General features: G+C 42.6%; 1 protein-coding gene across 1 annotated transcript; it reads left to right on the plus strand.

Annotated features, from left to right (window-relative positions):
* The first annotated feature begins 24,831 nt into the window (after positions 1 to 24,831).
* LOC142442564 (uncharacterized) lies at positions 24,832 to 38,260 on the plus strand. The gene is made up of 3 exons (XM_075543657.1): positions 24,832 to 24,899; positions 27,673 to 27,867; positions 31,381 to 38,260. Exon 3 carries the CDS (start codon positions 35,447 to 35,449, stop codon positions 37,685 to 37,687), a length of 2,241 nt encoding a protein of 746 aa, XP_075399772.1. The 5' UTR covers positions 24,832 to 24,899; positions 27,673 to 27,867; positions 31,381 to 35,446; the 3' UTR covers positions 37,688 to 38,260.
* Positions 38,261 to 72,089: the final 33,829 nt, after the last annotated feature.

The raw sequence follows: 72,089 nt of genomic DNA on the forward strand, positions 1-72,089 counted from the left end.
GAGAAGATTCAGGGATAACGGAGTTAACGTGTTGTCTAAGGAGGTTGCGGAGTAAAGAAAAATATGGTAAATATGAGGCTAATGGAGGGCTGTCACTGGGAGGGAAAGGGGAGAAAAGGAAGGGTCGCCTATAAAATATTTCAAATGGACTGAGGCTGGACAGCTCCAGAGGGAATGGGGAGGGTGCGTGCAAACGGGTAAGAGCAAAAGGTAATAGCTTGCATAGTGTAATAATAACATCCTGATAAAATTGCTTTACGCACAAACAATTTCTTGGGACTAATCTTATTTTAACACTTTCCTCCCTTCAAACGTCCCTCCGAGAAACTATTTTTTGTTCACCTTGCCAGGCAGCACACCCTTGCGGGTCCGCTAAAGAGCATGTCCCTAAAACAAAGAAGGCCAAACCTGCCCAGCTCTTGCTCCCCGTTCTCACCCGCTCCACCAGGTCCTCCCCAAGGTCCACCCCTGATAACCCTCAGGCAGAGTCCGCTGGCTCCCCGCCCGTGGGCTCTGGAAATGAGGACGGGGAGGCGAAAAACGATAACACGTCGGGGTCTGAGAACGAAAACGAAAGCGGGAGCGAACATGAGGAGCCGCCTGTACAGGGGACTGGCTCTAAAACTCGGGAATTCCGTAAGATCCACCTTAAAAACTTAAAGGAACTCAACACCGCAGTCCGAACTTACGGAGCCAACGCCCCTTACACCTTAAGTGTTTTGGACGCCGTCTCCCGCGGGGGCCATATGCTTCCCGCCGAGTGGACGCAAGTAGTGCAGGCTGTTTTGACTCGAGCCCAGTTTTTAACTTGGAAAGCCGATTTTTTTGATAGATGTCAGTCTATTGCCGCCACTAACCTCAAATCCCCTCGATCACCTTCGGCTGCTTGGACCTTTAAAAAGCTTAGTGGGCAGGGCAAGTATGCTGCTGAAACACGCCAGCAACGCTTCCCGCTGAAACACGCCAGCAACGCTTCCCAATCGGTCTCTTAGCCCAAACTGCCAATGCCGCCCTTGGCGCGTGGCGAGCGCTTCCCACTTAAGGTTCAGCCATTATCCCCCTCACTAAAATAACTCAAGGGCTGCAGGAGCCATACAATGAGTTCGTTAGCCGCCTTTTGGTAGGGGCCGAACGGACCCTCGGACCCTCGACCATGAGGCTGCTAGTGATAAGCTCATTAAACAGCTGGCCTATGAAAATGCTAATTTCTCCTGCAGGGCGGTTATGCGCGGCAAGGCTAGAGATAAGACCCTTGATGAAATGTTACACTTGTGCCAGGATGTCGACCCTTTTTCCGCTAAGGTTTCCCAGGCCATTCATCTTGCAGTGGGCGCCGCCTTGCAGGTCAATAATTCTTCGAAAAAATGTTTTAAGTGCGGCCAACCAGGACACTTCGCCCGGCAGTGCCCTGTCGCAGCCCCCTTCTTCACTAAAATTACCTCCCCTGCGGAATCGAGCGCCTGCCCCGCATCCCCGCTACCCCTTGCCCCCGATGTAAAAAGGGAAAGCATTGGGTTACTGCCTGCCGCTCCATTACCGATATCAACAGGCATCCCTTGCCTCCGCTCTCGGGAAACGGCCAGCGGGGCCAGCCCCAAGCCCTTGAACCCATTCCCTTTGTTCCGACCTTGGGGAACAGCCGGCAGCCCGACCCTCCCTGTACCGGGCCACCCCAGGAAGTGCAGGAGTGGACCTGTGTACCGCCACCCCCACAATACTAACCCCCGAAGATGGAGTGCGAATTATCGACACTGGAATTTTTGGCCCCCCACCACCAGGCACCTTTTTTTCTGATTTTGGGACACTCTTCAACCACCCTAAATGGTATTACTGTTCACCCCTCATTGGTAGATAGTGATTATGCAGGAGAAATAAAGATTTTGGCAAGTGTTTCTAAAGGTATTGTTTCCATCCTGCGAGGGCAGCGCCTGGCTCCAGGCCCTACCGCTGCCTCTGAACACTTCTCACCCGGCGATCAGCAATACTCGTGGTGCCTCCCGACCGGGCTCCTCTGACCTTTATTGGGTCCAGGCCATTACTAAGGATCGCCCAACACTTACTCTTAAGATCCAGAGAAAGGCCTTTGAGGGCATCTTAGACTCTGGAGCAGACTCCACTGTCCTTTCTCAAAGCTCCTGGCCTTCTGCTTGGCCTTTATAGGCCTCTTTAACTCATCTGCAAGGGATTGGGCAGTCAAAAAATACCCTGCAAAGTTCCCAACTTCTAACCTGGGAGGATAGCGAGGGCAATACAGGTACAATTCAGCCTTTTGTTGTTCCCGGCCTGCCCGTCAATCTCTGGGGCAGGGATGTTCTTTCTCAAATGAAGGTTTTTATGTGCAGCCCTAACGAAGTCGTCTCCCAACAAATGCTTTCCCAGGGTTATTTGCCCGGGCAGGGATTAGGCAAACTAAGTCAGGGAGACTCAACGCCCGTCGCAGCTGTCCCAAAAAATGATCGCACAGGCTTAGGATTTTCTAATCATTTTTTGTAAGGGCCATTGCTCCTCCTGCACTCCAGGCAGAAAAGATTACATGGAAGAGTGATGAGCCTGTCTGGATTGACCAATGGCCCCTCCCATCACATAAGTTGTCCGCCGCCACACAGTTGGTGCAGGAACAGCTGGAGGCTGGACACATTGAACCCTCCACCTCGCCCTGAAATACGCCTGTGTTTGTTATTAAAAAGAAAACAGGGAAGTGGCGGTTGTTGCAAGATTTAAGGGCAATTAATAAAACCATGGTTCCTATGGGCGCCCTACAACCAGGTCTCCCTTCGCCAATAGCTATTCCTAAAAATTTTGTTAAACTAATTATTGATCTTAAAGATTGTTTTTTTTCTATCCCTCTTCACCCTGAGGATTGCAAGCGTTTTGCATTCAGTCTCCCTATAATTAATTGCGTAGGGCCTTCCCCTCGTTTTCAGTGGCGGGTCCTCCCGCAGGGGGGGGACCACAAGCCCCACCCTGTGTCAGAAATTTGTGGCTCAAACGGTTGACTCCTTCCGCTTGTCATTTCCTAACTTATATATTATCCATTACATGGACAACATTTTGTTGGCAGGGCCCCGCGAGCAACAGCTCCATCAGGTGGGACAGCAACTCATCATTGCCCTCCAAAATAGCGGTCTCCAAATTTCCCCGGAGAAAATTCAAGTCCACCCCCCACAATTATTTCTGGGGTTTGAATTGTTACCTAAAGGAGTTTATTCTCAAAAGATCCAGTTACGTACTGACGCATTGCATACTTTAAATGACTTCCAAAGGTTACTCGGGGACATTAACTGGCTCCGCCCTTACTTGAAGCTCACTACCAAAGAACTTAAGCCTTTATTTGACATTTTGCGGGGAGATGCTGATCCCTCTTCCCCTCGCGCGCTCACCCCTGAGGCCCAACAAGCCTTAGCCCAGGTCTAGCAAGCCATTAACAATCAAAGCATTGGTTATTTTTCCCCAGAATTGCTGTTCAATTTTATTATTTTCCCCACCCCCCATTCTCCCACAGGGTTGCTCTGGCAGCTCGAGCCTTTATTTTGGGTTTATTTGCCCGCTTCCCCTAACCGAGTATTACCTACTTACCCTCATCTGGTTGCCCAACTCTTATGCCTTGGCAGGGAAGCTGCTTTAAAACTGTTTGGTAGAGATCCTGAGACTATAATTGTGCCGTACACCGCCGCCCAGGTCCAGTGGCTCCTCCAAAGTGATGATGATTGGGCTGTTAATTGTACTTCTTTTCAGGGCTCCATAGATATTCATTATCCGGCCGATAAATTAATCCAGTTTTTCCAAAGATCCCCTGTTATTTTCCCCCATTGGACTAAGATGGCTCCAGTTGTGGGGGCCCTGTTGGTTTTCTCTGATGGATCGTCTTCTGGAATGGCCGCCTTAAGCATAAATGGGCAGGTCTCTCAATTTCGGACCGAGTTCTCCTCAGCTCAGTCAGTGGAATTAAGCGCCATCATAAAAATTTTTAAGACCTTGCCAGATAATCCTTTTAATTTGTATACTGACAGTGCTTATGTCGCCGCTTCTGTTCCGCTTTTAGAAACGGTCCCTTATATCCACCCTACAACTAATGCCTCCCCCTTGTTTTCCCAATTACAAAAATTAATTTTTGCCCGTACAGCCCCGTTCTTTATAGGCCACATCCGTGCCCATACTGGATTGCCAGGACCGTTGTCGGAAGGAAACAATCTGCTTGACCAAGCCACGCAATTAATTGCAGCCAACCTCTCTATAACTCCCCTTGAAGCAGCCCAAAAGGCACATGATTTACACCACCTTAATGCCCATACCCTCAGGCTCAAATATTCCATTACACGGGAGCAGGCCAGACAAATTGTACGACAATGCAAAGGCTGCTTGACCCTTTTACCCGAGCCTCACAACGGGGTCAACCCCCGTGGGCTCGTGCCTGGAGAGTTGTGGCAAATGGATGTTACCCACCACCCACCCTTTGGCAAACTTAAATATATCCATGTTTCGGTCGACACGTTTAACGGCTTCATTTGTGCCTCCCTTCAAACTGGGGAGGCCACCAAGCACGTCATTTATCACATCTCTCTTGCTTGGCTGCCACCCCTCAACCCAAGGTACTTAAGACGGACAATGGCCCTGGATATACCAGCTCCACTTTTAAACAATTTTGCGCACAAATGGGCATCCACCATGTTACTGGCATCCCTTACAACCCTCAAGGTCAGGGCATTGTGGAGAGAACGCACCAAACTTTAAAAGACATGCTTTTCAAACTACAGTCAGGGGGGGAGTCTTTATATCCCCGCTCTGGCAACTCCAAAACTCTTTTAAACCACGCACTGTTTGTTTTAAATTTCCTCACTTACGATGCCAGTGGCAAAACGGCTGCTGATCGCCTTTGGCACCCAGCCATAGCCGGAGGCTACGCACAGGCATTATGGAAGGACCCCCTGCTCAATAAATGGCAGGGACCAGACCCGGTCCTCATTTGGGGAAAATGACACACGTGTGTCTATGACTCCAAAGCACAAAATGCCAGATGGCTACCAGACAGGCTGGTCAAATTAATGGACCAACAGCCGGAAATAATGCCCTCCAGGGAGAAAACAACCCCCTGAGAGATGCTCCTCTTTTTTGTGTGTCTCTACAGGCCTGGAAGTCAGCAGGCACAAGTGTAGGGTTTAAGTGGGGCCTTCGCATATATAAAGCTGGGCCAGACATAGGACTTACCTTTAAAATAAAATTAACTAAATCACTTCCCAACGCCCAACGTCCAGCCGCTGTTGGGCCTAATCTGGAGCTCCACAATGGTCGGGGCCATGGCCAAGCCCCTGTACTAAGGCATAATCCGGCTGCTCCTACAAAAAGCCCCTCTGTCACCCATTCCTCAGCATTGTTTCAACCTACCCTCCCCGTAGGGCCCCCCTCAACCGCGGATCTTTTGTTGGCAGTAGTTAACGCCTCAGTGCACGCCCTTCAAAAATCTAACCTTACTTTTTCAGATAACTGTTGGGTGTGTTATTCCTCCCTTCCCCCTTTTTATGAAGGAGTAGCTCATTTGGGCAACCCAGTATTCACGAACTCAACTACTGAGCTTCGATGGAACCCCGAGGAGCAGCAGGGCCTCACTCTCAGATCTCAGGGGCAGGACTCTGCCTTCTAGGACCACATATGCTACCTACCAAAGAATTAGTTGATATTTGTCACCAAACCCTTGTAGTGAATGCTTCTTTTACGTACGTTTCTTCTACAAATCATTCCTATTTTGCTTGCTCCTCAGGATTAACCACCTTCATAATCACCGCCACCTTTTTAAAAAATAAGAAATATTGTGTTCAAGTTTTACTTTTGCCCCATTTAACTGTCCACAGCCCCGCAGATTTTTTGCAGTTTTGGGAACAAAAAACGCCTCTCCCCTCAAGAGTCAAACGTGAGTCCCTCACTGCACTCACCTTAGCTGTGGTCCTCGGTCTCGGAGCCGCTGGGGCAGGTACTGGAATTGCTTCATTGATTACCACCAATCAACAGTACACCCAGTTAAGTGCAGCTATCGACAAAGATCTTCAAGACCTACAGGCGGGGCTTGCCAATCTCAAAGTTTCAGTGAGCTCCCTCACCGAAGTAGTCTTGCAAAATAGAAGAGGGCTAGATTTGCTTTTCTTGCAAGGTGGCCTATGTGCCGTGCTTAAGGAAGAATGTTGTTTTTATGTGGATAAGTTAGGATTGGTGGAAAACAGTTTGCAAAAGGTCAGAGACAGCTTGGAAAAAAGAAAAAAGGAAAGAGAACAGCAGGAATCTTGGTATAAAAATTGGTTTTCTACTTCCCCTTGGCTCTCCACTTTACTCCCCAGCTTGTTGGGACCTCTTGTAGGTCCTATTCTACTTTTAACTTTTGGCCCTTGGGCCTTTAGCAAGTTAACCAGTTTTGTTAAGTCACAGATTGACACCACCTTACGCTCAAAGCCGGTCTCCGTTCATTACCATCGAATCGACACCCAAGAGCTTGATGACGTGACATCTCACGAGGACCTGTCCCGGGAAACAGAGCCCCCGGGATTACGACTCTCCACCCTTGTATCTGAGGTCACTCTGCCTCAATTCTGGCCGCTCAGGGCCTGGACTTGGGCTAAAAGCCATTGATAACATTGTCAGTGCATACAAACATCCGTTTTGTTCCCTCCCCTGCGGCGCGTGACCGGGCCATGGTTGCCCTCATCGGGGTGGCATATTTGACCAAATTGTAAGACCAAAAGCGGCATATTTGTCAATTGTAAGACCCCCCCCCCCCGCCTTCAGTGCTGAGTTTGCAGCCAATGACGGATAAGGACTGGGGGCACTCTTTACCAACCTAGGACAGGCGTTGGCCGCCAAGAGGGCCTCCTAGCCGATGACGGGTAAGGACTGAGTTGCGCCCTAGCCACCTAAGACAGGCGGAATTCCCTGAAGGATGGTCACTGCACGCCATACCCCCCCCCTTTTTTTTAATAATGTAAGGAAGGGGGAGATGTTGGGAACCGGACATAATCAGCCTGACAAAACCAACTCCATATTGCCTGCCCGGCAGCCTCAACCTTATCTTACCCTGACAAATACCAGATGGCCCACCTTTGTTTATTCCAGCACCAGACATTCCAGCCGTAGATTTGTGTCTGTCCGCCCTGTGTGCTCTACACCCCAGTCCTCCCTTTTTTTTATCTTCCCTTGGAATTCCTTTGTTTGCCTCACCCTTTAAAAAGAAGCTTGTGTAGCAATAAACTGAGACCTTGACAAGAATCTGCTTGGTCTCGCTCCTCTCTCTCGCCCGTTTCTCTTTCAGGCTGGGTCCCCCTCGGAACTCCTCAAATAACTGAGTCCCGCGGATCGGGGCATTCAGCCTCTCCATTTATTCACTGTACACAGCTCCCTGATAACTGTTCGGGGATGTGATCTTTGAGCTTATTCCCTAGACTCAAGGAAAATAGCTCATCTTACTGACTATGGAATCAGTGAGACTGTCTCTAAACATGCAGTTTACAAAGCCATTCCCCATTCAGATTCCTTCCTCATTTTGCTCCCTCATAACAAATATTATTTTCCCCAGATTAGAGTTGGCCACACTCATTTTCTGGCCAGTTATAATATTTTTAGATATCTGTATAGATGCATATATCAATGGTTTGAGGATATGAGCACAAGCTTGTGGTCACCTGGAATTCTCTGGCCCAGAATTTGCAGATGGGAATCAGCTATTGCTTTGCAAAAAAAGAATCATAAATTTCACCAAAATCCAAGAATTCAAGCACAGGACACTAACATTGATCATTTGGAGGCCATTGAGTTAGTTTACTTTTCAAATGCAGACTAATATGACATCACTTTGTCATTTCAGCAAACTCCCATCTCATAGCATCTGTACTTCTTGTTGGTTGACCAGTTTTAAGTTCCATCCTGTGACGTAGCTGCACATTAGTCCAAGTCACCTTCCTGTCAGACTGTTACTGCCATGCGCATCTCAGTTCATTTCATGACAGTGGTTAGTATGGGAGTGCTTCAGTGTCACCTGATGACATTATCTGCCTGCACATAACTTTCCTGTCAGGTCTACTAAACATGTCCTTAATGAGCTCAGGAGTACTCCCTGAACTATCCAGGAACATTTTGGGCCTCTGAACTCAGATGTACTGGGCTTGTTTTCCAGTGCACCAAATATGGGGTTGGATTTGGTCAGTCATTTACTCAGATGCACTAAGTAACTCAATATTCTGGAATGTCAAAATGATCTAAAATATGATCAAAGGAATATACAATCAAATTTACACTGGCTGTGTTCAGTTAAATGGTAAATAAGAATAAAGCTTTGCAGCTAAAAATTCTGATTTTGTTTCTGTTTTTCTGACTCTATATCTAAGAAATGGCATGGAGGAGATTGTTCCATTCCAGATCTTATCTAGTGCCCAATTGAAAAGCTCAGCAGATTAATGGAGCCTTTTCTTCCAAGATGGCTTTGTCTTAAGTCTGGCATGCTGGCCTGGTTGTAAGCTAGGAATGCATACAGGGCTGAGGGCCAGGACCTTGTTCTAGCACCTGGATCTCTCCTTTGGACTGAGCTTCCCCCCAACATGGTGCTTAGGTGTCTCCTGTAATTCATGAGTTAAATAAAATGAAAGTTACATGAAAATTTATTGATTTTCACTTATATTTAAATTAAAGTTATGAAATGAAATTATTTAAATTAACATGGTCTCTAAGAGCTGACACATTATGAATACGTTCGGTAATTATATTCACTCAGCCTCACAAGGGAACATGTAGCGTTTTACTCAGGAATAAGCACCTCTCCTTGCTTCAAGCACAGGAGCACACTATTCCAAGGGCTCCAAATGTGTCCTCTGAAACCAATCACTTCTTCTGTCCTGATTCCCAGTCAGTGGCTTAGGATGGTAGCAGGATTTAGGCCACCAGTTTTTTAGACCCACCTGCCAACTCTGATGAGCAATTATGGCTTGAGGATACCATTATGCTCTTGCTGGTCTACCCTGGACTGAGCAAAATTTAGGGAAGTCTTGACCATCCTATATCCTCTCCTCCTGGTATCAGTTACTGGGGACAGGGTTGCATCAGAGCTGACAGGTCCGTCAGCTTTGCCTCGTTCCCTCTGGATGATGTGCCTCCATGTGTGGCTTTTGGTTTTTGATACAAACCCACACATCTAGAGAGATCCTCAAGGGAAATGGTGAGCTAGAGAGGAAGCCCCACACACAGACAGCAAGCCAGCTTTTAACTCCTCTCTGTTTGGTCTGCTGGAACTGAGCCCTGGGTCTTAGGGTCCTCAGCAATCATTCTAGTCCAGTATCCCACTGTAGGGAGATTTATGTATAAACGTTTAATGATTCCCTTTACTGTGTCTGTTTTGGTGATACAGGTTATGTCCTTAACTTTGAGCCTGACTATTTGAATATGGGGAATGTTCTTGTCATTGTCTCTGGGAACTGCCAGTCAGCCACCCACTGAGCTTATGTAGGATGTGTACCAACATTAGTACTAGTAATTGAGACCCACTGCAGGCCCTTCCCTGGAGCTGGCTGATGCAATCCATGTCATAACTGCTGCTGGTAAATGCAGAGACAGGACAAGAGAGACAGGAGAGTCTCAGACATTGTTTAGTCGGCCTTGGGTCTACCCCAGACTCTACCAGCTGCTCTTTACCCTAGACATCTGGAAACACAAAGACATCCTGTCCAGGAAACTATCACACATATCCACTGTTTATCTTGTTCATCATCTTTTCTTCCTTTTTTATAATTGCCACCAGGGAACCTTAGGTCAGCAAACTCCACTGGGACTTGTGCATAATCACACCTGCTCAGTGAATGGGGAGACCTGGGCAGTCCATGGCTGTGCACTCTCGTTCCTCGAATTTAAGGGTTAGGCTAGGCTGCTCTTCATCAGCAGACTAATGCGCTCCTTGGGAGATGCTTTCATTATAAAGATAGCTGAGGGGAAGGTTGTCCTGGGGCAAATAGCTGCGAATTATAGTGTTTGGAAAAACATGATATCTGATTATATGAGTTTACGGCACTGATTAATCCACACAGACACCAAGAGGAACATAGGGAACAAAATTTCCCCCATAACACAACTCCTGTCATCCATAAGATAATTGCCCAAGTGTACAAGCGATTGATACCAAAATAAGGATGTCATCGTCACATGTGGAAAACTAACTGGTGGAAAAGATGGGTGTCGGAGGGAGGATGAGAAAGGGTCAGAAATTTCTCCTGGGCCCATAATTCCCCTGAGGGAGAAACATGGATACTTTCAAGGTCCCAACCCAGACTTTGGTTCATGATGCTCCCTTAAAAATAATGCAAAGTCAGAAGATTAGATTAATCACCACTCCCTTTAGCAAAGCCCCATCACAAAACTAACCATCATTAAATATAATAACCCTGAATGCACCTGAGAGTGCTGGAAAGGCAAGTGAGGTTTGGGGGATTTTTGATGTTTGTTTCTGGAGAGTGCAAAGCCAAGCAAAAGAAGCAAAGAAAGAACTTCAACTCTAATACCCACGGATTGAACCTCTAATAACATTCCCTCCTCTGAATTTGGCTTTACCATGTGAAATCCTTGGGTCATACTCTGAAGCCCATGGCTTTGGGTTAGCAGTCATCTGCGCCTCCCATACCAGGATATCCCAGCTTTAAGTCCAATGGAATATTTCCATTCCTTTAATAACAGCAAAGTAAGTTATACTATTAAATTGAGCTGAGCTAACCCTATGCTGCTGCTGCATTGCAAGAGTTATTTGATCTTTTCCTGCTAAATGCCAAAATGTCCCCGTCCAAGGTGGAGCTTCCATTGAAGCACTATTTTCATTTTATATTTTTGAGATAGAAATGTCATAGAGTAATAAACATTAGAGTCATGTAACAACATTGCCTGGGGCATCATATGAAATGATTACCTAATCTGAGAGCAGGTCTGAGACTCTGTTGTTGTTTATGCTGATAGTGGTCTCATGCAATATTTGCCCTTTTGAGATGGACTGCTTTAACTCAGCATAATGTTGTCTAGGTCTATGTGTGTAGTGATGAGTTTTGTCTGTGTTCCAGTATTTCCTAGACATATATAGTATCCCATTGTGTGTAGGTACCAAAGTTGCTTTATCCAATCTTCTATTCATTGGCTTTTGGTTATTGCCAATTTCTTGATATTTTGAAGAGTACTTTGATTAACATGGGTGTTCATATTTCTATCTTTAATTTGTGATCTTAGTATACCCACTAAAAGCATTGCTGGAGTGCATGCAATTTATTGTCCCATTTATTTGTGGTATCACCATATCACTTTGCAGAGTAGTTGGACAGAACTACCAGCAGCAGTGTCTGAGAGTTCCAATTTCTCTGCTTCTTCTCTGGTACATATTCTTTGTTTTTCTTTCTTTTCATGAGCTACCATTTTCAGTGTAAAATGATATTTCTACTTTTTTTCGTATCTGCATCTTCTGTATGGCTCATGATCAGGAACATTTTCTATGGTTGCTGCAAGCCGAGCACTCACTTGATCAGGAACATTCTTAATGTGTCTGTTTGACATTTGGATGCCTGTTTTGGTTAACTGTCTAGGTATAATGTTTTACTGTCTTTATTGTTGATTTATTTGGAGTTTTTTCTTATTAAAGTTTTGCATCATTTTATATATTTTAGAGGTATGTAATTGCCCCTATGTCATTGCTCATGATGGTTTTCCAGTCCAGGAGATAAGTGTTAATTCTCTTATTGAGTTATTTTTATGTCAGTTCTGTCAAAGGCACCATATAGTTTAATGCAATCCTGATACAATTACCCTCATTTTTCTTCAAAGAAATCGAAAAAATGATTACCAACTTCATATGGAGAAGGAAGAAGCCAAGAATTACCAGAGAACTCCTCAAAAAGGACACAGTGGGAGGACTTGCTTTACCTGACTTTAGCACATTCTATACAGCCACTGTTGTCAAAACCACATGGTACTGGGACAATGACAGATACTCAGACCAATGGAAAAGAACTGAAAACCCAGAAATAAAAGCATCAGCATACAGACAACTGATCTTTGATAAGAGCCCCCAAAATATCAAATGGGAAATAGATGCCCTCTTTAACAAGTGGTGCTGGAAAAAATGGATATTTACCTGCAGAAAAATGAAGTTTGACCCTTATCTCACTCCATGCACAAGAATAAACTCAAGAGGGATCACAGACCTTGAAGTTAAACCCCAAACTATTAGGGCCATCAATTAGGGATTTGGGACCAACTTGAGAACTTTGGCACAGGGAATACATAGGCTATTAGAAATAGGGAAGGACACAAACAAACAGGAGGCACAAATTGACAAATGGGATAGACTGAAGATAAAACACCTGTGTCAAAGAAAGAATTCACCAAGAGAGTAATAAGAGAGTCCACGAACTGGGAAACATCTTTAGCAATGACATATCAGACAAAGGCCTTATTACTAAAATCTACAATACTCTACTAGCCTCCCCACCAAAAACAAAAAAAACCTGATTGCCCACTTGTGAGGTGGGCAAAGGACCTGAACAGAAGTTTCACAGGGGCAGAAATCTGAATGGCCAACAAACATATGAGAAAATGTTCCGGATCTTTAGTCATAAGAGAAATGCAAATTAAAACAACAATGAGGTACCACCTAAAACCCTGAAAGGTAGCCCAATTAAAAAAATCAGAAAGCAACAAGTGTTGGAGGGGCTGTGGGGAGAAAGAAACTCTCATCCACTGTTGGTGGACCTGTAAGGTTGTACAGCCACTATGGAAATCGATTTGGCGATATCTAAGTAGATGGAAATCAAGCGACCATATGACCCAGCAATCCCCCTACTGGGCATATACCCAGAAGAGGCAAGAAACAAACCAAGGCCAGACATCTGTGCTTCAGTGTTCATTGTGGCACAGTTCACAAATGCTGAGTTGGAAACAACCCAAATTTCCAACAAGTGACGATTGGATTAAAAAGCTGTAGTATATACATACAATGGAGTACTATGCATCGCTAAAAAGCAGTGATGAATGTATAAGCACAACACTGCATGGGAAATACTGGAGGAAATCATGCTAAACAAAGTAAGTCAAGGACAAAAGGACAAGTACCACATGAGTCTGCTGAGGTAAGCTTTAAAAAAAAAATCAAAAGGGGCATAGGGAAAAAGCTAGTATATACAAATATTCCTGGGGTGAGGACCAGGTAATATGGCAGGGACCAGACCAAATACAGGGGTACACATGGTAGACAACTAAAAAATAGCTGGGCAAAAGGAAATAAGTAATAAAAAAAGAAGTGTGTAGCAGGGGCACAGGGCACTAACCCACCCAACGGAAACCAGATTTCAAGATGTGAATGCAACATGTCGGCATTGGAGTAAGGAACCAGTGGAGAAGTCTGGGAGTCCAGCCCCAATTTCAACTATTAAGTGGACACCTGACCCTCTGACCAGAAAATTTTACTTCAAAGGACGGCATTGAATCTGCAGCTTTCAGAAAAGGACATATCTAATCAGCTCACATGGGACAGATGAAGGGGGAGGAGGAGAGAGTGGAGCACATCTGGCCAACCAGGGCGTGAGGATACTGTTCCCAATTAGAACAGCCAGTCCACAGAGAGGACCACATGGCCAGCCCCACTATGAGACATGAAGCCCCTCACTGACTCATAGCCCTACAGGGGACAACTCCGGAGACACTGTGTGGAAATTGCACCGTTCTGATCCCACCACACCTAGGCAAAACTCTAAGGGGATGCAACAGAACAGCAAGGGAATGGAGCAACGAGGTCCCCAGGGTATGTTGAAGGTGGACTTTGGGGCCAGGGCATGGTGTCCCAGCAGACTGGACTTGAAAACACTCCTAAAGGCCAACAAACGATCGTTGAACTAACTACAAGCTTTTCTTTCTTGTTGTATTTTGTTGGTTGTTGTTTTTTTTTTTTTTTTTGTCATCTGTTGTATATTGTTGCTTGGTTTTACTCTGTATTGTTTTTGTGGCATGTTATTATGTCTCAGGTCTGTCTAAATAAGATAGGCTGGATGAACAATCTCGAGGAGAAAACAATGGGACCGACAGTTCCAGGGGACATGGGAGAGGGGGAGGTAGTGGTGCTAACAAAGTCAGGGACAAGGGAACAACAAGTGATCCAAATCAGTAGTGAGGAAGGCGGGGGAGGCCAGGTAGGGCATGATCAAGGGTAATGTAACCAAGAGGAATTGCTGAAACCCTGGTGGGGACTGAGTAGGGTGGTGGGATGGGGAAAGTCAAAGGAAATAGAGGAAAGAGCTGGGAGGCAAAGGGCATTTATAGAGGTCTAGATGAAAACATGTACATATGCAAATATATATATGAGGATGCAGAAATAGATCTATGTGCATATATTTATAGGTTTAGTATTAAGGCAGCAGAAGGACATTGGGCCTCCACTCAAGTACTCCCTTAATGCAAGAATACTTTCTTCTATTGCATTGGCATTCTATGATGCTCACCTTCCCGACACAACCTCTGAAGACAAAGCCGGTGAAACAAACAAATATGGTGAAGAAAGCTAATGGTGCCTGACTATCAAAAGATACAGCATCTGGGGTCTTAAAGGCTTGAAGGTAAACAAGCGGCCGTCTAGTGCAGAAGCAAAAAAAGTTCACATGGAAGAAGCACAGCAGACTGTATGATCACAAGGTGCCAAAGGGATCAGTTATCAGGCATCAATGAACAAAAAGTCATATCATTGTGTGCTCACCTCCATGATACGATTGCTGAAGACAAATAGGTGCATAAGCAAATGTGGCGAAGAAAGCTGATGGTGTCCGGCTATCAAAAGAAATAGCGGCTGGGGTCTTAAAGGCTTGAAGGTGAACAAGCGGCCATCTAGCTCAGAATCAACAAAGACCACATGGAAGAAGTACACCAGCCTATTCGATCATGAGGTGTCGAAGGGATCAGGTATCAGGCATCATCAGAACAAAAAATCTTGCCATAGTGACTGAGGGGGCGGGGAGACCCAAAGCCCATTTGTAGGCCACTGGAGATCCCCTTACAGAAGGGTTTCGGGGAGGAGACTCAGGGTACGATGTAGCAACGATGAAAAATACAACTTTTGTCTAGTTTCTAAATGCTTCATCCTCACCCCACTATCATGATCCCAATGCTACCTTGCAAGTCTGGCTAGACCAGAGAATGTACCGTGGTACAGATAGGAACCAGAAAGACAGGGAATCTAGGGTGGACGATCCCATCAAGACCAGTGGTGAATGGTGATATTGGGAGTGTAGAGGGAGAGTGGATTGGAAAGGGGGAACTGATTACAAGGATCTACATGCGACCTCCTCCCCAGGGGATGGACAACAGAAAAGTGAATGAAGGGAGAAGTCGGATAGGGAAATACATGACAAAGTAATAATTTATAAATTATCAAAGGTTCATGAGGGAGTGGGGAGGGAGGGGAAAGAATGAGGACCTGATGCCAGGCCCTTAAGTGGAGAGCAAATGTTTTGAGAATGATGAGGACAATGAATGTACAAATGTGCTTTACACAATTGATGTATTAATGGATTGTGATAAGAGTTGTATGAGCCCCTAATCAAATGATTTTTTAAAAAGAATTTGTCAACTTGTTTTTAAGGACCTGTGGCATTTTGTGACCCCATGAGTAGGATTTCAATGTAGATTCTGAGGGAAGAGCAGCGACTCCTTTCAGGAGGAACACTAACTATGTGTGTTGTAAGTGATAGTGAGACAGGGCATTTGGTAGCTGATAACTGTACAAGGAACCCCGTACATATTGAGGTGATTATATTGTCTATAGAAATCTTAACTAGAACTATGTTCTGTGTGATGTGACTCGTCAATGGCACCACTACCAGCCTGTGCTGAAACAAGGACACATAAGGTTTTCCATGTAAAGGATGTGGCTATTACTCCTTGAAACTGCAATTCCTGAGGGCATTTATATCTGATCCAGTGGGTCTCATAGTACTTAGCCCTGTGGCTCTCAGTTTCCTAATATGTGTGGAGTAGTTTTACTCTCTAGGCACCAGGGTAAGTCTATATGTGGCCATGTAGCATTGGCACTTACCAATAGTGGATAATCAGGGTCAAAGTTTTCAGATACAACAGTGCGTACTCAGAAGCCTTGACCTTCAAGATCCTGGTTTTATTTTGTTGGGTCTCAACTTGGCCCAAAATTTTGTTATCAGCACTCCCACTCATCTCTTGAATATGTGCCTTAACTCTGTAAATGAGAAGTGTGGCATTTCATCTACTGCAATCTCCCCATATTAATCCTACAAAATATTTTGGTCCTTTCTCCTGAAGGACAAATCACCCCTCCTTCTTCCCCGCCCCCAGAACTTCCCTCTATTTTATTCAACAAAACACATTATTGATATATGACATTCTTGTCTCCTTACTATAGTACATGATCATGTCTGGATTTTTTATGGTTTTGTTCATTTAAAACTATTTTAATAGTGTTATAGGCATGTAATCCACATATCACACAGTTCATTAGTTCAATCATAACAAGAAGATTTGTACACTCATTACTCAATAAAATTATTTTTGAACATGTACTCCCGACTCCATGGTTAAAGCACTTTTAAAATAAGTTGCATAATCATTATCATTTCTAAAGAGTGCTCCCTTCCCCATCCCACATGCATCGTTTGCTTCCTCAATACCTACTCTCCCTAACTCCCACCCTAACCCCTACATCCCTTATAAACCCTTGCATTAGTTCTTATGTCTATGCTTCTACTCCTTCTGTGTTTAGCAACCTGTAAAACAAACAGAAGCAGTATAAAGAGAAAAAAATACGTTGCAAGGATAATACAATAATATGACAGAGATAAAAATACCAATAGTTGGTAAGAAAGAAAAGACCAACGTGAATTGGTATGATTTTTGTAAGAGCTCCCAATAAAATGGTTTCGGGGGGTAATTGTCATACATCTGAGTGTAAGTTCGAGCCCCTGTCCCAACCACCGCTTTTTGAAAAAGAGATAGGAAAGTGTCCATTTGGGATGGTGTCTGGGTTTGAAATGAGTTCACCTCTTTGTGATGTTTGGTTTCAGATGTATTCATAATAGTGACTTTATTAGAGAGAAACCAGGCTACTGCCAACAACAGGTTGCATCAAATTGGGGCCAACTCATTGTTCAAAGTTTACATTTCAAACCCATAAGGGCTGCAGCGACCTGCCCAGCTCCTGGAACACAGGGAGGAGGATGGTGGGGGATGGAAGAAAGACAGGAGACCTGATACAAGAAGCTGAGGCAGGTGGAGCCTTTTCCCTGATGAGGAAGGAGACTTCCTGGCAACTGCAGCGCATTAATTTATACAGGCACGGCATAAGGAATTTCATGGCTAGTCGAGGAGTGTGGGAAGCTGGGAAGAGGAAGCATAGTTGATGGGCAGATCATCGTGCTTCAGCGGTTTTACAGGGAACAAGAGGGGAACTGTCAACTGTCTCTTAGGTGAAGGACACGGCCCTGTCTCCGCCAAAGGAAGTGATGATCCTGCCCTACTAGTCCAATAAGTAGACAGTTTTGCCCCCAAGAGTTTGCCTCCAGCTTCTCCCAACCTCCACCAGTTGCATCTCACACTGCACACCTGCAAACAGGGACATTCTGGTCAGCAAAACCCTCTGTGTCATCCACTGTGTCTCTCCACCATGCACATTCACACATGCTTGTTCTCTGTAAAACCACTTCTTAACATAGTAACAAGGAAAACCTGGATCATCACTCAAAGGTGACTTGTGTTCAGTCCTGATAATTGAATTTGGACACCTGGGAATTCCAGAGTTGAGGCACTTCTCCCAGGGCTGGTGTGGTTTTATCAGCAGAAGGAAGGGTCGACACCAGTAAGTGAAGTGCATGACTTCTGAGAAGGTCATCACAAGAGCAGATGAATGTCCTAAGTATCATGGGGAGTCTCAGGGGTGTTGTTTATGATGAGTTAGGCTGCTAATTACAAAGTCAGCAGTATGAACCACCAGTGGTTCATTGGGAGGAAGATGAGGCTTTCCACTTCCACTGAGATTTGCACCCTAACACACCTACAGGGGCAGTGCTACTCTGTCTCCTTGTGTCTTTTGAGAGGAAATGACTCAACGACAGTGATGGTTTTTGGATGTGCTTTTGGAAGGACACTGCATTCTGGGTAAAAGAAGGTATGTATAATTTTACTAAACGGAGAGAACAGATCACTTTATTGCATTTTTTAATAAATAGACAAAATATGGGTAGAGGCACTGTTACCATCTCAACTTTATAGGTGTAAAACTACAAATGAATTTCTTAAAATTTCAGCTGTGTATCCCCCAGAGACTCACCTCATGCTCTTTGTCCATGTTCTTTGAGCTTTTAGGGGAAAAAACTAAGATTTTGAGGTAAGCTACTTCAGTGCTATAGGGTGAAATTTGTAAGATTTTCATAGGAAACTATCAGAGGACAACTCTTCATACCTAAAAGAATAGGTGAGCACAATGTCCCAATGGGGAATAAATCCTCAATTCTTCTATCCACACATGTGCCCATCATTGCATGTTTCCATTTTCTTAAAAATTCATAATATGTTCCATGTTCTATTTCCTCAGTTTAAAAAAATCTTTGAAGATTAACGATTTATAACAAAATTTACTCATCATAAGCTTCTGAGTTAACTTTTATGTCTTTAACTGACCCAATAGATAGATTATACAGTCCCCGTTAGTCTTAATTATTGGTGTTTTTCCCCACACTTGTGCCTCTGGTCTTGGGCCACAAGCCAGGTTTGTGATAAGACAGACTTTAACCTACTTTGTCATTTATGCTTCTTGCTTCTGCTGTCATATGTTTATTTCTCATTAAATAAAACTTTTAAATAATAGTCTTATACTTACTTAAAAATGACTTCATTTTTCATGCTTAGATCTCTGGATATTTTTAGTTGTATGTCTGTGTGTGGCGGGTGGGGGACATGATCTGATACACGGATTCATTTTTCGGCACATGGAAATCTTAATTCTTTTTTTTTATTATTAGGGGCTCATACAACTCCCACCACAATCCATACATATACATACATCAATTGTATAAAGCACATCTGTACATTCATTGCCCTCATCCTTTTCGATGCATTTGCTCTCCACCTAAGCCCCCTGCATCAGGTCCTCGCTTTTCCCCTCCCTCTCTGCTCCCCCCTTCCTCATGAGCCCTTGAGAATCTACAAATTATTATTTTGTCATATTCTTGCCCTATCTGGCGTCTCCCTTCACCCCCTTTTCTGTTGTCCGTCCCCCAGGGAGGAGGTCACATGTAGATCCTTGTAATCGGTTCCCCCTTTCCAACCCACTCACCCTCTACTCTCCTAGTATCACCCCTCACACCCTTGGTCCTGAAGGTATCATCCACCCTGTGCCTCCAGCTCCTATATGCACCAGTGTACAACCTCTGCTCTATCCAGTCTTGCAAGGTAGAATTTGGATCATGGTAGTGGGGGGTCGGGGGAAGGAGTAAGCATTTAGGAACTGGAGGAAAGCTATATTCTTCATCGGTGCTACGTTGCACCCTGACTGACTCATCTTCTCACCTAGACCCCTCTGTGAGGGGATCTCCAGTGACTGACAAATCGCCTTGGATTTCCACTCTGCACCTCCCCCTTCATTCACTATGGTAAGGTTTTTTTTGATGATGCCTTATACCTGATCCTTTTGACATCCCATGGTCGCAATAGGCTGGTGTACTTCTTCCATGTGGGCTTTGTTGCTTCCGAGCCAGATGGCCACCTTTCCCCCACCCCCAGCCTCCAAGAGCCCAGACACCATTCCCCCTGATAGCCGGGCACCATCAGCCCTCCTCACCACACCTACTTATGCACCCATTTGTCCTCGGCGATCGTATCATGGAGGTTTGCTGCCAATGATAAGATTTTCTGTTCTGTGATGCCTGATAACTGGTCCCTTAGGAACCACGTGATCACACAAGCTGGTGTGTTCTTCCATGTGGGCTCCACTGCCCCCGAGCCAGATGGCCGCCTGTCCATCCCCAAGCCTTCAAGATTCCAGACGCCAAATCCCCTCCACAGCCGGGCACCATCAGCCCTCCTCATCACACCTACCTGTTCACACGCTTTGGCTTCAGCAATTGTATCGGGAGGGCAAGCATCACATAGCGCCAATCCAATAAAAGAAAACATACATGCATTGAGGGAGTGCTTGAGTAGAGGCCCAAGGTCCCTCTGCCACCCCAATACTAAACCTATAAACATAGACACATAGATCTATTTCACCATCCTCATATATATATTTGCATGTACACATCTTTGTCTAGACCTCTATAAATGCCCTTGCCTCGCAGCTCCCTTCTCCACCTCCCTTGACTTTCCTCCTGCCACACTAACATGCTCCGTCCCCACCAGGGCCACCGCTACACCTCTTCTTCACGTTACCTCACCCTTGGTCATTCCCTAACAGGCCTGCCACTCCCCCCTCACCATCAATTTGGATCTCATGTTGTTCCCCTATCCGTGGACCAGTCAACACCACCTCCCCACCCCCCCACCTCCCCCCATCCCAAGTCCCTCCAGAACTGCTGGTCCTGCCGTCCCCCCTCCAGACAGTTCATCCAACCCATCCCATCTGGACAGACTTATCTTTATGATGCACCTCCTGTGATCCCACAGTCTTGAATTTCCCTCTAAGCAACTCTCCTCGGCTGGATTCTGTGGAGTCCCCCTGGTATGTGTCACTCCGTCGCCATCCTCCCGGAAGTCCCGGAAATCTAATTCTTACAGAATCATTTATTTAATGGTTACTTCACGTAAGAGGATTTAATACTCTTATATTAAATAAGTTTACCTCAGTTGTATAAGCATATAATTTTTACTTTAAAAGTTACTCCATTGGTCTATATGGAGTTCCTCTGTGAAGGATTACACTCGATTCTGCTCACCAAATGACAGGTGATTCACACTCACCCAGAGGTGCCTGAGAGTAAGGTCTAGTGAATCACTTCACAAAGATGCCTGGAAAGTAAGAGAAGGGACTGCATTTGTCTAAATGGTGAGATTCTGTTTTGCAGGAAACTGTGGATGACAGTGGAATCCCCAATTATATTCATTGGTATATAGTATTTATTTTGTATTTATTGCACATTATTTTCCTGATTGTTTGATAGCCATACAGCTAAACTGAATAAGGAATGGTATATATATTGAATGTTAAGCATTAAATAATTTAACACTTTGTGAATGTAAAAATCTATATTACTATTTTAGGTAATTACTTGACTAAACAGCATTAATCTAAACTTTCTGCACCTCACTTCATCAGAGATGTTGTTGAGTGCTTTTGTGTCAACTTTAATCATCATGGTTCTGTGTCCATCAGAAAAAATACATAAACTGCCACATCTTGGACCGTCCCCACTTGTTCCTAGAGAACAATTTTGTAGCCACTCTCTGTGTATCTAATTAACTATTTTCCTCTATTTTGCTGACACTCTGTCAAACAGGATGTCCTTCTCTAGGAACTGGATTCCCTGATCAAGGGTTCAAAATATGTGAAAAGTCCCACTATTCTCAATTCTAAAGAGCATTCTGAGATATTAGTCTGCAATTTCTCCCTCTTGTGACAAATTTGCTATTTTTTTTATCAAAGTTTCCTTCCATTGAATGTTTGCTTTTTTATGACTCCAAAGAGTAACCTCAACCACAAAGGTCATTCCAGTTCCCCTGTTCCCCATGTTAGAGATCTCTCTCTGCCTGAAACACTTGTGTCTGCATAAACTGAGACCATGAGTAACAAGCATCACTAATGACATGTCACAAGTACAGCCCCAGGTGTCACCACATTAATTATCTCAGACATAGAAAATCAATCAGTCACTACTCACATTGCAGAGGGAGCAAAGCAGTCAGACACCTGACCCTTCAAGTTCTGATAACAGACAGAATGATAATAACCATGACAATCTGTATGCTAAGAAGGAAAATTGATCATATGGGATGTCAATGAAGGGTCAGGGTCACTTTTAATATTTGGACTGCAAACAGAGAATGCTAGTTTCTCCTATCAAGCTTGCAGTGAGGAGAAATTTAGAGAAAAACTGTTCAGGGGATACTGAGAGCTAAGAGGGGAAGCCTTAATTCTAACACGTAATCCTCCCTGTCATTTTCTGTGCCTGTCTATGGCTTTGTGTATGTGCTCAGTGGGTCCTGTGCGCCCCCTGCTGCCCGTGTCTCCCCTTCAGTGGAGTTTTGTGTCTGAACTTACACTGACATCCCCTCACTGTGCTCCTTGCACAGTAATCCATGGCTGTGTCCTGAGCGTTGATGGAGTTCAGCTGCAGGAAGAACTGATTCCTTAGTGTGTCTCTGGTGATGGAGAGTTGGCTTTGGAAGGATGGGTTATAACTTGTACTACCCTCATAGCATATTACTCACATCCACTGCAGTCCCTTTTCTGAGGTCTGGCAGATCCAGTTCCAGCAGGAAATACTGGTGATGGAGAAAACTGAGACAGTGCAGGTGAGGGACTGCTTTTGGGAGGGCTTCACCCATCCTGGTCTCGACTGCTGAGGCTGCACTCCTGTAAATAAAGATAATTGGTCTCTGTCAATTACTTGCAGTTACAACCATTCCTATAGACCCAGGTCAGGTATCTGAATCTCCCACCTTAGGGAACTGTCACCTGGCACAGGAGAACAGAGCAATAGCACACAGAGCAATAGAACACAGCTCTGCTTTGCCAAGAGACCTAGAGTTCTGCTGAAGATAACTGACAACCTTCAGTGCTCAAGAGTGAAATTTTAACCTAGTGCCTGAAGAATGATTTACATGTGTGAGTTTTAAAAGTTTGGCATTGAATAAGGAAGACCTCAAAAAATCTATCCATTTGAATTGTGGTCCTGAAGAAGAAAGTTGAAAGTACTGGCGACTGCTCAAAGGACAAACTGTCTAACTTGGAGTGAAGTGAAGGGGTATGGAAAGAAGAAGGCCTTCAAGGAACTGGACTGACAGTGTCTACAACAATGGGCTGAAGCATGGGAACGATTGTAAAGAAAGCGCAGGAGCGTGCTGTGTTTTGTTCTGTTGCGTACCGTTCGCTATAGGGTTGTAACCAACTGGATGGCAGGTAACAACAACAAATGTGTGATGGTTGTGATTGAGTCATTTGAATGACAGAAAGCATGCTGGCTGGGAAGTAGGTTGACCATAACACAGAGTCGTGTGTAAGCAGAATGGTCACCAATGTGATACCGTGTCTGTAAACATAATTGTTTAGGATCTGATCCCGTGATTGCAGAAAGGTAATGAGTCAAGAGGCAGTACAGTGGAGAGGTCTGACTAGAAGATCTTCCAGGCCAGTTAGTAGCAGAGAATTTGATGGCAGGGATTCTGGCACCTGAGCTACCCAATGTAGATAGCAGGTAAGGGCTGAGAAATCTGCTATCCACTGCCTGTGAGCTAGGTCACATAGCAGTAGAGAGGTTGCTAGTGCAGAGACCAAATGCAGAAATGCTGTACTGACCTGAAGTTAGACCAGTGAGCAGCAGAGAGACCCCACTGGCAGAAAACTGTCCAATGCTCTGATCAAGAATTGTATCAACAGGGAATATTTCTGTTCCAAGGTTTATCTGCTTCGAAAGCTCCCCTGGTTAGCCAACTACATACAATTTGTATCTTGTTACTTTCAAATTATTATTTTTCTTTCAACAAATACCTTTTTTGGGGGCTCTTACATCTCTTATCACAATCCATATGTTCCTCTAATGTGTCAAGCACATTTACACAAAAGCCACCATCATCATTTTCAAAGGATTCTCTTACCACTTGAGCCCCTGATTTCAAATTAATTTTTATCCCAATGTATAACCCGTTTCCAGCCTCCAATTAACTACATACCTGTGAGTGTGGTGTGAGTCTGTACAGCTAGTGGATGGAGTTGTCAAACCCAGCTGAGCAGGGAGTAAAGTACAGGGAACTGTTGGGTTTAGAAATAGTGAAGGAGTTGGAGAACAGTAGTGGTATATCTGACCTCCAGCTTATAATAATCACCTTTATGCTGATTGAAAATCTATTCCACTGTGAATTACTCAAATAATTAAGCTACATCATAAATGCGTATCTCCCCACAGGTTATTACAAATTCCTTAAATTTTTTTCTGTTTTCATTCCTAAATAAATTAGCAATAACTTAATGGCACTACTTTGTGACGATTTAAAAATACAAACCTTAAAATTTACAATCCTGTTTTTTATTTATATTGATCACATTTCATGTGTTACCTAGACATGTGTTACCACCCTACCAAATTGAACATCCTCAGACCAAGACTTCCTGTTTTATAGCTATGACTATATAATGAAAATGTAAAGTATAATGGGAATTGTGTATGTGCGTATATATACATATATATGTTGAAAAAATATATGAAAATCCGTGAAATCAACATTTAAAGGATCCCAGGCAATAAAATTTCAAAACTAGTTGATATTTCACAGCAGAAAGATTGCATCTATATTTGAAAGTGAGTGACTAACCTCATGAACCAATGTGGAGTGATGGATTGCTTTTATATGGCCTTTCTGTCCACTGCTTTGTCCTTCTCAATAAAAGAATGGGTGAGGCCATGCAAATAAGGTGTATGAAATTAGAACAAGTGGGAGACACACATACACATACACCCACCCACCCTTTCCTCTTTTACGGAAAGTAACGCACACATGCTTTCCTTTTGTACGGATAGTATCTAAGCATGGCGGCTTCCATCAAGTCTGTGAAGGGCGGGGCCGGAAGTGCGTGTATTTCGGCCCTCGGCGGCCGCCATAGTCACGCTCTGCGTTCCGGTCGTTCAGGAGCTGCGGCGGGAGTTTGAGGAGGGTCCTGTGCACCGGCGGGGCGGTGGTGCCTTTGGGAAGTAAGTGTAAGTTGTCGGGACGACGGTGAGAGAGGAGAACAAGTGTGTTTCTGTCTCTGAAACAGGGCGAGCGACGCGCCGACGTGCGGCGTCAGGACCCGGGCTCCTGAGGGCGAGGCGGAGCAGAGAAGCTCGGTGGGCAGCTGGCGGGAGCCATGCTTTCTGGGGTCCGACAGGGAGAGCGCCCACCACAATCGCCGGGCTGTCCTGCGCGTCATGGCCAGAGGGCTTTGCACCTCTCCCTGAACGACAGAATTCACTGGATGGACAACCGCTTATAATTGTATTAGAGCTTCTTAAATTCTGAGCGCTCCAATTTGCAAAAAGTGGTGGCCTCAGTGGTTACAGATTGGGCTGCTAACTGCAAGGTCAGCAGTTCAGAAATACAAGCCACATCTGGACAGAAAAGCAGGGTTTCTACTCTTGTCAAGAGTTACAGTCTCGGGAACCCACCCGGGGCAGGTCCAACTGCTCCTAAAGGGTCGCTGTAATCGGAATCCACTCGATGGCAGTCAGTGGGGTTTTAGGTTTGGGTTGCTGATGACAGTGATAACTCAGTGTCCATTTGCTGCGTCCCCACTTTGATTAAGCCGCCATTAAATTCTCTCTGATAATTAATCAAGGATATAGATCATCTCCCCCTCCGGAAGAATGCGTGAGAAAGTAGATTGCCTGCACTCCTCTGCAGCCAGCCCTCTCCGCGGGCCTGCTTCGGTGTATGCCTGATGGAGGTCACCTTACTGAGGACAGAACAAGGGACATTGTCGAGTCTTGCTTGACTGGCTTTGTATAAAGGTCCTGGAGCAGTCTTGTAAGTTCTTCTATTGAATAAGGTACATGTCCTAGTCATGGTCCCTTTCCTGCTTCTGAAGTCCCACCTGTACCTGTGAAATATTGATCTGCCACCAGTCATGATCTGTGACATGCCTTTTGTTCTATGCCCTGTTATCCAGGGTCCAGGCTGTGAATCCTCAGGTGTTATTTTGACCTCATGCTAGTGGTCTCCCTTATCCATCCGGTTGTGTGTGTGTGTGTGTGTGTGTGTGTGTCTTTTGTTTTCTCTTAAAGTTCAGTAAATGTTTTCCTTAAATTATATTTGGCATAGGGGTAACTTTTGTTCCCTAACACACAATTTGGATCCTAAATAACTCAAGATACAGTTCTACTTTGGGACAGCATCTTGACAGCCATACCTGCAGCTAAAGTGCGGCCCTGCAGCCCCTTGGCTTCTGTCCTGAATGGGCAAGTGTTACAAAGGTCTTTTAGTTCTGTGTACGTTGGCAGATCTGGTTCCCCAGATAAATACTCAGATGTATGCCACTTCACGTATTAACCTCCTGCCCAGAGGCACTCAGCTCTCTTATTCCGTGGCCTGGCAATTGCACTGCTCTGTCTCAGTCTCTTGGTTCTGCTGCCACCATGTCTCTGTTGCTGCTTCTCCCCATCACTTGCTCTCTTGTGTCACAGCTCTCTGTCTTCTACATTGAAGAGTTTCAATGCAAGAATCTGAGATCCAAAGGCCCCTTCTCCTGGCTCTCTCATTTTTTTTTTTTTTGATGGTATTGAGATCCCAATTTCTGTCTGAGAAATGCCTCAGTTAAACCTAACAGACGTCCAATGTGACTCATTTCCAGGTTGGGTTTTCAGGCAGCTTACTTGCATAGCCCCAAGTCTCAAGGGTATCAATCTATTGTTTGGCAATTTTCACAATTTTCTTAAACCAAAAAAACCAAACTCACTGCCATCAAGTTAACACTGACTCATAGCGAGCCTGTATGACAGGGTACAACTGCCCCACGTGGGTTTCCAAGACTGTCACTCTTTAGTGGACTAGAAAGCCATGTCACTCGTGAAAGAAGAAATCCCATCTTTCTTTCTAGGAGAAATTGGTGGTTTCCAACTGCTGACCTTGCTATTAGAAGCCCAACAGTAACCACTATGCCACCAGATCTCCTTTTCCTCAATCACATTGACGGATGACACACCCACCTAAACATTTGGAAGGAGTTAAGGGGCCATCACTAGAAAGATGTACAGGCAACTAACTGCATTGAGTTACTGCAAATAATGCTACAATAAAAATGTTCTTTGTCTTGGAGTTCAAAAGTGCACTCACTATGGGGGAATGTATACTTCTACATATATATATGAATTTCAAACTAATAGGTGATATATGTGTTTAATATTGAGCTGTGGTTTTTGACAAGTGTTAAGTGTAGGACTGCTAACCCATTAGCTGCCTGTAGTGCCTCTATAGTCTCGGGAACACTGTGAACCGTTCTCTTGTGTCCTATCGTTGCTTATATGTGTAACTCTACTTGATGGTGAGTTTTAAAGTGTTTCTAAAGTGATTGTACAATTTACAGCTCTAGAAAAACAGCATTCAGTTTTAAATAGTTCTTTATATAGCCCATTTCAGATTTTCCAGATTCTTTAATTAACATAATCATCATAAAAGTTCATTGATTTGTCATTCTCCTTGAGAGTCACACAGTAAGGAATTGATATTTCATGTGTTTTGAGGTAGCGGTCCAGGTTGTTTCTTATTTTTGACATGTGTATTTGATTACCCAATCTCTATTTATTATAAAGTCATCTTTTACACATAAGTCTGAAAATTATGAGTTTTAGCTTTTATTGCTCATGGTATTAAGATGTTTTCTGTCACTCGATAAGGAGACCGTTAACAGTATTGGGGACTGTGTTAAGAAGATGGACTAGGAACACTTACAGCATCTGGACCTAAACTACTCACATTGTATCCTCCCATCAGCCTGCAGATTTTCACCAACCAGCAGCTTAGAGGAAGAAGGAAGAAGTGCCTGGTTTGGGTATTATTATTTCTGGGATGTCCTCCTGAGAGGCTGAAATTCATGAGCATCATTGGAGCTGATACAGATAAGAAAAACATAGAACATCCCAGTTGCTGGCAGTGTTATAAGGACCAAAGAAAATGACCAAGACTCAGGTAATTCTGATGCATTTTTTCCTTTTCTGTATTACTTACTAGAAGTGTAGAAGCCTGTATAATACTGATTCAGTTCACTGGATAGTGGAAATTTGAAGTAGTAGAAGTTAGAGATGAACTTTGACTCTGACTTCAACATTGGGATGGAGAAGATTAGGAATATGTTGATCACAGGAATAACACTAAACTACTGACATTGAACATAATACATCACTAAGGATTCTTTGGATGATATTAGCTTTCAACTGATATTTCATTATTTTATGGCCAACCCATGAGAATCATTCAAATTTAACACTATGCTAAGTTTTTAAGGAGAAATAAGATCACTTCTTTAGGAGAGTCCGTTATTCCACGGGTTTTTTTTTGTCTGAGTGAGTTTCCGTAATGGTTCTTTCTGAAGTTGGTGTTGAATAATATCCCAAACTGCAGCATTCTCATTAATGCCTCTGAAATGGGCCTTGTAGGAATACTAATTTTAAAATGGTTGATGGCTTCTCACTTCCTCTAATTAGAGATGTAGGAGAGAGAACCATCCATCAGCATCAGCCCTGATTCATGTGAGGCAGAACTTAAACGTAAATCTACCCTCCAATGGGTTTCCAGTTCTGACAGCAGTTATATTTACACAATTCTCTCCTTCGCAGATCATTAATTTTTTGCAGTGGCCACATAGAAATTACAGTCCAGAATCACAGGCACAAGTTTTATTAAGTAACAAAATGTAACTTGCTAACAGAATCAATAGGATAGACATTGGGATTCATGTTAAGGAAACATGTAGGCAGATTTGCGCTCCTTCAGAGCAGGCCTGTTCTCTGTGTCCCTCTCAGACACTGTGCCTTCTGAATATAGGCTCATTTCTTGGTTCCATCTTTATCAGTTCATCTATATCAGCTCGTTATTGAGATTGTCCTCTGGATTTTGCCGGCCTGTTCCTCGATCTTGGCTGGAAAGCTCTTTTTTGGCTCTGTCACTGTGTCCCATGTGCCCTGGTCATTATCTTCATTGGTATAGCTCTTGATCCATGAATATTACAGTTCATTTTGCAGGACCAGCAGTAGACCTGTCCCTATGAGGTAGAGCTTCAGGATGCTCCATGATTTGCCCTGCTGTATCTCACAAAACTAAATAGCCATCAAGTAAATAAATCCCTGTTCAAGGTGTGGAAGCTGGTGAGTCCCAAATCCATAGGTCAGGTATCACTCTGGAGCAGTGGTTCTCAACCTTCCTACTGCCGCAACCTTTTAGTACAGTTTCTCACGTTGTGACCACAAATCATAAAATTATTTTCGTTATTACTTCATAAGTATAATTTTGCTACAGTTATGAATTATAATGTAAGCAGGATGTGTTTTCATTGTTACAAATTGACCATAATTAAAGCATAGTGATTAATCACAAAACAATATGTCATTATGTTGTGAAATAATTCTTTCTAATGACAAAAAAATGAAATTTTGTTTTGAAGCATGTGTAGCATGGGTAATAGTCTTCACACCCGGTACTCATATGTGGGCGTATCTGCATGTGAGTGGACTTGCCTGGATAAAGATAGAGGAGGAGCGGTATCTTGATTCCTAAGACCATTGGAAATATGTGTGTTCCACTGGTCTTAGGAGACCCCTGTGAAAGTGTCATTAGACCCCCAAAGGGGTTGAGAGCCATAGATTGAGAACCGCTGGTCTGGAAGGTTCTCCTCATTGATGTGTTTGCAAAGGCTGATGAACCAGGTCACCAGGACAACAGTACACGGCCTCACAAGGTGAAGTTGTTGAATCTGGTCCGATAATAGGTTGCAGGGGCTGAGGAACCCAAATGGGAAGGTCAGACCAACAATCTTTTGGCTCATGGAGTGGAGGAAACTTTCAAGTAAGTTCACACAGGCAGCTCGCAGTTGTCATTCAAAGAAATGGCTCATGAATATCTGGAAGCTGCAAATCCCTAATCCATGGGTTCCTTCTGAACTGTGTGGCTGCAGCGGCTAACAAACCCAAATCAGCAGCTCAAATGACAGGATAATGCCTCACTGTCTTTCTCAATCCATGCCTGCAGGCAGTTCTCTCTCTCCCTCTTAATATGATGGCTTATTGGGCCAACCTAGCACCTTCCCTGCCTAGCCAAGGTTAGGAAGGCTCCAGAGATCCACCCAACAGAACTAGGAGGACCCCCTTGGGGAGCATGTAGTGAAAGATGGCAGGTTCAAGAGGACCTTGCAATTAAAGTTAAGGTAATTCGGTCCAAAGGTGGCTGAGAGAATTTGTCCTAAGGTTGTCAAGAGGAGCTTGTCCTAAGGTGGCCATTAAGGGCTTAGAAAGTTGTTCTGCATTTAGGAAGGGAGATAATGTCTGTGAACATTCTGATCTTGGTTCTGAGTTATGGCTTCTTTTTCCTGATCCCGAATTGTACCTTGTTCATTAATAGACCACTTTGATCTATTGAGTGTTGTGTGACCACAGCAACAGATTATCAAACCCAGAAGTGAGACAGAGTGGTGTGGAAGGACTGACTTTTTTTAGTATTGACAGAAAATGTTGGAGAGTTGAGGTATGTTTGACCGCCCCCATCTGCACTGTTCCCGGTACATGTTGCCACTAAAGGTACCGAGCCTCTTATAATGGTGATGCCGTTAGAAACCCTAATTCCATTTAATAACAAACAGGTGTTTATCTACTTTGAGTGATTATAAAGCTGAGCTATTTCTAGAACATTCAAATAATGTTACTGGACCTCGAAATTCTTATTTTATGAGTGGGTACATTATTTTCGGACACTGGGGTCCCCAACACTCCAAAAGTTATCCTCGGAGTGACATTGCAGTTGTGGCAAATATTAAAAGACAGAGAGCAGACAGCCGGACACAGGGGCTCTCTTCCCATGTCAGACCTGAGGGAGTGAATATATTTTCCAATGGGTATATATAATGGAGCTTACAGATCTTTCCATAAGGCATTCATGTCATGCAGTTAGCATGTACATAGTTAATGGGTCATATCTTAAGTGGGTAAAATTATAAACAATCAAGATGCTGAGTTACCATCTTAACCTAGTGTTAGTTGACTTCAAACCGGCCCTGTGCCCTCCCAGGTGTTTGCTACATTTATGTTGGTCTGGCTCTAGAACCTGATTGCTCTGACCTCCAGGTAACTTTCTGGCATAGTGAAGTAGCCAGGCACAGAAGTGATTCATCTACTATGGGAGCTTCTTTAAATCTGCTCCTTAATGTCGAGCTAGCTATTGTAAGGGGCACATTATTTGACCTGGAGAATATGTATTTGAAAACATTTCTCAGAACACTGGAGATCTTTCTAAAAATAGGCCTAGTTTTCTGGGCCGATGGTCGTGAATGTAGAAACAAGGTGAAATATTGTCTGCCATGTCCTCAGTTAATGACACATTATGGAATGAAGTACCGCAACAGTTTTATTACTGTTTTGCTTTCTTTATTGTAAGATATATTTTTAAAATCTTCAAGTGTAAAATACTCCATTAAATAAACTCCTCTTACTACAGGAACCACTGACATTCAACGATGTGGCTGTAAAGTTCACCCGGGAGGAATGGCAGCTCCTGAACCCTGCTCAGAAAACCCTGTATCAGGATGTGATGTTGGAGAACTATCACAACCTGGTTTCCATTGTTGAGGAGTACTCTCAAGTCATTGACCTCGTCACTGGCTTTTCCTGTCTTATATGTTAAAACTTTGCGGTGTTTGTGGTATTCTCAAAGAGGTAGATTCTCATTGCATTATCTCAGCCTAAGTTAGTGGGTTAGGTCTTCTGCCCTTGAGAGAACACTATTTACTTTGTTCCTTTGAGCATTATTTTCCTAAAAATACAAAATTCTGCAGATTTTACAAGCTTTACATTAATGTTGGTGTCTTAAGATTCAGTAATTTCTCATAAACAGGTTATCGAGTTGTCAACCCAGAACCTTTCGATTGAAACAAGAGAACTGTGTTTGGTATTTGACGCAAGGTATAATGGAATTTCCTCAGAGGCATGGTCAAAATACCTTAAGGGGAATTGGCTGGGGTAGTTGATTCAACAGGGAGAAGGCCTCATATCTATGATAGGGGTCCAAAAATGCATAAAAGTGTGTGCTACTTTGAATGTGAGAGTTCACTTGTCCTAGATGTTGAGAGAAGTACACCTGTAGCTCTTATGAGATTAGATTTCCATTTTCTTGTTTTCCACTATTGTATGTTTGCTTCCATAATTTTCTTTAACATTCTGAAATTTTCCCTTCTTTTATGTTTCCACTTTACTATGAAAATCTGTCTTGCACGCCTCTCTCCAAACAGAGAACTCTGAATTTATAACTCCTCTGAATACAGCACATTCCTCCCCTACTGAGTCAGAATGGATTGCCATTTGCAGTATGCAGCACCGTCTTGCATCTTGAACTCCCACCATAAACGGGTCTCCTTTGGGCTTCCTTAGCTTCCCCCCTTGGAGTTTCTCTAAAGGTTTTGGTGTCCAATTTCTCATTCGTTGTCCTGTTCCTTTAAAGTTTTCTGTTTTCTTAGATAGATGGTCAAATTGCCTGCTCTGTTGGAATTCTTTAACAGACATGTTTCTCCATATTTTATTCCTCTTGTTAAAACACATTTATGACTTCTGTTATTTTTAGGTATCTAAAATCATCTTCCTAACAAGAAAATTGTTATCAGCTTAGAACATACTTTAGCACTGTACCTTCAATATTTTTGTACCTGTAAGATTTTTATTTTAAGTTGTCTATTCCTCTAGTAATTTTCTAAGTGGAAAGGGCATTTTTAACATCTTATATTCTTGCTTTTTTCATTAAGCACATGTTTGCTGTAGATTCCTTAGTATACAGTGTGTCTTCCTTAGGCCCACCCCTTCTTAACAGGTCCAATACACGAAAGATGACCGTTGCTGCTTGTAAAGAACATTTTTGCAACATATTCCAATAGATTTTATTAGTTATTCAAACAATGCATAGTATATTCAATATTGCTTTCTTTTCTTTTCTGTCTTTTGAGTAGCCTTTTGGTTTCCATATGGAAGTTGGCTTTCATGTCATCCCACATCCCATCTGGTCTCTGTCATTAGTCTTCAGTCAGTCTTTTATTCCTCAAGTTTATTCTTTACATAGTCTCTAAGCTTTGTGCTCTAGCTACTTTGGATAGCTTCTACTTGGATTTGAGCAATTTATGATCTGTTCCACAGTTAACCCATGGGCGTGTTTTGACTAATAAGCGTCACCACCATTTTTTTTTTTTAGATGTGGTTGATTTGATTTTCATTTGTTCCATTCTGAAAGCTCCATATGTATAGTTTCCATTTCTGGTGTTTAGTAAGGAATTTGCTATGAATTCATCATTAGTCTCAAAATTTTATCAGTAAACTTGTGTGTCATTTCTGTGACTAAGATCACATTTTCCAATTACTGATACTTTCCCCAAATTTTACATTCATCAGTGTACATGATTGTATGGTTGATCAATGTCAGGCTGAAAAATTCATGTAAATTTTTCAATATATTTTTTAAAATATTTTATTGCGAGCTCTTATAGATATCATAACTTCCCATAGTTCAATTACATGGCGCAGTACTGTACAATTGCTACCACCATTTGAAAACATTTTCTTCTTGAATTCCTTGATATCAGCTCTCCTTTATCCCTTCTCCCCCTCTCCCCTCAATTTCATTGTTGTGGAAAACAGAACCTGGATGAAAGTGTAAGCAGCCTTATCTCTATACTCCTGAATACAGGACTTGGAAGACCAGTACTAGTGTTGGCAGAAAACCTCCACAAGCCCCAAAGCTAGAACTGCTAATGCACAATCTCCACATAGAGTTTTCCCCACAACTGCCCTCCAGTAAGTTGTTAGTATATAGCTGCTACAGGCACCTGACTTCTTGCTACTCAGCTGAAAGATGCCTAGCTTTAAAAGCAATCAGGTTCCCTTTGTTGCTGTCACTCAAGGAATCAATTATCACTTTGTCTCTTAAATGCCCTCTGGTTGGGTCCTAAAGGACAGTTGTGTAATTGAAGAGCAGAAATAAAAAGGCCTTGCATTCTTTCACCAGTTTATGTAATCTCAGAGCATGCAGCCCACCCCCCCCCACACACACACACAGGCAGACACCTACCTGCCTAACAAAGTAGGCAGATCTTTACCCGGGAGATCCTGAAATAATTGGATGAGCAACTTAAGACCAGTGCTGAGAGTAGGTGGAGTGGAGTAACTGTCTCCTGAGTGGGGAGAACAATAACAACAACATGTCTGCTTTTGTAGTTTCAGCTGCTGGCAGGTAATAATTAGTCATGTGCATGTATGAAGTATCATTAAGGTAGCACTATAATGAGAGGATATTGTGGCGATATTTAATTAGAGAATTTGACTGGGACTCTTCTCCAACTTAGTGAATGCTTCTATGCTTGCTTTAATTGGTGCACAAAACTAAATAACACTTGGACTAACTGGTCTTGCTTGCAGGCATATGAATATTAGCCTACCACGGACAAAATTATACATCAGGGAAAATATTGAAGTGTTTTTTTGGATAATGAATATGATGACAATCTTCTTGAATTTTGTCAATCTCAGCTTTATAAACTACTTGATTATCTAATTAAAAATAGCCAGTACCAGTCTATTAAAGCTGAATAATGCATACACTATCAAATTTTACCATTCCATTTTGTTTTGACAACTTACAAAATTTTCATGAAAATATTGCATGTGTGCCATTTTCCAATTAGAGGATGTTAGCAGCTATTTTTTTTCTCATTTTCAGTCATGGCATGTCAAGCACTTAAGGTCCCCAAAGCTCATCCTCCATCCACATCAGTACTGTTGAGTGTACTTTAAGGATTTAGTACTTCCTCAGTGTTATTTCATTGCCCTTAAACCTGAGGGGTTCATGTTCCAGAAGTCGATCACCAGGTCTTCCTCCCAGTCCCTATTTCTGGAGAATCCACTAAGACCTGTGCACCATGGGTGGTCCTGCTTGTATTTGAAACACTGGGTGGCAGTGCTTCTGGCATCACAGCAACCTGCACGCCACCACAGAACAACACTGTAAGATGAGTGCTGTGAGCTAGAATACAGACTCCATAAACATAAATAATGTGTTTCTGTGCCATAATCCCTTTCATATATACTGTAAAAATGGTTTTCTCCCAAGTAGGACATTCGACATGTTTCCCATTCCCAACTTTATCTAGTACTTAGTTGTTTTTCATTTAGATTGATGAAATGGATACATCTAACCTCTACCAACTGGAATTAGCAAGTCTTCTCACTCCTGTGGTCTATTGGTCTCAATCTCGTCCTTCCGCTATGTTTGTTGTATGTTTTCATGTACATCTTTAAGCATATATCAAATCTGTGTCCATTCATCACTTTCATATCCAACCTGATTTCTATAATAACTGTTTTTATCATTTGGATTGTTTACATGATGGTATTTTGTCCAATGGGCAATAAACAGTAAGCATAGTGTTTTATTTATATTCATATAAGAGGGTTGTCACTGAAGATCTACTTTAAATCAATGCATTTTTTAAGGGGTCCATTGTAAATCAAGATGTTGAAAAGAGTCAATGTTCTGTTCTTTTATAGAAACCCAGAAAGATGATGATCATTTGCTTGAGCACTTGCCATGTGAAAGATGCATGGACAGAATAGAACAATGCTATAAATTTAATACATATTCTCAGCATAAAAATAATTTTCCTCTAAAGGAAACTTATGAGATGTTTGGATTACATGAAAAAATTATAAAATCAAATTTAATCATTCTAGAATTAAATCAGAACAGAAGCAACAAAATCCACAAGTCAGTTGTGCTCAGTGAAGATGAGAAAACTTTTCTCCACATTGAACAAGAGCAATTTCGTACTGAAATGAAATTCCCTGAGTGTGAACCACCCAGGCTCATGAAGTCACAATGCAGTCAGCATCAGGATTGTGATGAAATTGAGAAACCACACACAGGCGATAAATGTGGAACAGCCTTCATCGAGGACTCTGTGCTCTATGAGCAGCAGATTATTGATGTACTAGATAAGACCTATGAATGTAGTCAGTGTGGGCAAATATTCAAGAAAATGTTCAAACTCAATGAACATTATCAAAAAAGTCATGAAGGACAAAAGCTAGGAAAATGCTTGCAATGTGGGAAAACTTTTCACAGTGTATCATGCCTCAAGGGACATCAGGAACCTCATGTGGCAGCAATGTCCTATGTATGCAGTGAATGTAGGAAAGGCTTCACCAGGAAGAGTGATCTGACTGCTCCTCAGCAAATTCATAATGGAGAGAAACCCCACGTATGTGGTGAATGTGAAAAAGCATTTCTCAGGAAGAGTAAGCTTACTGTTCATCAGCTAACTCATACTGGAGAGAAACCCCATGTATGTGGTGAATGTGGAAAAGCCTTTTTCAGGAAAGATGGTCTTACTGTTCACCACCAAACTCATACTGGTGAGAAGCCCCATGTATGTGGTGAATGTGGAAAAGGCTTTCTCAGGAAGACTGTTCTCACTGTTCATCAGCGAACTCATACTGGAGAGAAACCCCACATATGTGGAAAAACTTTTATCAGGAGGAATGATCTCACTGTGCATCAGCAAACTCATACTGGAGAGAAACCCCACGTATGTGGTGAATGTGGAAAAGCGTTTATCAGAAAGAGTATGCTTACTGTTCATCAGCAAACTCATCTTGGAGAGAAACCCTGTGTATGTGCTGAATATGGAAAAGCTTTTATCAGGAAGAGTAAGCGTAGTGTTCATCAGCGAATTCATACTGGAGAGAAATCCCATGTATGTGATCAATGTGGAAAAGCCTTTCTCAGGAAGGATGTTCTCACTAGTCATCAGCGAACTCATACTGGAGGGAAACCCCATGTATGTGGTGAATGTGGCAAAGGCTTTAGCCAGAAGGGTGCTCTCACTGTTCATCAGCGAACTCATACTGGAGAGAAACCCCATGTATGTGGTGAATGTGGCAAAGCCTATATCCAGAAGATTTCTCTCACTTTTCATCAGCGAACTCATAATGGAGAGAAACCCCATGTATGTGATGAATGTGGCAAAGGCTTTATGCACAAGTGTACTCTCACTGTTCATCAGCGAACTCATACTGGAGAGAAATCCCATGTATGTAGTCAATGTGGAAAAGCCTTCCTCAGGAAGGATGGACTCACTGTTCATCAGCGAACTCATACTGGAGAGAAACCTCATGTATGTGGTGAATGTGGCAAAGCCTTTATCCAGAAGATTTCTCTCACTGTTCATCAGAGAACTCATACTGGAGAGAAACCCCATGTATGTGGTGAATGTGGCAAATGCTTTATCCAGAAGACTGCTCTCACTGTTCATCAGCTAATTCATACTGGAGAGAAATCCCATGTATGTAGTCAATGTGGAAAAGCCTTCATTAGGAAGGATAGACTCACTGTTCATCAGCGAACTCATACTGGAGAGAAACACCATGTATGTGGTCATTGTGGCAAAGGCTTTATGCAGAAGACTGCTCTCACTGTTCATCAGCGAATTCATACTGGAGAGAAATCCCATGTATGTAATCAAGTGGAAAAGTCTTCCTCAGGAAGGATGGACTCACTGTTCATCAGCGAACTCATACTGGAGAGAAATCCCATGTTTGTAGATAATGTGGAAAAGTCTTCATCACAAAGACTGCTCTCACTGTTCATCAGCGAACTCATAAGAGAGAAATCCCATGTATGTAGTCAATGTGGAAAAGCCTTCCTCAGGAAGGATGGACTCACAGTTCATCAGCGAACTCATACTGGAGAGAAACCCCAATGTATGTGGTGAATATGGCAAAGGCTTCATTCATAAAGGAAATCTCAAAACATCTACAAATTAACAGGAGAAACCCCCTATGTTTGTGGTAAGTGTGGTAAAGAAGATGTGTGGGAATAATTCATCCTGATGATGAATGGACCAGAGTGAACCTCAGCCTCCACAACCCTGAGACAAGAAGAACTAGATGGTGCCCAGCTTCCACTGCTAATTACTCTAAAGGGATCACAAAAGGAGGTCCTGATTCGATTGGGAGAAGAAACTGGAACAAACCAAAATCATAAATTAAATCATGCTTACTGGTCTGATGTAGACTTGGAATCCCGAGATTATGGCTTCTAGTGACTCTTCACTCTTGGACCTGTACTCACTCCTCTGACTCAGATTTCAGCCCAACAATATACAGGCTTGGAGGGTAAGAATTACATCTGAGAGGTATACACTCCTTAGAAAAATCAATGATACTAAATCAAAAGGACAGCATTTGCTTATGGATAAGAACTTTTGAAAGTAAGAAGGAATAGGAGAGAAGGATGAATAATATAAAAACATAAGGAGGATTGAAGTGGGAAGAATGCTGGTATGTCTTGGGAATTTCAATTAATGTATGAATTGAATGGAATCCAATTTACTCTGTAAAGTTTTAAAATCATAAAAAAGTTTTTAAAAAAATGAAGAGCTCATGTGTCATCAATGATTTCTTGTAGGATAGTTATCAGTAGCTGTAATGGGTTTGGGTAACAAACTTTTACCTGCGTTTCTAAGCTTTCTTGACATAAATCTACAAAATTTAAAAATAAAAATTCAGTTAAGATGGGAAACTCTCCACAGGAAGTCATGTTACATCACACACCAGTGATCTCACGCAGAAGGAAAGCTCTGGCTGTATAGTGACTTTGCAAATACCCTCCTTGGTTTCTCTCAGTGTCAGTAAACTACAGTAGGATTTTAACCACTAAGCCCACTGCACTTGGAAAAAGTAGCAGAAAGGGCACAAGCTCAAGGAAGTATAATCTACAGACATAGCTATTTATATAGATTTTGATACTGAGATATATGCCACAATAAAATACTGGTAAAAAAATCTGGCTCAAAGACAATAAAGATATTTCACAGGATTTAGGTTGCATTCTTTACAAAGGAAAGGGGAAGTATTTAGATCAGGCTATTTGGAGTGCCTGCTCTACCTGAACTTTGCACATACTTTACGGCCACTGTAGTCAAAAGAGTGGTACTGGCATAATGACAGATAATCAGACCAATGGAAAAGAGCTGAAGACCCAGAAATAAAAACATCAGCATACAGGCAACTGATCTTTGATAAGGGCCTCCCAAATATTAAATGGGAAGCAGATGCCATCTTCAATAAATGATGTCAGAAAAATAGATATGTACCTGCAGAAAAATGAAGCAAGAACCTTACCTCACTTTGTACTTTGTACTTTTTTCTTTTGAATTCGTTTTTTTGAGAATTTTTTAATAATTATTTGTCTCCTAACAACAGTATTGGCATAGACAATATTTTCTAGGGTGTTCTAAGAGGAAATTATTGCACAATGTGCAGTAGTGAGTATACATTAGAATGAAAAAATTGAAGATATATCTGAGGGTGTGGACAAAATTTGAGACTCAATGTGATCTTTTTTTACTGCATTAAATATTTCTAACTTTGACAACAAATGACAGTAGGTAGTATCTGAATTGTAAACTGAGGTCTGAACAATACATAGTGCTCTGAAATCTGCCTGGTGAAAGATAGACAAAACCTATTCCAATGAAAAGAAGACATGGTCAGATGCATGAAGTTTCCCTAGAGTCTATGCAAGGTGGTCCCTGGAGAAGTGCTGACAAGGTGGGGAAACCACAATTTCTGAGAGGAAAGCCTCACTGCCTTCATTCCTTGCCTCGGCTGAAACGGAGTTTGTGTCTGTGTTCACACTGACTTCCCAGCACTGTAACTTGCTCAGTAATACATAGCTGTGCCCTCAGGATTCACAGAGCTCAGTTTTAAATAAATGTGGTTCTGGGAGGTGTCCTTGGTGATGCTGACTCAGTACTGGAGAGCTGGATTATATTTTGTGCCCCCATTATCCCATATTATCCCAATCCACTCCTGACCCTTTACTGGAGCCTTTCCAGGTTACATGTTATCTGGTTAAAGAGAATCTAGAGACAGCACAAGTGAGAGACAGGGTCTGTGAGGGCCTCACTAGTCCAGGGCCTGACTCTTGTAGCTGCACCTGGGCCTATACAGCTGGGGATAGAAACCCAGTTAGTCATGTGCTCGGATACTGCACTCCCAGACTTCATGTTTGACTCCCTGAACCACTCACCACCCTGAGTTACCAGAAAGAGGAAAACCCACACTTTCTTCGTGTTCATGTGGATAAGATTCGTGACACCCAGAAAATGCTCTCCGGGTGAGAAGGAATATGAATTTAAATCCATGCATGCTGTGCTTTCATTTGGGTTCTTGTCAGGCATTTGCGTGCGGGAGGTGCATGGTATGTAAAGGTGGAAAGGACTGAATGGGGCCCCTGCCTCTGGGACTCACACTAGAAAAGTGATGCTGGTGGAGTCCTTGGGAGAACACAGCCCTCTCTTTGAGGTCTTCCCTCTACCAATCATGCGGACAGCTGTGCAGATTTTAAGTTTAATGTAGCTTTACATCCATTACCATCAGAAGTACACCAGATGATCTGGTGAAATTAAAGACAGTCTCTATCCTTACCATGCAATGGAATCAAGACTAGGCCTACCTGAATCTTGTCATTCCTTTGACCATGTAGGGAAACAAGTATATGTCATCCCTAAAACTCCTTTCCCCTATAACATTTCAGAATATTTGGGAAAGGATAAAAGATACTTTTATATTCTATATTTAATACTGGAATAAAAGTGTTTCCTAACAACAAGGTTATTTGTGAGGTTACAGGAAACCACAGAAATCATAAGAAGGTCGTTTTTCTTCACATGGATTAGTACCCTATGTAGGTGATGGGTATTCTGAGCTCCCTGCTGACAGCAACCCATCACATACAGGAGAGGTGTTTCCTGGGCTTACACTGTCTTCCAACTTCTGTGGGGCACACAGTAACATTTTCTCTGGTCATAAGCATTCAGACTATTGGTCGGGAGTGTTACCTGGAGTTGTCTCTGCAGATTTCAAAACACGGGCAGTGGAGCTCCCATAGTGGTCAGCACAGCAGTTCTAACTGCAGTCTGTATCCAGGCTCCTGTGGGGCCTTAGCACCCCTGCAAGTCAACTTTTTCCCTGAGGTTATTATTATTATTTTTAAACATTTTATTAGGGGCTCATACAATTCTTATCACAATCCATACATATACATGCATCAATTGTATAAAGGACATCTGTACATTCTTTGCCCTAATCATTTTCAAAGCATTTGCTCTCCGCTTAAGTCCTTTGCTTCAGGTCTTTTATTTTTCCCCTCCTTTCCAGCTACCCCCTCCCTCAGGAGCCCTTGATAATTTATAGATTATTATTTTGTCATGCCCTATCCGGCATCTCCCTTCACCCCCTTTTCTGTTGTCCGTCCATCAGGGAGGAGGTCACATGTAGATCCTTGTCATCGGTTCCCCTTTTCCAACCCACTCTCCCTCTACTCTCCCAGTATTGCCCCTCACACCCTTGGTCCTAAAGGTATCATCCACCCTGGATTCCCTGTTTCTCCGGCTACTTTATGCACCAGTGTACAACCTCTGCTCTATCCAGACTTGCAAGGTAGAATTCGGTTCATGGTAGTTTGGGGATGGGGGGTGGAGAGAAAGCATTTAGGAACTAGAGGAAAGCTGAATTCTCATCGGTGCTACATTACACCCTGACTGACTCATCTCCTCCTCTAGACCCCTCTGCAAGGTGATCTCCAGTGGCCGACAAATGGTCTTTGGGTCTCCACTCTGACTTGCCCCTTCATTCACTATGGTATGTATGTGTGTGTGTGTATATATATATTTGGGGGGGGGATGATGCCTTATACCTGGTCCCTTTGGCACCTCATGACTACACAGGCTGGTGTGCTTCTTCCATGTGGGCTTTTTTGCTTCTCAGCTAGATGTCTGTTTATCTTCAAGCCTTTAAGTAGCAGAAAGGGCACAGCTCAAGTTTGCAGCCATCAGGTCTTCTGGGTGGGAACTAGATCTCCTGGGAAAGAGCTGGACCAGTGCCATGAACTGCAAATCCTCTGTTCAAGGTAAGTATAGTGGAGGTCATTTGGCCAGAGGGCACTTCCTGATCTCCTGGTAGGTGGGATCCATTGGTGGGGGAAAAGCGGACAGGATGCTGAGTGGTAGCAATATGGATCTGGGGTGAGGTCCCCTGGAAAGGGTGGTGGCCCTCTCAAAGGGGTGAGGCTTAGTGATGGTATGGGGTGGGCAGCACTGAAGAGGGGGGATGGAACAGTCAATTTTGGGTGAACTTAAGTGTGTGTCTGTTGGGGTATGGGAAAGGGGAGCTGACAGCCAAGTGGGGGGAGGAGGGACTGCAGGTGCTCTTGGGATCAACAGGTAGGAAGGGTATTTCATGACTTGCACTGGGATAGCAGAGCTGATCTAGGGCTCTGGGGTTACCTGGGAAGCCAGGCCAGATGTCACAGAACAGTGGGAACCTGAATCCTGACTCTCAGAGTACAAGTCATGCTGCAGAGCTGCATCTGTGAGATCCCCAAATGGGAACTCCACTGGGGGAACTGGATTCTACCCCAGACTCTGTAACCTGAGGATTTAAGCTGGAAAACACATGATGTCTGGGGTTGAAGAAAACAGCTGTACCAAGAGCTCTGTACTATTGGTTGTCAAACAAACAAGTCTTGGTACAGCGAGTGTGCTGTGTGAAGACAAGTTTTATCTTGGCAACCCTGTGATGGCTGTCCTGTTGCCGTCTGCTTATACTCATCTACATTAGACTGTGTCTCACAGGTGTGCCGCCATTGGAGCTCACCGTGTTGAAGCAGTGTGATTTATTTTATTATTTTTCAGAAAATGAAACCTAGGGATGTTGAGCCCGAAGGGAAATAAAGTATAACAAGAGTTTAGGGTGCTCGAAGGGGGGAGGATCAAAAGGGAAAGGATTTCAAGAAGTCTAGGAAGGAGCCCTATCATTTGGAAAACATGTAGGAGTATGCAAGAAATTGCACAATTGGTTTTAACAGAATTGAACTATGGAACAATATGACCTGTGCAGTGGTTCCCAAGTTAAATCATTTTAATTTTATCAAATAAAAGGAAATAAAAGAATAAATCAAGGAATGGGTTTGGAGCTTGCACTAAATCCTATCCCCAATTTAAGAACAATCCGTTCTTACATCATGGCCCTGCTTGATCTTCAGCTTAATGAAATGATCTCTTGATATAAGGGTGCTACGGAAAAGTGGTGAAGAAACCAGATGGTGCCTGACTATCAATCAGAACAGTGTCTGCGGACTTAAAAGCTTGTATTCAAACAAGCAGCCATCTAAGCAAGGAGTCCGCTAACTCCACACTGAGAAAGCACAGCAGCTCGTGTGACCCAAAGATGGCAATTACAAACCATCAGTACAGTGAGGAGAAGAGCATCAGAGCACACATTGTGAACACCCAATTTGGGGAGGCCTTTGGGGATGGTGAGAGCCCCAAACCCATCTGCAGAGCATCTGGTCAGACGGAGCCACTGGCAGATGGCTCTAGTCACAGGCAAGAGTCTCCATCAACCTTACTATCAGACAGAGACCATGGTCATCCTGATTATGCAAGGTTGAATTCAACACTCGCCCAGGGGACCACCAAAAGACGAGACTTGAATTTGTTCTGGGCGCAAGCATTTCTTACCGGTTCTGTGACAGAAACCTCTTCCCTGTTTTTTTGAATATTTTTGGTGGTCTTTTCCTTTTACACATTGTTTGTATGTTTGTCGTTATACTATTATGCTTTTACCCTTACCACCTTAGCGCATTTTTGTTTGTTTGTTTTTGTTGGGTCTCCCAGCAGTGAAGTACAGGTAGAGCGGATGCATGTTGATAATAACGTCTATAAGGGTCTATAGGAATAGGTAGGGGGAGATCGGGAGGGAAGCGGGATTTGGGGAGTAACTAATGAAGATGGGAGGGGGTGGGAGCACTAGGACAGATTGTGATTGCATAAACCATCTTCGAGGCAATTTACCTATGGCGGGGCAGGGGATGATGCTCTAAAATTGATGTGGGGCTGATTGTAAAATTCTCCATGAAAGGATTTTTGAGTAAATAAATTATAAACAACGTGAACCATTAACATCTTAATGAAGATATTATAAATGATATCATAAGTGATGTCACAGATGAAAGGGCATAAATAAAATAAGAATGCCATGAAGAAAATTCTGTGGAGACCAAGATAATGGAAAAATAGAACAATTCCTGACAATAATATTAAATACGGTTAAACAAAATACCAAAAACACAGAAAACAAACTACTGGAGAAACGCAACCAAAATAAGATACAAATTGGAAACACAATTCCATAACCCACTGGCAGCAAGTGAACCCACACTCACAGTGACCCTCTAGGACTGAGGAGACTGCTCCTTAGGGTTGTTTCAAGCTGCCAGAAATCTTTTTCTTTCATTCAGAAATTGACACATTTTCCTATGAAATATGTATTATAAAATATATAAATTTTGAACTCCCTTTTGAACGTGCAACTGTATTTTATAAAAGTAATTTTTAAATATTTTCAAAATAAAAAGATTCTAAAACATTTGTTTATCTATTAAGATCCTTTAATATTGTCTTAAAAACATTTTATGAGCATTTATTTCAAACATACTATTCTATAGTTCAATCATATTAAGCAGTGTTATACAATCGTTACCACAATCCGTTTCAAAACACTGTTCATTTTGAAATCTTTTATGTTAACTTCCCTTTACCTGCCACATCCCCTGCCATAGCCCCCAGAACCCTTATTCTCATCATTGTCTCTGTAGATTCACCCATCCTGGGGTTCAAAAATTTTTAAATATAAAAAAAGACCTAACCAGGAGTCAAAAAGATTACCAACAATGACAAAATACAGTATCAATAAACCTATCTCCGGAAAAAAACCCACTGAAAATATTAAAAACCAAATCAAGCACAAAGGGTATCAAAAGGGAGATCAAATGATAATGTTTTAATCATTCAAGTCAGATTTGCCATTTTAATTTAGTCCCTTCTCCAGTGTTCTCAGTCTGAGCACCAGGTTGTTCCCATTCCTCAATTATGGTTAGAGGGAAGTTTCCGGAGACTTATAAACCGTGTAAATCCTGTAAGTGTTTTGAGTTTTCACTGTCACCCACAGCTTTCTGCACACCAGAATCTCCCAATTTAAGCCATGATATTCTTCCCCCCTTTGGAGTTTAATGATTAAAATTTACAATCCTGGGACATCTTTTTAGAGCCTTATAGCTCTCCCTTGGATTGCATGTGATTTTGAACTACTATTCTTGTACTTAGCATTCCAATGTAGCATCCACTATGGTATCAGGGAGAGTATATTTATATATCATCTTTATTTATCATTTTATTACTTATTTATTACACTTTGTTTTCCTAATTTTTGATAGTCATATAGTTAAATTTAATAAGAATGGTATATGTATTAAATTTTATATATTAAATAATTTATCACTTTCGAATATAAAAAGCTATCATATATAGTTATTTTTGTTAATTACTGGGCTAACCAGAATTAGTCTAAATGTTCTGTACCTCACTTCATCAGGGATGTTGCTGGGAGCTTTTGAGTCAGTTTTACTCACCATAACTGTGCACCAGAGAAGAAGCACATGAACTGCCAAGTCTTGAACCATCCTCACTTGCTCCTGAGTTTGAGACCATGTTTGCAGCCACTCTGTCTGTGCATCTAACTGAGCATTTTCCTCTGTTTTGCTGACACTCTACTAAACAGGATGTTCTTCTCTCGGGACTGGTTCCCCAATAACATGTTCAAAATATGTGAGAAGTCTCACTATTCTCAATTCTGAAGAGAATTCTTAGATATTAGTCTGGAATTTCCTCCTCTCGTGACACATTTGCTATTTTTTTTAATTTATTTTTTTATTTTTAAATTTGAACAATTTATTGGGGCTCATACAATTCTTTTCACAGTTCATATATATACATACATCAATTGTATAAAGCACATCTGTACAGTCTTTGCCCTAATCGTTTTTTTCTCTTTTCTTCTTTTACATTTTATTAGGGACTCATACAACTCTTACCACAATCCATACATATACATACATCAATTGTATAAAGCACATCCATACATTCCCTGCCCCAATCATTCTCAAGGCTTTTGCTCTCCACTTAAGCCCCTTGCATCAGGTCCTCTTTTTTTTTTCCCCTCCTCCCTCCCCATTCCCCCCTCCCTCATATGCCCTTGGTAATTTATACATCGTTGTTTTGTCATATCTTGCCCTATCCAGAGTCTCCCTTCCCCCCTTCTCTGCTGTCCCTCTCCCAGGGAAGAGGTCACATGTGGATCCTTGTAATCAGTTCCCCCTTTCCAACCCACTCACCCTCCACTCTCCCAGCATCGTCCCTCACACCCTTGGTCCTGAAGGTATCATCCACCCTGGATTCCCTGTACCTCCAACCCTCATATGCACCAGTGTACAGCCTCTGTCCTATCCAGCCCTGCAAGGTAGAATTCGGATCATGGTAGTTGCGGGGAGGAAGCATCCAGGATCCGGGGGAAAGCTGTGTTCTTCATCGATACTACCTCACACCCTAATTAACCCATCTCCTCTCCTAAACCCCTCTATGAGGGGATCTCCATTGGTCGACACTTGGGCCTTGGGTCTCCACTCTGCACTTCCCCCTTCATTTAATATGATATATATATAGATATATATACATACATATATACATATACACATATATACACATACATACACACACTTATATCTTTTTTTTTTTTTTTTGCATGATGCCTTATACCTGGTCCCTTGGGCACCTCGTGATCGCACTGGCCGGTGTGCTTCTTCCATGTGGGCTTATTTGCTTCTGAGCTAGATGGCCGCTTGTTCACCTTCAAGCCTTTAAGACCCCAGACACTATCTCTTTTGATAGCCGGGCACCATCAGCTTTCTTCACCACATTTGCTTATGCACCCATTTGTCTTCAGCGATCCTATCATGGAGGTGTGCAGTCAATGATATGATTTTTTGTTCTTTGATGCCTGGTAACTGATCCCTTTGGGACCACTCGCTCACTCAGGCTGGTGTGTTCTTCCATGTGGACTTTGTTGCTTCTGAGCTAGATGGCCGCTTGTTTATCTTCAAGCCTTTAAGACCCCAGTCACTATCTCTTTTGATAGCCAGGCACCATCAGCATTCTTCACCACATTTACTTGTTCACCCACTTTGGCTCCAGCCGTTGTGTCGGGAGAGTGAGCATCATAGAGTTCCAATTTAATAAAAGAAGGTATTCATGCATTGAGGGAGTGTTTGAGTAGAGGCCCAAGGTCCTTCCGCCACCTTAATACTTGACCTATAAATATAGACACATAGATCTATTTCCCCATCCTCCTATATATATTTGCATGTACATGTCTTTGTCTAGACCTCCATGAATGCCCTTTGACTCCTAGCTCTTTGCTCCATCTCCCGTGACTTTCCTCCTGCCCTACTACCATGCTTCATCGCCACCTGGGCTAGGGTATACCTCTTCTCTAAGCAACCTTACCCTTGATCATTTCCCACCAGGCCTGCCACTCCCACTTCTCTACCATTTGGGGTCCCATGTTTTTCCCTTGTCCCTGGGTTTGTTAACACCACTTCCTTACCCCCCCTGCCCCCCACCCCAAGTCCCCCCAAAACTGTCGGTCCCGTTGTTTTTCCTCCAGATAGTTCATCCAGCCTGTCCTATTCAGACAGACCTGTGGAGTCACTAACATGCACGAAAACTAGACAGAGGAAAACAAAGCAACAGTATACAACCAGACAACAAAACAACAAAAACAAACCACTGACAAAGAACAGAATAAAACAGTTCACAAGAGAAAAGCTTGTAGTTAGTTCAGGGATCGTTTGCTGGCCCTTAGGAGCGTTTTCCAGTCCAGTCTGTTGGGGCACCACGCCCTGGCCCCGAAGTCCACTTTCAGCATTCCCTGGGGACCTTGCCACTCCATTCCCTTGCTGTTCCGCTGCACTCACCCAGTGATTTGCCTCGGTGTGGTGGGATCAGGTCAGGTGCAATTCCCACACTGTGTCTCCGGTGCTGTCCCCTGTATCGCCCTTAGTCACTGAGGGGCATCATGTCTCATAGTGGGGCACATTTGCTATTTTTAAAATCAAAAGTGTCCTTCCAAAGAATGTGGACTCTTTATGACTCCAAAGAGGAGTCTCACAAAGGACTCCGCCAAGCAGATAGGCCACTCCAGTGCACCTGTTCCCGCTGTCAAGGGTCTCCATATGCTTTGTTTCTGCATCAATGGAGACAATGGGTAGCAAGCATCCCTGAAGACAAGTCACAAGTTTAGGCCCAGAAGTCACCACAATTATTTTCTCAGACCTAGAGATCTTTAGTCAATCACTACCCACAGCCCACAGGGAGCAATGCAGAGAGACATCTCCAGAGACCTGACCCTTCAACAAACTTAGATTAAGAGATAGAATGAGAATGATAATGTTAACTTGCTTGTCAAGAAAGAAAAAGATCGTTGATGACAATGAAGGATCAGAGTCAGGTTTAATATTTGTACTGCTACAGAAAATGCTAATTCCTTATTTCAAGCCTTCAGTGAGGAGAGAATTTAGAGAAAAAGAAAAGCCATCCTTGGGGATGCTGAGAGCTAAGAGAGGAAATACAACAGGAAATCCTCCGTGTCATCCATCTGGGCTTGTCTAGGGCTGGGTGTCTGTGCTTTGAGGGTCCTGCATGCCCCCTCCTGCCCACTGTCTTCCCTGCAGAGGTGGTTTGTGTCTGGGATCACACTGACTCCCCTTCACTGTGCTGCCTGCACAGTAATACATGGCTGTGTCCTCAGCAGTCACGGAGCTCAGCTGCAAGGAGAACTGATTCTTCGATGTGTATCTGGTGATGGAGAGTTGGCTGTGGAAGGACGGCTTATAATATGTGTCACCATCATACCATATGTTTCTCATCCACTGAAGCCTCTTCCCCGAGGTCTTGGGGATCCAGTTCCAGCTGTAACCAATACTTGTGATGGAGAAACCAGAGATAGTGCAGGTGAGGGACCGCTTCTGGGAAGGCTTCACCAATCCTGGACCTGACTCCTGAAGCTGCACTGGGACAGGACTCCTGCAAGCAAACACAGATGGTCCCTGTCAGTCACTTGAGGTCAAAAACATCCCCATAGACCCAGGTCAGATATCTGAATCTCCTGCCTTGGGGGACTGTCACCAGGCACAGAAGAACACACAGCAATAGTATCTTCAGACCGCAGGCGGGCTTTCCCAAGAGACCTACACCCGTGTCTGAAGAAAACTGATAGCTTTCCCAGACCAATGGTGAATTTGACCTTAGTGTCTGAAGAATAATTTGCATATGAGGGAGCCCTGTCCTTATAATCAGAAAGTAATGGAGATCAGACTCCCCTCTTCCTTATGAGCCCATTGTAGGGTAACTGTTTGCTTTAACTCATATGCATGTTAATCTATAATGAAAGAAGGTTTTTCTCAAGAGGTGTGTGGGAAACGTCAAAGAATGCCCAGAATTTCTGAGCCCAGTGTTCTCTCCTTCCAGCCCCTCTTTGCCCCTGCCCTTCCTTGGGTTTCTATATGATGTTTGTTTAAAGCATCTTCGGTCTTCACACTCTCCAAGACCCATTTTTTCCTGTACATCCTGACACCTCTTAATTAACCTCCTCATAGTCCTTAGTAGTTTTCCATGTGTGAGAGTAACATCTTTTAGAAACACGAATACCAAATTTGTTCCAAGGATTGATAATGACCCAAAGGTCCAACTCTTCAATGAAGCCTTTCAGCTCCAATTCCCACCCACTCCACCCTGGAGGAGATCCCCTCAGATTTCTGGGTTCTGAGAATCACTGCAGCGTCCAACAGAAATTCATGAAAGTCTGAGGTAATGAATTGTGGTGGAGGGTTCTGTTCAGTCAAAATTCTGCAGTTCAGAAAAGGGTAAACCAGTTGCTGGGCCTGAAGAACAGTCTCCACTCCTAGCTCTGCATTTTATTTATGCACACATAATCTGAAGACTCTGAAAGAATGTTTCCAGTAGGAGTAGTCCTGCTACTAATCTTATTTAGCCAGGATTTTTCTGACCTTGGGCCATGGTCTTTACCAACCCCACCACTCCTACAAGCAATATCCACACTACATCCCAAAGCCTGATGAATGAGGTCAACCTCAATGTAAGTAAAGAGATTCAAGTGCCATAGCGTCTCAGGGAAGAATGTGCCACCAAGAAAAGTTGGTCTTCAGACAAGTTAATATTTTAACTGTGTAGTGTCTAAAAATGTAAGATTCTGAATAGACACCCCCCCCACACACACACACCTTTGTTTGCTGGAATATCCAAAATGATGCACAATAAGTCGAGTCTTGATTTCAAGTATAAAGATTCAGTAGAGCAGTAGATGGAATATAATCCTTTCAGAAAATAATCAGAGTAAAACGAAAAGCCAAGTGCAGTATTTTAGATCTTCAACAAAAGGACATTTTCCTGAGACCCAGTAGGCACTTTCCACTAAAGTTAGGTTCATCCATACAACTGATCCTCAAAATTTAGAGAATGAGCTCAGACACGCTTGTAAATGTCCCTTACCCAGGGGGCTCTGGTTCAATTGAAGTGTGAGCATCTCCAACCAAGGACAACCTCTCCATTTGTGTTTTGGACACAGCCCCATCACAAATGCTCATGGATCTCACCTTACATTTATTCCCTAAACTCAAAGATTGTCTAATTTTTGAAAACTGTTCATATTACTGACTCTAGAAGGTGTGGCACTATCTCTAACCATGCAGTTTTAGAACAGAAACCCCTTCAGATTCTTTCTACATAATGTTGCAGGTTCAAATAAATGGCAGCCACTATAATGTCTTCATAATTTATGAGTCGTTATTTACTTATAACTGGACTGCTAGAATCTAAAAGTGAGTCCTTGGTTGAAGTCCTAAATCCACGTTTCAGTCAATCTTTTCAATGCAAAAAACTCCATTGTCATTTGTCTAAGACTTAAGCTAGCATGAATAGAAGCAGAAAGCAAAATCAATGTTACTATTCTTTAGGGTTAAGGAGCCTTACAAGTTACAGCATTGATTATAATATTCTGGTAACTTCAAGAAGACCAAGTATGCATTACACGGTACATTCCTTATCAGAATGAAACAATACCAAAATTGACTATAACATCCTGGTTACCATAACATGATTAACTACACCGTTCAGATTATCACATCACAGGGAGCAATATTGAATCAGAACAAATGATATATTGAAGAATAGTCAAAACTAATTGTAGTGTCCAGAACCTATGGAAGCACATGCTAAAATTAATCACCAGCAGAGAATTTCCCATAAGGGGAGGGAGAACAAGAAGACCAATTAGCAGTCAACTTTCTGAGATAGGAGGGAGGAATGGGCAAGTTACTTAGCAGCTTACAAAAATGGAATTTCTTTTGCTAGTCTGCCTCAATAACAAAGTATAAAATATTGTCCCCAGACTAAGTTTTGAGACCACCCATTTACTGAATTAGAATCTCTTTATATCTCCAAATTAATATATGTTTTTCAATGGGGGGAAATCCAAGCATTCAGTATTGGTCACCTGGACTTCTTTGGGCCAGAATTTGCTGAAGGGAATAAGCAAATGCTTTGAAACGAATACACATGATTTTCACCAAAATCCAGGGGTCCAAGCACAGGACACTCTAGCATTTTTCGTTTGGAGATCATTGTGTCAGTTCCCTTTTCTTATGCACACTGGCAGAGCATCACTTGATCCTGTTCATTTTACCAAGCCCCCATCTCACCATCTGCTCTTGGTGGTTTTCTAACCGATTTAAGCTTGAGATCGTGATATAGCTGCACAAGAGTTCAAGGAGTTCAAGCCACTTCCATCTCTGAATTTGACTGCCATAATTGTCTCAGATAATTTCATAGCAGTGGTTAGTAGGGGTCTCCTTAAGTGACACCCTCATGACATTATCCATGTGCACATCACTTTCCTAACAGGTTTGGTACACATGTTCTCAATGAGCTCCTGAGTGCTCCCTGCACTCCGAAGAAGCAACACATTGAGCTCTTCTAGACTCAGATTTCTGGGTTTGCTTTGCGGTCCCCCATCTCCTGGTTTAGTTTTGGTCAATCACTTAGTCAAGGTACACTGTATCTCTCAAAATTCTGAAAGGTGGAAATGATAGAAAATATGTCCAAGGAAAATGCAATAATATTTTCCCTGGTAGTCTATTGTACAGTATATAGACATACAACTCTGCAGCTTAAAATTACAGGAGCTTTTTGCTTTTTATTCATTGCTTGAGTTCCCTTTTTACTCTCTTGATGCACATAAATGTCTGATTTTAGAAGGTCACCCTCATCCATGTTGTCTTCTTTGTGTGTGCTTCCTTTGCTCTGTTTTACAGTGTATGAACGTCCTGCAATGGAGCCACTTAGGTGTGTCCCTACTTCCTTATAGATGGTCTCTATAGCGCAGGGATTGACATTCTGTCTTTGATCATCTTGTGTTTCTATTTTTACATGAGCTGAGGTTTCAGTTGTCTTTCATGCTTCTGAGGGTGACGATCCAATTGTGCCGGCATCATTGTTGAACAGAATGTCACTCTCCCTTATAAAGTCCCTTTGGCCTTTGGTGAAGATCAGTTGTCTATTGTGTGGCTGGATTATTTGTTATTTTTCTATTCTGTTCCATTGGTCAACATACCTTTCACTGTACGAGTACCAGGCTGTTTTGACTGCTGTGGCTGTGGAATAGTTTTCAGGTTAGTTTGTGTGAGGGCCCCTACCTAGATCTCAATCTTTTGGGGTCCCTTGATTATCCTAGGATTCTCCATATAAAATGAGCAACTATTTCCCATTTCCTTAATGGATTAATTTGTCATTTGGATCACAATTACATGGTATTTAGAGACAGTATTGTGTAGTTTTGATATATCCTTGGTGTTGAGTATCCTTTTCCATGAACATGGCATATTGAGAATGTGAATGTGAACAGACTTGCATTGGGAAGCATAAACATTCCTGAATCATATCATCTTGATGAACAAGAGACACAGAAAATAGATAAAGACAGAAAGAGACTTCAGACCAGTGCTGAGTCTGACCTGCACACTTCCCACTGACGAAAGGAGGCACATTCTGCTTTAATGTGGTTCGTTCCCTACCTAGCCGGCTGCATAACTCTAACCTGGAACTCAATGTCACAAGTGGGGAATTATATGGAAGCCTCTGCTCTCTGTCCTTTCAACAGCACATCACCATCTTTCTCTTCAGGCACTATTTGGAGAGTTTGAATAACCAGTCTTTCTGATCCAATTCAAAGTCTAACCTTTGACAGCACCCAATCGCTCCACTTCTCTAAATCACATTACATATGGAGCTCTGAGTTTCCTTGATTATCTTCTGGACCCTGATTCTGAGACCCACGTGGCTGAGTAATTTTCATCCACACCAAACAGAATGACTTTTGTACAGAACGTTTACTTGTTATAATACAATTATTGTAATGTAGAACATTTCAGGGATAGGCACTGCATGGTATTAAAATAGAGAGATTCTCTGAGGGAAACGAAGAGATGGAGAAGAACACCAATACCACAACAGGAAAGCAGCCCTGAACCTCTATCTGCACCTGCTCCTGGACCTGAGACCTGTGCTCTGTGGGTCTTGAGCGCCACCTGGGGACCTGTTTTCTCCCTGCAGGGGAGCTTGTATCCTGGTTGAATCTGAATTCTCCTCACTGTGATGGTAGCACAGTAACACAAAGGCATGTCCTGGAAATTCAGTCTGTTCGTGCGCAGGTGAAACATGTTCTAGGAATTGTCGTTGGAGATAGTGAATTGGCCCTTCACAAAGTCTTTGTGTTATATACCACCACTACCCGCAGATACTGATGATTGAGACCGACTGCAGGTCCTCTTCAGAGTCTGGTGGACCTACATCATGACTTAGCTACTTTAGGGCAAACTAGAGGCAGTGCAGGAGAGTCTCAGAGGCCCCTTAGACTGTCCCAAGGTGCCTCCATACTCCACTAGCTGCACCTCACTCTCAACGTTTGCAAGCACAGATATCCTGGGCAGGAAAACCATCACACATATTCACCGTGTCTCTCACTCACACCCAAGCACACAAACTGGTTCTTGACAAAAAATCATCTCTTAAAATAGCAACAAGGAAAAACCCCTTTCAGCACAGACTCCATGTTGTATGTGTTGTGCTCAGTCATGATCACTGAGTGGGGACTCCTGAGAATCCAGGAGCACTTCCAGAGCTGCAGGGTTGGGATCGCGTTGGCTTTCATCGGCAGAGCAGTGGGGGATTTGCATGCCCATTTACTATATTGCAATAAATGGAGTTGCATGACTTCTGAGATCTGAGGATTCTGTTCCTAGAACAGATCTGAGTGTTTTAGGTGTGAAGGGCACAATAATAATGTCATTAATATAATGTATTATGTGACATTCTATAGTAAATTGTCATCACACATTAATCCATTTTATTTTTCTATTTACACACAAAATGTGTGTAAATTTATATATGATTGATAGGAATAATAATATAAACAGAAATGTAATAAGTGTATTTGTTATATCTTTGAGGAACTCTCAGTATGTGTTTCTTCTTAATAGCCTTTTAAATTTTGGAACAAAAATATTTGGGAAGGTGAATGATCAGGGTTTTAGGGTGGATGAACAAAAGTTTCCAAATTATGTTCCCTTGCTATCCCTTGCTATCCTTGAAAAATAAATAGATACAAAGTCATGAAGGATTTTAAAAATAATAAATACTTGACCCAACTTCTTTTTCTCACAAATGCAGTTTTATATCTTCTTACAACTTTTTCATATGAACCCTGATCATCACCCTGAAACCTATTTGGATTTCTACATGATTAATCTATAAAATAGGTATCCCAACAGAAAGTCGACCAAATTATTGGGCAATTAAAATATCTTCTTCCCACTAAAGCATTGTGTCCTGGATGAAGGCAAGATTGGAGTTCACGGTCATGTTGTGGTGGTTGTTGTGGATAGGTGCTACTGAGTCAGTTCTGACCCACAGTGACCCTGTGAACAGCAACAGAACACTGTCTGATACTGCACCGTCCATATGCAAGTTCCTTTGTCTTGGGGACAGATAATTAAGGACAAATTGGGGAGAAATTTCTTCATAAGCTATAAGAGGAAAAACCAGCACTTTAAAATGCATGGTCTAGGAGAAATGACAGAAAAGGTACCAAAAATATAACGAAGCATTTCAAAATATGCTTATTTGTCTTTTTTAATTGACAGAAGCTCAGGCTTTGCTTCTGATCCTTTGCAAAGCAACATTGAAATGGAGTAGGAACATTCTCTGGTCACCTCCCCTTCATGTCAGAGAAGGCTGAGTTGGGACAAGCAACTGCAGGGTGTATCTCCCAAAGGAAGCACAGAACTGCATGCTGAGATTTTCATGGTAAAATGTGACTCAGCATGCTCAGTGCAGAGTATAGGGGAGATGCCATATTGTCAAAAAGTGACTTGAAAAATTCTTAAGGATGAGATATGAAAAGGATGACCCAAGAGGGGGAAAAAAGCACATAATGGTGTGGCAGGAGGCAGGGGCCAGGGCTTGTCAGGTTGCTGTGAATCAGAACTGGATTCAGGAAGGTACAGCAATGAGCAGTTTGTTGTTTTCTGTGTCATTCACCTTAGGACCTGCCATCAGGGAAAATGTTCCTGTGATGGAATCTTCCAGTGCCTCTCATGTTGAAAGTCAATGTGGTAAGACTGTGAGGAGGAATAAATGTAGATAGAAGGGAACGTGAATATCCAGGGGTGAGGAGGAATCCATTCTTGGAGTAGAGCAGAGAGGGAGCAGGATTATGAATGGGAGGTGGGGACAGGAGTGGAGTGCTAGAAACTGTGATAGGGTAGGGAAGTCAGTCTTGGAGAGGTATGCTATCACAACGCTGCTTTGGGGAAACTGCAGTCTGGTTCATGACTGCTGGGGACCAAGTGGTCCTGTGACCAAAAAGATGCACTTCACCCAAGCCAAGCATTTTGTTTATAGTCTCTGAATATAGTCTTTATTCAAATCATTGAGGTTTTTGAAAATCATGTTATGAATTAGGATCTGGTATCTGGTTTTTTTTGAGTTTTTTTTTAAACGTTTTATTAGGGGCTCATTCAACTCTTATCACAGTCCATACATATACATACATCAATTGTATAAAGCACATCTGTACATTCTTTGCCCTAATCATTTTCTTTTCTTTTCCTTTTCTTTTTTTACATTTTATTAGGGACTCATACAACTCTTATCACAATCCATACATATACATACATCAATTGTATAAAGCACATCCATACATTCCCTGCCCCAATCATTCTCAAAGCATTTGCTCTCCACTTAAGCTCTTTGCATCAGATCCTCTTTTTTTTCCCTCCCTCCCCGCTCCCCCCTCCCTCATGTGCCCTTGGTAATTTATACCTCGTTATTTTGTCATTATCTTGCTCTATCCGGAGTCTCCCTTCCCCCCCTTCTCTGCCGTCCCTCTCCCAGGGAGGAGGTCACATGTGGATCCTTGTAATCATGTCCCCCTTTCCAACACACTCACCCTCCACTCTGCCAGCATCGCCCCTCACACCCTTGGTCCTGAAGGTATCATCCACCCTGGATTCCCTGTGCCTCTAGCCCTCATATGTACCAGTGTACAACCTCTGCCCTATCCAGCCCTGCAAGGTAGAATTCGGATGATGGTAGTTGGTGGGGGGAGGAAGCATCCAGGATCTGGGGGAAAGCTGTATTCTTCATCGGTACTACCTCGCACCCTTACTGACCCATCTCCTCTCCTAAACCCCTCTATGAGGGGATCTCCAGTGGCCGACCCTTGGGCCTTGGGTCTCCACTCTGCACTTCCCCCTTCATTCAATATGGTGTGTGTGTGTATATATATACATATATACACATATATACATATATATACATACATATATTCTTTTTTTTTTTGCATGATGCCTTATACCTGGCCTCTTGGGCACCTCGTGATCGCACTGGCTGGTGTGCTTCTTCCATGTGGGCTTTTTTGCTTCTGAGCTAGATGGCTATTTGTTCACCTTCAAGCCTTTAAGACCCCAGACACTATCTCTTTTGATAGCCGGGCACCATCAGCTTCCTTCGCCACATTTGCTTATGCACCCATTTGTCTTCAGCGATCCTATCATGGAGGTGTGCAGCCAGTGATATGATTTTTTGTTCTTTGATGCCTGATAACTGATCCCTTTGGGACCACTCGATCACACAGGCTGGTATGTTCTTCCATGTGGGCTTTGTTGCTTCTGAGCTAGATGGCCGCTTGTTTATCTTCAAGACTTTAAGACCCCAGTCACTATCTCTTTTGATAGCCGGGCACCATCAGCTTTCACCACATTTACTTGTTCACCCACTTTGGCTTCAGCAGTTGTGTCGGGAGAGTGAGCATCATAGAGTGCCAATTTAATAAACGAAAATATTCATGCATTGAGGGAGTGCTTGCGTAGAGGCCCAAGGTCCTTCCGCCACCTTAATATTAAACCTATAAATGTAGACACTTAGATCTATTTCCCCATCCTCATATATATGTTTGTATGTACATGTCTTTGTCTAGACCTCCATAAATGCCCCTTGACTCCCAGCCCCTTCCTCCATCTCCCTTGACTTTCCTCCTGCCCCACTACCATGCTCCGTCCCCACCTGGGCTACAGCTATACCTCTTCTCTACGCAACCTTACCCTTGGTCGTTCCCCATCAGGCCTGCCACTCCCCCCTCACTATCATTTTGGGCCCCATGTTGTTCCCTTGTCCCTGTGTTTATTAACACCACTTCCTTACCCTCCTCCCCCTCCCCCACCCGGGACTGTCTGTCCCCCAGGAACTGTCTGTCCCTTTGTTTTTCCTCCAGATAGTTCATCCAGCCTGTCCTATTCAGACAGGCCTGTGGAGACACTAACATGCATGAAAACAAGACAGAGGAAAACAAAGCAACAGTATGCAACCAGACAATAAAACAACAAAAACAAACGCCAAGCATTTTTAATGGCCCTCCTATGCATGCTAAAGTTGCACATGGAAAATGGAAGACCAGAATGGAATTGACACATTTGAATTTTGATGTTGGTTAAAAATATTTAAAGTACCATGTCCTAACAAAAATATTCATAAACTCATCTTCAAAGAAGTCCAGCCAGAATTCTTTTCAGAGGAAAGCATGGTGAGACTTTGGACATATTATCTGACAGACTTGTCTCTGCAGAAGGCCCTCATGCCTCGTAAAGTAGAGAGGCAGCAAAACGAGGAAGACTCTTGAGAAGATGATGGACACAGTGGCTCCAACAACAAGAACAATTCTGAGGATGGCACAGGCTCGGGCAGTGTTTCATTCTCCTCTACACAGGGTGGATAGGAGTCGGAACTGATGGACAACTTCTAACAACAACAGCAATATTGCCAAGGGTTCGTGGGTGAAGGTTCTGATCGATTTATGTGCCCAGGAAGAGTGCCTATCATATGAGAACTCTCTCTGTAAAAGGGCCTAATGCCCTTGGGCTGCCCAATTTTCGTGTTCTTCAAGAAGCTGTCTTTTGACGTATGGGGGACATGTGGCAATGAACAACCAGGACAGACACCAAGGGCTCTTCCTGCAAACTTATCCTGCAAACTTATCCTGTCTTGAGCCAGAAGATGAACTTGTGGACACTGAGTCAGCCCATGGTACAGAGGGCACACATCTCAACCTAAGGAGCAGCTTTGATGAGGACAGTTCTCTCTAGAAGAAGGCACAAGCCCAGCTGTAGGAGCTGGATGCTGCAGCCTGTGAGAAACCTCTGGGTTGCAGGTGGAGGCAACAGCGACATCTGCCAGCACCTGGTAAGTTACTGGGCTGATGATGGAGAGAGAAATTTATTCAAAAGGATCTAGAAGAACAGATTCCAGAACTTTATTTTCCTGGTTCATTCAAACTTAATGGTGAAATGTCTAACCCAATACAATAAAGCACATTTTGAAACTACAATTATTCACTTTTGAAAAATGTACATTTTCCCTGGAGATTTTATGTACAAACATATTGAATGGAGATCATCTTAGTTCATACCAGTTCTTCATAAATTCCTATCAACTGGACAATCATGTAATCAGGATCATTAACTCTGCTTCACTGGATACTTGAAATGTTGGACTTGGAAGCCTTGCAAAAAAGGTTCTGGAAGCTGATAATGTCGCTGAGTCCATGGGAAAGTGCCCTTGGAATGACACTGCCCAGAGTGACTCCAGTTATTTGAAGGGAACTTTATAAATTTGCCTTCAAGGAACCAAACTGTTTATTGGGAAGATGAAGGGATGAGCTCAAATTCACATCAAGGATTGCTGGTGGTGCAACAGGTCAAACATGGGCTTGGTATTATCTATAAGTGTTTGTGGTTCAAATCCGTCAGCTACTCCTAAAGTGAACGGTGCATCACGGTGCTTCTTTTGAAAATGCCCTTTCAGAGAGGCGGGGAAGCACTGCTCTCCCATCCACTGATGTGAGACAGAAATGACTCCAGGGCAGCAGGTCAGTGGGAGGGAATGGACTTCGGACCAGTTTCTGCATAATGTTTAATACAATGGCAGAGATGTAAGCTCATTAAGTTATTTTTAATTTTACCAGTAAAGATAATAGAGATACCTATATAATCTCCCCCAAACCACTACCTCCCAGCTGTTCCTGATTTTCCCTTGCATTATAATGGCACATATTCATCATCAAAAACCAATATTGATACATTGTTATGAATTAAAATCTATGATTTGTTTGGATTTCCTTAAATCTTACGTAAGGTACTATCCCTGCCATGGGATCCCATACAAGACATCGTATTCCATTTAGTCATCATGCCCCTTTAGCTTGCTCTCTAATGTGACAAATTCTGAGAAATTCCTTTCTATTTTTAAAATTATCTTGACAACTCTGACAGTGTTTGCCAAGTTTTTATTTTGTTTTTGTTTTTGAGAATAGCCTGATTGGAAACTGTCTATGTTATTGTGACAGGATATACACTGTCACAAACTTAACAGTGTTAATTTGACCTTGATCACCTGGCTGAGGAAGGATTTGTCAGAGTTCTCCATTATGAGAATGCTCAATGCTGCCCCAACTAAGAAGTACACTATTGAAGAAGCCAGGTTTTATTTTATTATATATAATAATAATATGATAGGTATGATATAATTCGATAGTTAAAACATTCAGCAGAGTTGTACAATTGCTATGACGGTTTCCAAACATTCTTTTTCTGCACGGCCTCCTTGACATTGTCTCCACTTTACCCTCCTCCACTATTGTACCCCCCTCCTCCTCCCAAAACCCTCATTCTACTTGTTGTCTCTATACGTTCATCAATCATAGGATGCAAATAACAAAAAATGGAAAATATACAACAAATTCAAGAAGGTGACCTCCAATGACAACACCTCTGAAATATATTCAAATATGGACAAGCACAAACCAAAGCAAATACCACGAACCAAAAATACAGAAAATGTAGGACACCAGATAAGGATCAGCCTCATCAGTAGAGCAGGCGAATCTACTGACAATGTTGTAACTGTTCAAGTAAGATTGACGTTTTTGATCCTTTATACTCATCTCTCCAAAGCTCTCTGTTTGGGAACCACATTTCTCCATCCCTCAATTGTAGATAGAGGGACTTCTCTGAAGACTTATTTCCTATGAAGTTCCACAAATGAATCTTGGGCTACCATTCTCAACCATCACAATTTAGCCTTTGATACCAGATCCTCCTGCAACTTCAGATTAAATGGTTTACCATCCTGCAGTGACTGATGATGGTGTGCTTCTTCCATGTAGGCTTAGTTGACATCTCACTTAGAGGGACGCTTGTTTGGAAGCAAGCCTTTAAGACTCCATATGTGAAGAAAACAGATTAGAAAGTTTTGTTTTTGTTTCTTAGCTTGTTTGAAATAGAAGTTATGAAGGCAGGATGGGGGCAGAGGGCTATGGATCACTGTTTGTTCATAGAGGGAAAAAGAAGAGCAGAGCAGTGGGAAAACATAAGAACAGCAAGCAGAGCACAGAGCTGGTGTGATTTTTCTCCTAACACCGGCTCCACACACCTGGGTATGAGCTCTGACACTTGGGTTCTGGGCACAACTTTCAGCCTGAGCCTTAGTCAGCCTGCAGCGTAGGCTTGTGTCTGGGCTCACACTGACTTCCCCTCCCCATGTTTCTTGCACAATAATGCACAGCTGTGTCCTCAGCAGTTAGTGAATTCACTTGCAGGGAGAATTGGTTCCTGGCTGTGTCCCTAGAGATGGAGCTGCGACTCTTGAAGGAAGAGCTGTAGTAAGTGTTACCACTAGCACAAATCTCCCCAGTCCAGTGCAGCCCCTTCCTTGTGCGCTGGCAGGTCCACTCCCAGCAGTAACCACTGGTGGTGATGGAGAATCACAGACTGTGCAGGTGAGTGACAGGGTCTGTGAGGGCTTCACCAGTCCGGCCCCTGACTCCTGCAGCTGCACCTGGGACAGAACACCTGGGAACAAAGAAAACCACAGTGAGTTCCAGACAGACCTACCGTGCCTTGTTCTGATCTCTGAAATCAGGGACAATCTCACCTGGGACTGCAGCCACCGGGCAGAGAAGGAGACGCAACCACACCGTGTTCTCCTCTCGGAGGATCCTGCCTTGCTCACAGACTCCAGTCCTCACTGAAAGCGGCACTGACCTGCCCAAGCTGAAAACCCTCCTCCCTCCATGGCTGAGTGATTTGCATGTGGGGGTTCAGAAGTGATACAAGAATAGTCTGTAGAGAGAACTCGGTACATCAGCTGCCTTTGAATACAGTTGTTCCTGTGTTTCCCTGAAATTGAAGTGGACCACATGTAAGGAGAGGCGGAAATCCAGGGGAAATGATCACCTCCCAGCACTTCCATTGCTTCTCCTCAGGCGATGCTGGGGGTTGTGTAGAAGATGCAAACACTCAGTTTGGAACCACTACAGATTGTAGCGCACAGCCAATGACATTCTGAATGTCACACATGAGGAAGGAAGCCACGCGCGGGAGAAATGCCCACTCTCCACTCAGATTCTCCTGCACTCCTGGCTTTGAGAAGTTTCCCCAGTGTGAGAGATAGCTCTGTGTGTCCCAGAGACCTAAGGACAATGTTCTTTCCCTGTATACAGAAGAGACTAACTTCCTATGGATAGGACAATATCTTACTTAGGGTTACCTACTGCACATCTCTAGGTTCTAAGTTCCATTGTAATGGCTACACAGAATTCACAAACAAGTTGTAATGAGGCAGGGACAACTCACTGCTCCAGAGACAAGAGGCCTCAAAGAAATGCAAAAAGCCCCTGCCATGGCTAACACACCTTCCCTCCACCCTCCACTGAGATACGCTTACCTGCCTTTTTTAGCTTCTGTGATCCACTGGCCTGCCAATCCCCAACAACTTCCTGTGAGTAATCCCTTTCTTGTAAAAGTCCGTAAGACCCCAGCTGTGAAGGCTGTTTCTGGATACGCACCCACTGAGACAAGGGTGGCCACACAAAGTTCTTCCTTTTTGATATAACCCGATTGCTCTTGGCAACTCCTTCAGCAACTCCAGGAACAGTAGTTCCAGTTAGAAATGTCACTGAGGTCTTTATCAGGACATGTTACAGTTCCGTCGAGTCTGCTGATACCACTCAGTTACAAATATCAGACTGAAGGCATTCCGCTTAAGCTCCTTGAAGCACCCAACTCCAGCAAACCTCATCCAGAAGGCACTCCGTGCCAGTTTCTACAGTCAGCGAGCCCAACTTTCTGAAGGAGTCCCCAGAGACAGTCCAGTCAGCAAGCCTCCTGCCCAAGAACAGTCATGTTAATTTACTCTGTGGATTGGGAAGTGCATCACGGTTCCACGCCCTGTCTCTGATGGGATAGCTGTCATCTGGATTGGGGAGGTCCGCTGTGCAGGGATCACAGAACTGGATAATTCCATCCATCCGAGACTTGTGGGTAATGCCATCCTTCCTCCTGCTTCTCATAGGGCTCATTTTATAGACAGTGGGATCTTCTCCAGGGAATCTTATTCTGAAATTACTCAGGTGAACCCCTTCATTATTGCTCCCCCACATTCCTACAAGACCCAAGCAGGGAAAGGTCATTTTGTGGGACTTGGAAATATGTCTGGAAGAGTCACATTAAAGATGTCATTTCCCCTGAAAATGTAAAGAATTTCAAACATATTTTCCTAATGACAGCATCCAGGAACTCAGCTTTCTGTGTTGCAAAGTGTGGAAAATGTGATTATTTTGAAAGTTAATATGTTTCCAAAGTAGGAGTATTTTGATCCCCTCCTTCCAAATAAATGAATTATTAGTAAACCTCAGTTGCATTCAGAAATACGTTTTAAACAAAGTAATTTTATTAAGAAGAATTACATTGGTGACCGGGATGATGTATTCTCTTGCACCGAGTAAGGCGGTGTGGCTGGCACCTGAGGGTGGAGAATTCTATGAAGTAGGGCAGGGAGTCAAGTAGGCGTCAGAGGGAACTGTGGTCTGAACTGTCACGTGGGAACTTAATCCTGGACCCAGCTAGTTCCACACTCATACTGAGCAAATCGTGATACCCACGTTAAACCATGCTCTGAAATTTAAAAACAGTGACGACGGCTCAAGAAACGGTCCAAAGCCTCTACTCAAACACTCCCTCAATGCATGAATACCTTCTTTTATTAAACTGGAACTCTATGATGCTCACTCTCCCAACACAACGGCTGGAGCCAAAGTGGGTGAACAAGTAAATGTGGTGAAGAAAGCTGATGGTGCCCGGCTATCAAAAGAGATAGTGACTGGGGTCTTAAAGGCTTGAAGATAAACAAGCGGCCATCTAGCTCAGAAGCAACAAAGTCCACATGGAAGAACACACCAGCCTGTGTGATCGAGTGGTCCCAAAGGGATCAGTTACCAGGCATCAAAGAACAAAAAATCATATCATTGACTGCACACCTCCATGATAGGATCGCTGAAGACAAATGGGTGCATAAGCAAATGTGGTGAAGAAAGCTGATGGTGCCCGGCTATCAAAAGAGATAGTGTCTGGGGTCTTAAAGGCTTGAAGGTGAACAAGCGGCCATCTAGCTCAGAAGCAAATAAGCCCACATGGAAGAAGCACACCGGCCAGTGCGATCACGAGGTGCCCAAGGGACCAGGTATAAGGCATCATGCAAAAAAAAAAAAAGATATAAGTGTGTGTATGTATGTGTATATATGTGTATATGTATATATGTATGTATATATCATATTAAATGAAGGGGGAAGTGCAGAGTGGAGACCCAAGGCCCAAGTGTCGGCCAATGGAGATCCCCTCATAGAGGGGTTTAGGAGAGGAGATGGGTTAATTAGGGTGTGAGGTAGTATCGATGAAGAACACAGCTTTCCCCCAGATCCTGGATGCTTCCTCCCCCAACTACCATGATCCGAATTCTACCTTGCAGGGCTGGATAGGACAGAGGCTGTACACTGGTACATATGAGGGTTGAAGGTACAGGGAATCCAGGGTGGATGATACCTTCAGGACCAAGGGTGTGAGGGACGATGCTGGGAGAGTGGAGGGTGAGTGGGTTGGAAAGGGGGAACTGATTACAAGGATCCACATGTGACCTCTTCCCTGGGAGAGGGACAGCAGAGAAGGGGGGAAGGGAGACTCCAGATAGGGCAAGATATGACAAAATAACGATGTATAAATTACCAAGGGCATATGAGGGAAGGGTGAACGGGGAGGGAGGGGGGGGAAAAAAAGAGGACCTGATGCAAGGGGCTTAAGTGGAGAGCAAATGCCTTGATAATGATTGGGGCAGGGAATGTATGGATGTGCTTTATACAATTGATGTATGTATATGTATGGATTGTGGTAAGAGTTGTTTGAGTCCCTAATAAAATGTAAAAGAAGAAAAGAGAAAAAATGATTAGGGCAAAGACTGTACAGATGTGCTTTATACAATTGATGTATGTATATGTATGAACTGTGAAAAGAATTGTATCAGCCCCAATAAATTGTTAAAAAAAAAAAAGAAACGGTCCAAAGAAGTCTCCTAGAACCCTACAAGTACTGATTTCAGTTACCAGATAAGCAAGCAAGAACCAAGCTTTAACAAGCTGTTAATCATTGTTCCAGAAGACAAACTGCAAGTTACCATCGAAGTGACAGAAGAGTGGCATAAAGCCAGTTTGCTCATTGATGAGATCAAAGACAGCTCAGAACTTCCACGTGCTTTGACAGTGGCTCATAGTATCAAAGAATTTCCACTTTGCTAATGATGTATATTTTATTGGTTTGGCAATATACATCATTCTTGTATAAGTCTTGTATAAACTTTTATAAATATACGTGTAAAAAGTCCTGACCTTTAATCAGTGCAACAATTTACCGACGATCCTTTAGACCTCCATCAGGGACAAGGCCTAGACAATTACACTTGGAGGGACAATTGCACTTGTCCCACTGAAGAAAGATATAAACAAAAATATGGTCCCACAAAAGACCGGTGGGCTATTTGGTTTCGCTGTAGGTCTCCTGTAGAGAATGGTTTCGCTGTAGGTCTCCTGCACTTGTTCTCTACATTCTGCAGATGTAAAGCCTCTACTTGGGCTCTTTTTCCAAATTAGGGATGATTTACATTAATCTACACTCCAAAAAATACAGTGAAAACAAAAACTTTTTTGAAGACCTAACAAAGAAAACTCATTTTCTACAATTCATGCTATTTTGTCAAGTCTGAGAGCGCCCAGGTGCAGAATATCTTGCACCAGAGAACCTAAAATATAGACGTTAAGAAATACTGTGCTGCAGGTCTATCTAGATAAGGCGGGGCTTGAAAAGCCTTACTTTCAGACAAAAGCTAAACTTGATCATGGTGGATCGGACCACGGCATGATATGATACTTGGCCAGTTGACTTACCTCTTGATCCAACCAAAATTTGCTCCAGGGTCAAATATTTCTCACTTTTTCCACAACAGAAATTTCTTGTCCGAATTTTTAAGTATGGAGGGTGGTCTTTTCTTTCTTACCCTTTATTTTAATTTTATATTATTTTAATTTTATTCTTGCTGGGTTTTTTTTGTTTTCTAGTATTCTAATGGGCTTGCAAGTTTGTAAATCACAGAAAGATTGGATGCATAGAGACAGTAACTGATATAATGGTTTATGAGGCGCATGGGGCATGGAGTAGTAGGTAGGATGAAGTGATTTGGGGAGCAAACAATGAATGTGGGAAATGGGAGAGAACATATAGATTGATTATGTTGATATATATGTATGTATTCATATACATATGATTCTTTTTAAAAGTGATTTAACTAAGTAAGTGTATGCTATGTAGATATTATATCAAGAAAACTACTTTAAAAAAGAAACAAAGTTGACCAGTGGTTACAATGGGTGAAGGAGAAAGGGTTGTTCCTTTTTTTTTAAAGGGGTGTTCCTTATGGGACATTTAATTTATATTAATGGTGGTGAGATAACTTGGAAAAGGATATCAATAATGATTTTAAAACATGAAGCATATAATCAAATACACTGATTTATACATATAATGGTTGTTGAATTGGGGGATTTTTTTATTGTGTATATTTTTCCAAATTAAAATTTTAATTACATAAATAGCAATGAATACAAGGAAGAAGAAATTTTTTGAAGCTATAGTGATGATGACATAGTGTATGATTTTTCTTGATATGGTTGAATTGTATTTTAATGTGCATGAAATTACAATAAACCGGTCTTTTTTAAAAAGAACCAGAAGGTCATCTATCACACAGACTTTCAGTTTAGGGTTTTGATTAACAGGCTATGGCTCATGGCCCAGTGCCTGTCTTTGTAAATAACATTTTATTAGCATTTAGATATGCCCACCTCTACTGTCTGCTATTGTTTTCCTATGCACTCAGTAGAGTTGAGTGGTTTTCTCCAACACTATATTAAAAATGGAATGCTAAATTACGTGACCTTAGTAACATTAAAAATAACAAAACCATCATAGTTTGAGAGAGAGAGAGTTGCCCTTGAGAAGAAAAGGGCTTATGAGGGAGGGGGAAGCAGGAAGGGAGGGGAAAAAAGAAGACTTGATGCAAAGGGCTTAAGTGGAAAGCAAATGCTTTGAAAATGATTAGGACAAAGAATGTACAGATTGCTTTATACAATTGATGTGTGTATATGTATGGATTGTGATAAGAGTTGTATGAGTCCCTAATGTTGAAAAAAAAAGAAGAAGAAAAAGAAGACGACCAAGGTCTGATCTTCAGATGTCTTGGATGACGTTTAAACCGTATAAAAGTTAGCCTGAAACTTTTAGTTTGAAGTTTCTTGTGTTAAAGTGAATAGTTTCTCCCATGAGCCCAACCTTTAGATAACACTTGTTTGATTGCAGCACATTCCATTAAGATGTAAATAATAAGCAAAATAAATTTTCTTCTCTTCCCTTGATGGTGGCTATGGTAGCACTGCCCAAAAGCATCCAGACCTCTCTCTCCTGAGTCTAAACAGAACAACATAACTGAAAGGCTAGGAATACCTTCATAAAACTCTTCACCTAACTAGCAACAGCCAAACAAGTGTGAAAGCACGTCCAGAACCACTTCTCTTTGCTTTGTTTAAGCATGAAGTTTTCAATCTGAAGAGGAAGACCTTACACATGTGTAGCTGAAAATACTGATAAAAACCTTTTGCAGGAAGGGAATGAACAACAAGGGAATGTGATGGACATTACATATAGTTAACTGCATATGGGAGCCTGACTATATTTTCACAAACCTTGACAATAATCCACCAGTCTATAGGAGTTAGCTCATTATCAATTCCCTAGGGAAAACACAGTGTATAAAACAATATGCTGATATGTATGGTCATATTGAACATGTCCATCTATCCACAAAAAGTTATGAGTCACACAAAAGAGGAAGAAAAGGGTCATAATGTATGAAACAGCAAGGTGAGACTCCCACTGGACATAGAGATGGACACTATAAAGTAAAATATGAAACTCAAACTAAGTAGAATAAGAAGGAAATAAGGAAAATGTCATTACATGTGTTATAAATAGTATGATAAGGACACAAAGAAGATGACCTAATTTTAAAAAGTAGGAATTTATTTTTTGGAGACAATTATAATATCAAAATAAAGAACAATTCTAGACAATAATGTAAAATATGTTCAAGGAAAACAAAGGATACACAGACATAAATATAATGGAGCAGAGTGCAGCTCAGACCCCTTTCTTCACCAGGAGTTCTGGAGTCACACTGCCTTCTCCCCGCCTCCTTTCACAGTGATGCATGTCAATGGCCTGGGCAGCAATGGAGCTCAGCATTCAATAAATTTAACTATTAAAGGGGTCTTGTGTGCTCAAGACATCAGAGTAGTAACATAGTCTGTACTCTCCACTCCATAGTATATGGACTCATCGCTGATTAAAAGGATCTACAGACGGAACAGGTGAGGCATAACGTCTATGAGTTTTAAAAATCCTGGTCCAACTCCTGTAGTTACACCTGGAGACAGTGAGGCAGGTGCTGAGATAAAGCATTCAAAAAAGCTTCATCTTTCAGTCTTCGAACTATTCACCTATGAGAGCTCCCCCCGAGAAGAGGAAGAAAGTGAAATATTCTCAGGAATGTGGTCCATGATTCCCAGTTGTATTATCCAGAGTGAGTAAGACCTAAATTTAAATAAATACATTATGAGACTCTATCTGATGGATTATGTGGAGATTGCATGTGAGTGGTACCTTTGTAATAAAGTTAAAAAGGGGTTCATCTGGGGTGGGAATGTTGACTTTCCTCAGAGAACACAGTCCTGTCCATGACTTCTCCATTCATCAAGACCAAAGTCCAGTTTTTCCAGGCCACAGAAAATGATGTGGAAGATGGTTGAGGAGGTAGACAGGTCTTAGGATTGAGGATGACTTTCTTTTTTTTAATTAGGGGCTCATACAACTCTTATCACAATCTATACATACATCAATTGTATAAAGCACATCTGTACATCTTTTCCCTAACCATTTTCTTTTTTTACATTTTATTAGGGGCTCATACAACTCTTATCACAATCCACACATATACATACATCAATTGTATAAAGCACATCCGTACATTCTTTGACCTAACCACTCTCAAAGCATTTGCTCTCCACTTAAGCCCTCTGCATCTAAAATGTGTCAGACACACATTTTCTGCATTAGATCATGGGAACATTATTAGATATTCAAAAATTGGAAAATCAGCTAACTCTAGCAATCTTACTGATTTCAGCCAAAAGTGGTTCCAATCCAATGTTTTCTGTAAATAGGAATGGCTTTTGTGAGTCGCTAAAAAGGAAGAACGTTTCTTTGACAACTACACTGCTATGTCTCCTCAAGAGCCATTCTAGTGTGGAAAGAGCACCTGCCACCCTAAATCAGTTTACCTTAGACATGGAAGTAGCAGATCAGCCTGTGGGACCACGAGGCGTCAAAGGGATCAGGTATCAAAGAACAAAAAATCATATAATCGTAAATGAGGGTGCATGCAAAGTGGAGACTCAAAGCCCATCTGTAGGCAACTGGACACTCCCTTATTGAAGGGTTGCAGAGAGATGAGCCAGTCACGGTGCAGGGTAGCAACGATGAAACTTATAACTTTTCTTCTAGTTATGAAATGCTTCCTCCCTCCTCTATCATGATACCAATTCTACCTTATAAATCTGGCTAGACCAGAGATGTCCACAGGTACAGATAGGAACCTGAACACAGGGAATCCAGAACAGATGAACCCTTCAGGACCAGTGGTGAGTGTGGTGATACCTGGAGGGTGGAGAGAAGGCAGGGTAGAAAGGGGGAACCAATTACAAGAATCTACATATAACCTCCTCCTTGGGGAATTGACAACAGAAAAGTTGGTGAAGGGAGATGTTGGACAGTGTAAGATATGACAAAGTAACATAAATTATGAAAGGTTCATGAGGGACGAGGGAGTGGGGAGGGAGGGCAAAAATGAGCTGATACCAGGGCCTCAAGTAGAAAGCAAATGTTTTGAGAATCACAATGGCAACTAATGTACAAATGTGCTTGACACACTGGATGGATGTATGGGGGATTGTGATAAGAATTGTACGAGCCCCCAACAAAATGATTTTTAAAAAAGCCTTGTCTCTTAACTTCCAATGAGAATTCTGGATGTCCTGCTTCTGCAACAGGTCTTTTTGAAGATATTATTATTATCATTATTTGTTTTAAGAGGGACAACACTAACTTCCCTTCTATCTCTTCATTCAGGAACATATCACTTAACCTGCTCGTTGTTTTTTATCCATCTTAACATACAGCTTGGTGGCACTTTTGAAGACATCACAGAAGACCACATTTTATTTAGTCTACTAATCCAGAGACCAAAAATCTGGGATGATTTCCAAGATCAGCCCCTTCAAATGCCTTGTGAATAACTGCCAGCCTGCCTTTAGGAGAACACAAGTAGGTGATGATACTGGTATTATATACATTGAGTTTGTGTTCAGTTAAACTAGTAAAATTCAGAACCATGAAAGGGAGGAAATCATGTGCTTCAATATTCTCAATCTCTCTTCAATTCTTACTTGTCTGATTCATAGGCAATCCTTTTATGAATATCCTGTGTGAGAACTTTGTATGAATTTTTGTAACCATAAGTTTTCCAGGATATAAGTATCAATGGTGTTGGTTTCAGCATATTTGTTAGTCTGGGTAGACTAGAGAAACAAATTCATAGACACTCATGTGTATAAGAAAAAAAAATTTATATACAAGAGCAATTGGGTATTAAGAAAACATCCCCACTCACTCTCTCTCTCCTCACTAACTCACTCTCTCCTCACTCACTCCTCACTAGCTCACTCACTCTCTCCTCACTCACTCACTCACTCTCTCCTCACTCACTCACTCACTCTCTCCTCACTAACTCACTCACTCTTCTCACTCACTCCTCACTCACTCTCTCCTCACTAACACACAAAAAAATAAAAAATAAATAAATGAATAAAAAGAAAACATCCCAGCCCAGTCCAGATCAAGTCCATACGCCCAACATTAGTCCAGATGTGCAATACTAGTCCATAAATTCCTTGTTACACTCACACAGGCAAACAATGATGGATGCAGGAAGATCACAGGCCAATGGGTGGAAAGTCTTGTGAATCCAGTGGCAGAAGCACCTCAGTGCTGGCAGGGGTCTCCCCATGGCTCCTACAATTCCCAGGGCTCTGGCTCCATCAGCCTTTCCCCATGTGGCTTGTCAAAAGAGATGTCTAGCGGGGGTGGGAGGGGAATGTCCCACCCCGGCGGGTCGCACCATCCACCCCCAGTGAGCTATTTGTCTCCTTAGCGCCTCCAAAGAGGTCATCAAGCTGCTACCTGATTGACAGGCTAACCTCCACCCCTTTCACTCTTAAGTATGTGCTTCTTGTTTTTGTTTTGGGGGTTAGGTAAGTTCATTCATTTCCAACTCATAACAACCCTATACGCAAAAGAACAAACCAACGTACAATATTGAGTCATCTTCATTATGGTTCATAACTCTGAGCCCATTATTGAAGCTATTGTCATTCCGTTTCCTCATGGGCCTTACTCTATTTGACTGCCTCTACTTTGCCTAGTATGATACCCTTTTCCAAGGACTGGGCTCTCTTGATATGATGTTCAAAAATGTGAGATGAAGTACCATCATCCTTGTTTCTAAGGAATATTCTGGATATACTACATCATGAAAGATTTGTTTGTTCCTTTGGCCAAACCACTAGCATTAAGTCAGTGCTGACTCATAGCGACCGCCCTGCGGGTTTCCAAGACTGTAACGGTTTACAGGAATAGAAAGTCCAGTGTTTCTCCAGAGGAGCTTCTGCTGCTGGTGGTTCATCAGTTAACCTTTACTCTGCAATCCACATGGTTGGTTCATTTGAGAGTCCATGGTAATTCCAGTATTCCTCAATAGCACCACAATTCACATGCAATGATTCTTCACTCTTCTTTATTCAATGCCCAACTTTCACAAGCACATGAAGCAATTGAAAATACCATCACATGAGTTAAACTTGGTATGAAGGCGTATGGCGTAAGTTTCAGTAAAGACATGGTTACCCAATTTAACAATATTTTTGGCGATTTGGATGTTGTCTGACGACCCCACAACATTTCATTGTTTAAATATAGACTAA

Source organism: Tenrec ecaudatus, chromosome 3, assembly GCF_050624435.1.
Source record: "Tenrec ecaudatus isolate mTenEca1 chromosome 3, mTenEca1.hap1, whole genome shotgun sequence".
NCBI classification, from domain to species: Eukaryota; Metazoa; Chordata; class Mammalia; order Afrosoricida; family Tenrecidae; genus Tenrec; species Tenrec ecaudatus.

Bases quoted from the DNA above. Each gene is read 5' to 3' on its own strand.
- LOC142442564 (XM_075543657.1), top strand. From the start codon at position 35,447: ATGTTCTGTTCTTTTATAGAAACCCAGAAAGATGATGATCATTTGCTT.